The 72,089-nt window shown below is 40.2% G+C and overlaps 2 protein-coding genes across 6 annotated transcripts in view; both read left to right on the forward strand.

Moving 5' to 3' along the window:
- The first annotated feature begins 298 nt into the window (after positions 1–298).
- ZNF383 (zinc finger protein 383) lies at positions 299–23,292 on the forward strand. Of its 3 annotated transcripts, none has more exons than XM_077773764.1 (5): positions 299–365; positions 12,508–12,568; positions 16,395–16,521; positions 16,830–16,925; positions 20,883–23,292. In XM_077773764.1, exons 2-5 carry the CDS (start codon positions 12,560–12,562, stop codon positions 22,076–22,078), a joined length of 1,428 nt encoding a protein of 475 aa, XP_077629890.1. In that variant the 5' UTR covers positions 299–365; positions 12,508–12,559; the 3' UTR covers positions 22,079–23,292. The 3 variants fall into 3 exon arrangements, with proteins under 3 accessions (XP_077629890.1, XP_077629891.1, XP_077629892.1); XM_077773765.1 differs by having other exon boundaries at positions 305–407; XM_077773766.1 differs by lacking the exons at positions 12,508–12,568; positions 16,395–16,521 and having other exon boundaries at positions 305–365; positions 16,580–16,925.
- A 39,754-nt stretch (positions 23,293–63,046) lies between these two features.
- Positions 63,047–72,089, forward strand: part of ZNF875 (zinc finger protein 875) — a 24,771-nt gene continuing 15,728 nt past the window's right edge. The window contains exons 1-2 of one of the 3 annotated variants that reach the window (XM_077773706.1): positions 63,072–63,154; positions 63,567–63,655. In XM_077773706.1, coding sequence (XP_077629832.1) covers positions 63,623–63,655 — 33 coding nt within the window. In that variant the 5' untranslated portion in view covers positions 63,072–63,154; positions 63,567–63,622. Of the gene's footprint in view, positions 63,155–63,566; positions 63,656–72,089 lie in introns of those variants that run through there. The other 2 variants (XM_077773708.1, XM_077773707.1) reach the window with 2 other exon arrangements.

A 72,089-nucleotide genomic window follows, 5' to 3' on the forward strand; every position in this document is an offset into this window, starting at 1 on the left:
ACTACATTTCCCAGAAGTTCTTTCGGCTCTAAACGACTTCCGTGGGAACCCAGCAAACTTTTTCTATTTTTAGGAAATATGTGGCTCTCAGGGGCTGGCAAGGTCCATGAAGGAAGTTGTCTCCTGAGGGAGGCTAACTTGGAGACTGCGCTTGGATCTGGACAGCCCCTTGCAGCGATATGGCGAGGGGAGCAAGGATATTGGTTTAGCCCAGGTTTCCGCGCTTGCAGGATGTCGAATCACCAGGCGCCATCTTGTATGAGCCGACTCCTTCCGGACTACATTTCCCAGAGGCCCCCGCAGGAACAGGGCCGCTGTTCACTCGCTTGCCCGACCCTCGGCCTCCCGAGAAGGGTAACTGCAAGGTGAGCGGCCTAAGTTTTGGGGGCGCCACCACGCCGCCGCCGGTGCGTTCGTAGGTTGAAAGGGGCAGTCTGAAGGGGCGGTCGGGGCGGGTCCGTAGTCTCAGGCATGTGTGAGTTGTTGGGACTGGGGAAAGGGGCAAGAGGAACAGGATTCCATGTGTGCCAATGTGACCTTATGTGACTGTGCGGCGCGCTGTGTAGGGGTGTGATTGTCTCTGTGGTGGGTGTGTCATTGCGACTGACCATGCGCGGATCTCTGTTTGCAGGTGTAACTGGAGATCTGTTGTAAATGTGTGGTTCTGACTGTGCGGCTCTGTGTGTGTAGGTGTGGCTGTCCCCATGGTGGGTCTGTGATTGTGAGAGTTCGTTTTGTGTGACATCGTGTCTAGGAGGTGGAGCGTGTACAGAATTTATGATTATGCGACTATGACTGTTGCCTGAGGGGTCTATGTGTGCGTGTAATTGTGGTTGTATGAGTTTTGGCAACACTAACCCTACTGCATGTCTGTGACTCTGTGAAGACGTGTTAAGTATGACCATGTAACTTTTTGTGGCACCGTGTGTGCAGTTGGAGGGTGCCTGTAATTATTGCCAGGCAGGGTGGCAGTGTCTGTTGTCCCAGTGGTTGTGTGAGGTCAAGACAAGATTTTGGTCTTGGACAGCAGAGGCTTCTCCCCTTCTGATATGCTCTGACAGGAATGCTCCCAACAGCATAGACTCTAATCTCTCTCCATAAGTGGTAGGTGTGAGTCCAGAGCTACTGCTCTGGTTGTTTGCACCACAAGATAGGTCTGGCATCTCATGATTCCCTTCTCCTTCCTCCGCTCTGCACTTCTTAGATAGGTCCTCAGAGGAAGAAGGAGGAATGGCTGTTGACCAAGCCAAATAAAAGGTGCGATGGGGTTTACTTTTTGTTTTTCTTCTGGATGGCCTTGTTTAACATAAACTCATCAAGTGACCTGGTTCCTACAAATTCCCATTAGAGAAAATCATGAGAAGCTGTAGGGTGGGCACATGGATCCCATTATTCGCCATCATTTCCTTCTACATAGTGTTCACATATTAATTTAGAAAATAGCTCAATTTCTCCTATGTATTAAGCTTTTGCTTCTTTTAGGCACACACACCATGATTAAAGAATTTGGAAAATGAGATGTTACAGAGAGCAAAAGTAATCTCCTACTACCAAGATATAACCATTGTCAATATTTCAATCAATTTCCTTCTAACAGATTTCCTATGTACATACGGTATACATTATTTTCAAGATTAGAATCTCATAGCATTCATCATTTCCTATCTTGTGTTTTCAGTAAAAATTTATAGCTGTTATATAGTTTATTTTTCCTTTGTTAAAAATTCCTAAATATTACATACATATACAAAAGTGCTTAAAATATAGACAGTTTAAGAAGTAATTATATGGCACCTCTAATATAACAGAAACTTGTGTTAGCCCTCAAGAAGCCTCTATTAATCCTAAGAATGAACTATTCTTTTCACCTCTTTAAGTAACTCTTACTCTGACTTTGGTGATAATATATTTTTGTTGATGTTTAGAAACTAAAAACAATACTCTACCTCATACCTACACATCCTTAAGCAATGTAGTCTAGTTTTGCCTTTTTAACTTTATAGAAATTAAATTCTTCTGGGTAATGTTTGAGTCTTGTTTTTCTCATAATATTGTATTTCTTAGACTTACCCTTATTGTTATATCACAGCTGTATGTTTAAATATTGGTTGTTTCCTGTTTTTGGCTCATTTGAAAGGGCTGCTCTAAGCATATTGTTATAAGTACTCTGGTGCACACATGCTTGCTTTCCTAGGGTATAAACATACAAATGGAATTTCCATGCCAAAGGATATGTGTGTATTTTCAAATTTACTAGATAATGCTGAGCTGGTTTTCAATACGGTGTACCAGTTAAATTCCTACCAGTAGTTTATAAACATAGTCCTCTGTATTCTAATACCTTGGCATTTTAATTTTTTTATCTGCTGACATAAAGGTATATGATATTGTTTTTAAGGTATAACATACATTACAAAGTAGAGAAATCAAAGTATATATGACTTGGTTAATTTTTTTTTAAGTGAGAATATTCATTTAACCAGATCCCTAATCATATTAGGAAACAGAACGTTACCAGCATTTTAGAAGCCCGATTCTTGTCCCACCCATTCACTACTCACCTCTCCCAAAGATAATCGTTATTCTGTCTTCTACTGCCATAGATTAATTTTCCCAGTTCTGGAATTTTATGTAAGTAGTATCACACAATTTGTATTTGGCTTTCTTGGTTTAACATTATATTTCATGTGTAATATGAATGTAATATGTAATAATATTATGTATTGTGAATATGCAAGATTCATCCATGTTGCTTCATGTAGTTGTAGGACATTCATTATTATTGCTGGTTAAAATTCCATTGTATGAATAGAACACAATTTATCCATTCCATTATTGAGTTATTGCATTATTGGCATTTGAGTTATTTTCAAGATTTCAGATTGGAGCTGTTATGAACAAGGCTATTCTGAATATTCTTATACATGTCTTTTGGTGCATATATGAATGCACTTTGTTGGGTATATCCACAGGAGTGCAATATTTGTGTTGTAGGTTATGCATATGTTCAGCTTTAATGTACACTGATAGTTTTCCTAAATGATTTTATCAATTTACACTCCCACTTCATTGTATGACAACAGACTTTAGAACAGAAACTTTGCTATAAAGAACAATAGTTTACAATAAAAAGGTCAGGCCACCAGTAAGATATTACACTCCTAAATGTACATACCATTGTAAAATGTTTCAGATATATTTGACAGAACTAAAAGATGTAGTGGACAAATCACAATCATAGTAGGGGATTTTTAGTACTTTTCTCACTTTTCACAGCACTTCTCACTGACAGAACAATCAATATAAAACCAGTAAAGCTGTATAATATTGGAAGAGTGTAATTGACAAATGACCTGACATATGGGGAAAAACATACCTTACAACTGCAGTATATATTATTTTCAGATGCATATGAGACATTTATCTAAATAGATCATATGCTGGACCATAAAGAGAATCTCAATAAATTTTAAAGGACTGAAATAATACTGTATGTTTTCTTTTTTAAAGTTTATTTACTTATTTTTTGAGAGAGATAGAGTGAGTGGGGGAAGGGCAGAGATAGAGAGGGAAACAGAAAATCCCAAGCAGGCTCCATTCTGTCACCACACAGCCCAACACAGGGCTCAGTTCCACAAACCATGAGAACTTGACCTGAGCTGAAACCAAGAGTCGGACACTTAACCAACTGAGCTACCCAAGGCACCTCCATACTGTATGTCTTCTGATCACAGTGGAATTTGGCTGGAAGTCAATAACAAAAAGGTGCCTAGAAATATCCTCAATATTGGGGATTTAAGCAATGTATTTATAAATAACTGGTGACCCCAAGAAGGAATTGCAATGGAAATTTAAAAATATTTTTAACTGTATGACAATGAAAATATATCACAGCGTGTGATGTTGCTAAAGCTGAACCTGAGGAAAATATATAGATTTGCTAGTAAAGAACGTTGATAAATTAATGATCTATCTCAAGATGTTAAAAAAAAGGATACTAAATTAAACCCAAAGAAAGCAAAAAAAAAGGAAAATAATAACAATTAGACTCAAATAAAACTTTATGTATATTGAAAACAAAATGAATGTGCAATAGAGAAAATAAAGCCAAAATTTTTGTTTTTGGAATTAATAAAACTGATAAACCTCTAGAAAATGCAAAGAAAAAAAAAAGGAAAGAAGACACAGATTACCAAGTCATATGGGAGAAAGGCTGAGTTCTCACTTAATTCTTGGTTGGTACCTGGGACTTGGTTGCACAATATAAGATGATTAGAACCTGAGCCTGGTGACCATTATGCTGAATCCCTTTTTATACTTCATCAAACATGTAAACTTCTGCTTTTAATATAGATTTTTATTTTTGTAACTCTGTTTCCTTATTGGACGTGATGTGTGCTTAAAGTTTTGCATGGTCTGCAGTGTCATCACAATTCATTGTCCTGTCATGAAAATGTACTGGGCTAGGCTAGGTGTCCTTGAACAAAACAAAACAAACAACTTCCTAATTAATAATCACTATTTAATTATTAGGGATTTAATATTTGTTAGTGTTTATTTTATAGGTGATAATAAAGATTGAGTTTACAGTGAGCTCTCATGTGGGACATTCAGCTTATTTCTATTTGGATTTGTATGTGCCCACTTGTGCCTACTAACTGTGGAGGACCTTCTATTCAGGGTTATTGTGTAAAGCCACAGGTGTGATGGGTCCGTCCTGGTTTTGGTACAGTTTTTCCTATTTCTTTTTTTGGGAGGTGGGAGGAGCAGAGGAGAAAGAGAATCTTAAGCAGGCTCCGTGCCCAGCATGGAGTCCTATACAGGGCTCCATCTCACAACCATGAAATCATGGCCTGAGCCAAAATTAAGAGACAGGCTCTCAACTGACTGAGTCACCCAGGCACCCCGTTTTTCCTATTTCTAAGGCTAACTGGTTTTTTCAAAGTTCCTTGAATCTATAGTTTTCAGATTGTATAGGTGGAAACAAGCACTTATATCAGAAATATAAATAGTAAGATGAGGAAAAAATACACTAGGGTAATCACTCACTAATTATGGCTAGTTAAAAAAACTTTTTATTCGCCCTCTTTTGTGCAGTTTATATTTTTCTCTCACACATTATTATGGACTTAAAGCATTTTTCAATGTTTTAATTAACTGACAGTTGTTATAGACTCCATCATAATACAAGGAGGAGTGGCAGGAGAGGTATTCAAGATATTTTGTATAAATTTTCACTGGGTGGCCAAGAAGGGCCACCTTTAGGAGACTTTTTTTTTTTTTAACTTTTATTTATTAAGTAATCTCTACCTGCAGTGTGGGGTTTGAACTCAAAACCCTGAGATCAAGAGTTGCGTGCTCTACCAACTGATCCAGGTGCCCCTTAGGAGACTCTTAAAGGGAATCATTTCGGGGCATTTTGGTGGCTCAGTCGGTTAAGCGTCCGATTTTGGCTCAGGTGATGATCTCACGGTTCAGGGGTTCAAGCCCCGGATTGGGCTCTGTGCTGACAGCTCGGAGCCTGGAACCTGCCTCAGATTCTGTGTCTCATTCTCTCTCTGCCCTTCCGCACTTGTGCTCTGCTTCTCTCTGTCTCTCAAAAATAAAAAATGTAAAAGAAAAATAATTTCTAAAAAAAAATTAAAAAAAGAAAGGGAATCCTTTCAGCAGAGCACCTGATATCTTGAGAGTATCATCTTCTGGCAACAGCAGCAGCAGAACATTCCAAATTTTTTTTCTGTTCTAAGACATGGAGTCTGCTATTAATCAGGAACTCTCTTTTCTGTTATCTTTTCTTCACTTTTCACCTGTCCTACTTGGGATTGAATAGAAGACCAAATACAGAAGACTATTATATCTGAGAGTTTATGTTGAGCAAAAATGCTGCTATTGTTGGACTACTTTAAGTGGTGCCAGAGCTTAAAAGTTTTCTAAAAAGAAAAAAAGGTTTAGTTAGTGTTCACATTGATTTTTGTTTGTTTGTTTTCTTATGGTGAGTCATTTCAACCTTCAAAACTTTCTCATATTTTTCTAGACTGTTGGGGCAAAGGGGTTAGCAGTTAATTGATGAAGTAATTAAATCTGAGACATTTCCCCAAGAACATCCATTATGGAATAATAAGCAAAATTTCCTTTTTGAAAATGATCAAACAAGACTTAAATTTTACATTTGGGTGGGCACCTTCTTCCTCAGGAAAGGAGCTGTGGGCATGACAGGTATGTGTAGCTATTAAATATTAGCTTCATTATACAGTGACTGAACACTCAGTGGTGACTGTGACTTCATAAGGCTATTAACTTTCCTTATGACTCTGTTTACTTAAAAATCAGCAGTCACGAGAGTAGGAGAGTTAGAATAAAGATAGTATTTTTTCAAGAGTAGCACTCAGTATTTTGAGCATGTTTACTCTGGATTAATTAAGTAATATGGGTGGTGCAGATGAAAAAATGAATGGAATGCCTGGAGTTTACTAAAGAGAATCAGGATGAGCATTAGTCTCCCCAGTTTTACTGGGCCTATGCCCTTTCTGTCTTAATTATCTCCATCATCCCTTCTTCTAGCCAAAACCATGCAAAAATGTGCTGGCTCCCCTCTCCCATTAGTCATTCAAAATATTCATCCCATCATCAGCATTCTTGCCCTTAATAGGAAATAGAGTTATTGCCCCTTCCAACATGAATGGGAATGCCTTGGGGAAAGTAATGGGCTCTAGTGGAAATCACATTAGGAAAGCATTCTAAAGAACTGGGTTTTTAAAAAGCTAACTTTCACTCGGCATCATTAGTCATAAGGAAAATGTAAATTAAAACCACAGCGAGATACCACTTCATATCTACAAGGATGCCTGTGATAAAAAAAGAGATAATAACGAGATGAAGATTTTGGGAGAAATTGCTGGTGGGATGCAACATGGTTCAACTTCTTTAGAAAACAGTTTGACAGTTCTTCAAAAAGTTGCCATAGGACTTAGCAGTCTCATTTCTAGGTATAAACTCAAGAGAACTAAAAACATTTATTCACATAAAAACTTGCCTATGAATGTTCATAGCAGTGTTATTCACTGTAGCCAAAAAGTGGAAATAATCCAAATGTCCATCAATTGATGAATGCGTAAGCAAAATGTGATATATCCATACAATGGAATATTATTCAGCAATAAAAGGACTGAAGTTCTGATAACATGCTATAACATGGAAATACCTTGAAAACATGCTAACTGAAAGAATCTGGTCACAAGGGGCCACATATCATATGATTCCATTTATATGAAATGTCTAGAATAGGCAAGTCCATTGAGGCAGAAAGTAGATTAGTGTTTGCTCAGGGCTGATGAAGGAGGGGAAAATGGAGATTGACTGTTAATGGGATTTCTTTTAGGGGAAATGAAGATGTTCTAGTATTAGAACTAAAATTAGATTGTGGTGATATACTAAAAGACATAGAATTTACATTTTTAAATGATTGACAATGTGGTATATTGAAGTTTATTTCAATAAAACTATTAAAACAAAAATCAGAGCTAACCTAAAAGTAGTAGAGGAGAGTCTAGATTGGCTATGACCTGATAATTATTGAAGCTAATGGGTATATGGAGGGTTTTCATACTATTTAAACTCTACTTTTGTGTATGTTGGAGACTTCTGTATTAAAGAGTTTAAAACACACACACACACACACACACACACAAAACCACAAGCAAGACCTCCAGAAATCATTATTGCACTATATGCTAACATGGATTAAATTTAAAAATTAAAAAAAAAAGCAAAACTAACTTAATGCCTAATGGTGAAATACCAGAAATATTCACAGTAAAATCAGGCAGAAGGCACTTTCAGCAGTATTATTTAACTTTTTTTTTCTAAAATCCTTAGAAAACCAGTACTCTATAGGAAATAACTAGAAAACAGTCGCTTCCCCCCCACCCCCCATAACTTCTAGTATCATGCTTCTCTGGGCCAGTTCATTTCCTGCCTGTGGATAAGTGATTCAGTTATGGTTGGATAATAAATAGTCCTCTGGTTTCTTTCAGTCTAAAAAGGGGTCTAATATTAGTAATTAGAGTGTCCATTTCACTGTACTAATCGATGCTATAAACTTTTTTAAAAGTTTAACCACCTGGGGCTTGGTTAAGTGTATGACTCTTGATTTTGGCTCAGGTCAAGATCTCACACAGTTCATGCGATTGAGCCCTACCTCCTAGGGCTCCTCACGATACTCCACATAGAGCCTACTTAAGATTCTCATTGTCCTGGGGCGCCTGGGTGGCTTAGTCGGTTAAGCGTCCAACTTTCNTTCTCCCTCTCTTCCCCTCCCCCACTAGTGCATGAGCTCTCACTCTATCTCAAAAAATAAAATAAAATAAAATAAAATAAAAATAAAGGTTTAACCTCCTGCTCCTTGAGCTAGAAGCTTCCAATGAAAAAGCTTGATGATTACTTCTCTTTTTCTGCTGTCCCACTACACAACTCCTTGAAGTAGGGAGCAGCAAAAAGAGATGGAAAGAAAAATCTTAATTGTATAGNTTTTTTAATGTTTTATTTATGTTTTGAGAGAGAGAGAGAGGCATGAGCGGCAGAGGGGCAGAGAGCAAGGGACACAGAAGATCCAAAGCAGGCTCTGTGCTGACAGGGTGATAGCAGCAAGTCTGATGCGGGGCTTGAACCCTCAAACCATGAGATCATGACTTGAGCTAAAGTTAGACGCTCAACTGAGCCACCCAAGCACCCCATATCTGCCTACTTCTAAGGAGAGGGCAATGGCTCTACTCCAGGTAGCTGCTTACACTTCCTACATTTAGGCTTTGGGCATCAGTCCTCCACGGAGCTCTTTTCTAGAGCTGGAAATCATTTTGGTAGGTTTAGAATAAACCTAGACCCTTGCCAGCTCCTACTCTGGGGCCCATATGTAGTCCCAAGAGGGTGTTAGGCCCCAGTCTTTGTGCCTTCTAAACTCTGGAACATAAGGAAAGTTTTCCCAAGAACTCCTGTCCCATCCCACTCGGAACCTTGGTGGCACTTATATACTTATTATATACTTATTATAGATAAATATTATGTTCATTAATTTTGTATATTTATAATTATATTATAAATAGCAGCCACAAAACTAGTATAAGATACCTAGGAATATCTGAAAAAGAAGTGAGCATGATACATATGGAGAAAACTTCATTGTTCCTAAAGGACACAAACATTGACTTGAATAAATTGAAAATTATTCTGTGTTCTAGGAAAGCAAAACTCAACATTGTAAAGGTGTCAAAACTCCTTAAAGTTGACATATTCATCTTATGCAGCCCCAAGAAAAATACCAGTACCTTTTTAAAAAAATGATTTATGCTCATATGGGAGAGTAAGTCAGAATATCACAAAACTTTTGAAAGAGATGAGTAATGAGGGGTTATTTTTAAATTTTTATTTGTATTTTTAAATTTTTTAGAGAGAGCACATGCAGGTGGGGGAGAGGGGCAGAGGGAGAATCTTTTATTATTTTTTAAGTTTATTTTTGAGAGAGAGAGAGAACAAGCAGGGGAGGGGTAGAGAGAGAGGGAGACATAGAATTTGAAGCAGGCTGCAGGCTACTGGCTCTATGCTGTCAGCACAGAGCCCCATGCAGAAAGCAAACCCATCAACCATGAGATTATGACCTGACCTGATGCTTAACTAACTGAGCCACCCAAGTGCCCCATAGAATCTTTCTTCTATGGATTTTTTTTTAAAGTTTATTTATTTTGAGAGACAGACAGAGAGAGAGAGACCATGAGCTGGGGGATGGCAGAGGGAGAAAAAATCACAAGCAGACTCCATGCTGTCAGTGCAGAGCTCAACGCGGGGCTCAATTTCACCAATTGTGAGATCATGACCTGAGCTGAAATCAAGAGTTGGAGCCACGCAGGTGCCCCTATTTTTATTATTTTTATTTTTATGTTTTTAATTTATTTTTGAGAGTCAGAGAGAGACAGCATGATCAGGGGAGGGTCAGAGAGAGAGGGAGACACAGAATCCGAAGACAGGCTCCAGGCTCTGAGCTGTCAGCACAGAGCCCGACAGGGGGCTCGAACCCACGAACGGTGAGATCATGACCTGAACCAAAGTTGGATGCTTAATCGACTGAGCCACCCAAGCGCCCTGCCCCTATCTATTTTTAATCTAGACAGTCTGGCTTCAGAGTGTCCCAGTTTTTGTTGTTGTTGTTGTTGTTGTTGTTGTTTTAAGACTTTATTTATTTTTTTTTAGAGTAGTTTTAGGTTTACAATAAAATCAAGAGNAGAGTGTCCCAGTTTTTGTTGTTGTTGTTGTTTTAAGACTTTATTTTTTTTTAGAGTAGTTTTAGGTTTACAATAAAATCAAGAGGAAGGTATAGAGATTTCCCACACACACCCAAAGCCGCCTCATTGATTATCAACATCCCCCACCAGGTACATTTAGTACAATTGATGAACCTACACTGACACCTCATGATTATCCAACGTTCATAGTTCAGATTATGGTGCATTCTTGTATATTCTGTGGGTTAGGACAAATGCATAATGACATGTATCCATCATTATACATCGTACAGAGTAGTTCAGTGCCCCCCAAGTCCTCTGTGCTGTACTTACTCATCCCTCCCCCAATCCCTGGAAGCCACTATTCTTTTTACTGTCTCCATAGTTTTTTTTCCAGATTGTTACATAGTTTGAGTCATACAGTATGTAGCCATTTTTCATATTGCCATCTAAGCTGCCTTTATATCTTTTCATGGCTCCATAGCTCACTTCCTTTTATAACTGAATGATATTCTATTGTCTGGATATACCACAGTTTATTTAACCAGTCACCTACTAAAGGTTCCAAGTTTTGGGAATTCGTAATCAAGCTGCTATAAATATCTGTGCGCAAATCTTTGTGTGGACATAAGTTTTAAGCTCTTTTGGGTAAATACTACGAAGCATGATTGCTGGATCATGTGGTAAGAGGATGTTTAGTTTTGTTAGAAACTACCAAACTGTCTTACAAAGTGGCTGTACCATTTTGCATTCCCACCAGCAACGAATGAGAGTTCCTCTTGCTCCTTGGCAGCAATTGGTGTTGTCAGTGTTCTGTATTTTCGCTATTCTAATAGGTGTGCAATGGAAGCAGCCTCTTATTAAGACATATTTTTAAATTACAAGACATATTTTTAAAATTATAGTGAATAGAGAGTGTGATGCTGGCCAAAGAATAAAGATGGAATCAAAATAGAACCACAAATAAATCCAAACATGTATCATCTGTGATAATGGCATGGCATTTAAATCAATGCTATAGTCACCTGCTGTAAGGCTCATTTTTTCCCCTCCTTGTTTCAACATATCTGAAATCAGGATATATCTTAAACAGTTTTTTTCTTTCTTAGTGGCATAGAAAATAATAGTGCCTTTTAAGTCAGATATATTATTCACATGTGACTTTGGTACACTTAGGTAGCCAGCCTCTTCTGTGAGAGAAATTAAGTAGGATTCCTAACTGATATAGCATAAATTTATAATCTTATACTATAGTGTTTTATTAAATAATATAATACCAAAATAAAATATAGTTGATTAAAGACCTAAGTGTGACAAAGCATTAAAAAAGAGAAATTAAAACAATTTTTTTAATGTTTATATTTGAGAGACAGAGACACAGCACAAGCGGAGGCAGAGAGAGAGGGAGACACAGAATCTGAAGCAGTCTCCAGGCTCTGAGCTATCAGCACAGAGCCTGATGCGGGGCTCAAACTCGTGAACTGTGAGATCATGACCTGAGCCGAAGTTGGACGCTTAAGTGACTGAGCCACCCAGGTGTCCCCCAGAAAGAGAAATTTATATAAATATGCATAGGTCAGAAAAATTTTCTTACCCAAAAGCTATGAAAGTTGACACTTTGACTGTTTTGCATGGTAAAAATATATAGGCAAAATTAATTTTTTTTAACAGCTATAGGGGAAGAATGAGGAGTGCCTCTGTGTATGGTGGGTGTGGGGGGTTGTCTTGGGGAGGTGGGGGTTGACAGACTGCCTTGGGCTTGGAAAATGTGAAGATTTGATTAGGGAAGTCTTAGTCCTTCTGATCGGAGCATCCATGGCATCCTTGGCCACACGGTACCATTTGTGTGAATCTGCTTGGGGACCTTAGTGACGGCTGCAGAGGAGGGATCTGCTCAGGCAGGTCACAGCAGCTCCATCGGGTTCAGAACAACATCACTGATGTGGGACAAAGTCTGGCCTGAATCACGTGGCTAAGGCAAGAACCTGGGTTAATCGGATGAAGGACAGGAAATCTCAGTCTATATTCCTTTGAATCCACTAGCCAGGATCCATGTTACTGTAGCTAAAGCCTGGGACTTCTGGGGTTGAAGAAGGAGTTGGATTTATCCCATTCTCACACTAACCACAGTTCTAAGACCCAGAGTAGTCAGCTGAAAGCTGGGAAGCCAGTGTGGTTTCTAGAGCATTTCTTTGCTTTCCTGGTTCTGGTTTTTCAAAACACTGTCCTTTCTCAGGAAAACAGCCCCAAGGAGGACTGATCCTCTCCCACGATACTGAAAGAAAGCCATGGCTCAGGTAAGTTGATGCTTTTTCTTTCCTGACATTTAGTTTCAAATTAAAAAAAAAAATGTTTTAATGGTCGTGAGAATTTGTTTTCCTACTCCTTACATTTCTGGCTATCAGGTTTGCCCTTCAGAGTCTTTGGTCCCCTTTTCCCCTCAATCTAACCAGACAATCCTTTAACATTCTTCTTCTTTTTTTTTTTTTTTTTTGATAATTTTTTTAACATTTGTTTATTTTTAAGAGACAGACATAGCATGTGAGCAGGGAGACAGAGAATCTGAAGCAGGCTCCAGGCTCTGAGCTGTCAGCAGAGAGCCTAACATGGGCCTCAAACCCGTGAACCATGAGATCATGACCTGGGCTAAAGTTGGATACTTAACTGACTGAGCCACCCATGCACCCCCATAATTGTCTAATTTTTTAATTGTTTATTTGAATTAGAATCCAAATAAGGACTGTGCACTGCAAATGGTTGATGTCTTTTGAGTCTCTTATTTTGTTGGTACCCCTTCCATCTATTTCTTTCTCTATTTTTCTTAGAAAAGAAAAAAATTGGTTCATTTGTCCGCTGTGTGGATTTTGCTGATTGCATCTCTGTGGCATCATTTAAGTGTTTCCTGAAAACTGGTAGTTCAGTCTAGATGCTTGAGCAGATTTAGGTGGATATTTTTTGTCATGATGTGTCACAAGTGGTGATATGTGATTCTATCAGGAGGTACATTACATCTGGGTCTCTCGTTTTGTAATGTTATCCACTGCTGATGATTACTGTTTAGACTAGAGGTTGCAGAATGATAGTTTAAGTCTGTCGTTCCTTCTTCATAGATTAGATGGCATACTCTTTATAACATAAAATTTTTTGTCAACTGTTTGGTTACCCTGAACGATAGTCTGTCTAGGAAAGACTATTTGAATAATAAATGAGATGGTTTCTTAGAATCCTACAAAGGTGACCAGTATTTTTTATTCACTATTTTTATTAGTTCCTTTTATTTGAATATGATACCTAGGGACCATAGTCTAGACACTAAGGGTGCTTATTGATATTAGATTAATTATTGTTTCTAAGTCTTTTTTAAAATTTTTTTAATGTTTTATTTATTTTTGAAGGAGAGATAGAGACGGTGTGAGCAGGGGAGGGTCAGAGAGAGGGAGAGACACAGAATCCGAAACAGGCTCCAGGCTCTGAGCTAGCTGTCAGCACAGAGCCCGACGCAGGGCTCGAACCCACCAACCGTGAGATCATGACCTGAGCCGAAGTTGGATGCTTAACCGACTGAGCCACCCAGGTGCCCCTGTTTCTAAGTCTTTTCATGAGACAGTCAGGTGGGGCGCTTGGGAGTCTGTCAGTTAAGCGTCCGACTTCTGTTCAGGTCATGATCTCGCAGTCTGTGAGTTTGAGCCAGGCATCGGGCTCTGTGCTAAGAGCTCAGAGTCTGGAGCCTGCTTCAGATTCTGTGTCTTCCCCTCTCTTTATGCCCCTCCCCCATTTGTGTTCTGTCTCTCTTGCTCTCAAAAATAAATAAAACATTTTTTAAAATTTTTAAAAAAGAGTCAGGAACTTGTCTTTAATATAAAATAAACTGACTACCCTTTTTTTTATTAGTTAACATGAATGTTATATTCATTTCAGATTCAACAATTCCATATATTACTCAGTGCTCGTCAAGATAAATGTACTCTTAATCCCCTTTACCTATTTCACCCATCTCCACACACTCCTCCCTTGCCCATCTCTGCTCTGGTAACCATCTGTTTTTTGCTCTGTAGTTAAGAGTTGTTTTTTTGGTTTGTCTCTTTATTTCCCCCTCCTTTTGTTGGTTTGTTTTCTTTCTTAAATTCCACATGTGAGTGAAAGTATATGGTATTTGTCTTTCTCTGACTTATTGCTTAGCATTATACTTTTTAGATCCATCTAAAATGATCCAAGATTTCATTCTTTTTTATGGCTGAATGATATTCCATTGTATATATATATACCACATCTTTATCCATTCATCTATTCACAGACACTTAGTTTTCCATAATTTGGCTATTATAAATAATGCTGCAGTAAACACAGAGGTGCGTCTATCCCTTTGAATTAGTGTTTTGCTACTCTTTTGGTAAATAACCAGTTATGCGATTACTAGATCATAAGGTAGTTCTATTTTTAATTTTTGTGAGGAACTGCCATACTGTTTTCCACAGTGGCTGCACCAGTTTGCATTCCTACCAACAGTGCAAGAGAGTTCCTTGTTCCCTCAATCCTTGTCAACACTTGTGATTTTTTTGTGTTTTTTATTTTAGCCATTCTGACAGGTGTGAGGTGATATCTCATGGTAGTTTTACTTTGCATTTCCCTGATGATGAGTGATGTTGAGCATCTTTTCAATGTATCTATTGCCCATTTGTATGTTGTCTTTGGAGAAATGTCTGTTCATATCTTCTGCCCACTTTTTAATTGGATTATTATTATTATTATTTTAATCTTTGAGAGACAGAGAGAGACAGAGCAAGCGGGGGAGGGTCAGAGAGAGAGGGAGATACAGAATCTGAAGCAGGCTCCAAGCTCTGAGCTAGCTGTCAGCACAGAGCCCAACACCGGGCTCGAACCCACGAACCGCAAGATCGTGACCTCAGCCGAAGTTGGACACTCAACCAACTGAGCCACCCAGGCACCCCTGTTTTTTGGGTTTTGAGTTGTAACAGTTCTTTATATATTTTGGATACTAACCCTTTATCGGATATGCCATTTGCAGATATCTTTTCACATTCCATCAGTTGCCTTTTGGTTTTGCTAATTGTTTCCTTCACTGTGCAGATGATTTTTATTTTGATGAAATCCCAATAGTTCATTTTTGCTTTTGTTTCCCTTGCCTCAGGAGGCATATCTAAAAAAAGATGTTGTTTCAGCTGATGTTAGAGAAATTATTGCCTGTACTCTTTTCTAGGAATTTTATGGTTTCAGATCTCACATTTAAGTCCTTAATCCATCTTGAGTTTATTTTTTATGCATGGAGTAAGAAAGTCCAGTTTCATTTTTTTGCATGTTGCTGTACAGTTTTCCTAACACTCTTTGTTGAAAAGATTTTCTTTTTCCCATTAGATGTTCATGCCTCCTTTGTCATAGATTAATTGACTATACAATTGTGGGTTTATTTCTTGGCTTTCTGTTCTGTTCCATTAATCTGTGTGTCTATTTTTGTATCAGTACTATACTGTTTTGATTACTACAGCTCTGTCGTATAACTTGAAGTCTAGAATTGTGATACCTGAATATTTTTTTCCTTTTTGAGATTGTTTTGGCTAGCTATTTAGGGTCTTTTGTGGTTCCATACACATTTTAGGAGTGTTTGTTTTAGTTCTGTGAAAAATGCTGTTAATATTTTGTTAAGGATTGCATTAAATCTGTAGATTGCTTTGGATAGACATTTTAACATTATTTGTTCCTCCAATCCATGGAATGTCTTTCCATTTGTTTATGTTGTCTTCGATTTCTTTCATCAGTGTTTTATAGTTTTAGAGTATGGATCTTTCACCTCTTTTGTTTATTCTTGGATTTTTTTTTTTGAAAGATTTTGTTTTTTTTAAGTAATCTCTACATCTATCTTGGGGCTCAGTCTTACAACCCCGACATCAAGAGTCACATGCTCTACGAACTGAGCCAGCCAGCCGCCCCCTAGATATTTTATTATAAAATAAACTGATTACTCTTGCATCTATGTTTAAGGTCCTAAAAGATACTGATTCTGAGTGATACCAGTATAATTTGCTTATTTGTTTTACCCCAAAATACAAATGTAATAGCCTCTGAATTGTTTCTTTTATTACACAATACATATGTTTATTGTTTCAGGGCTCAGTGGTGTTCAGTGATGTGTCTGTAGACTTCTCACAGGAGGAATGGGAGTGCCTGGACCCTGGTCAGAGGGACTTGTACAGAGATGTGATGTTGGAGAACTATAGCAATCTGCTCTCAATGGGTAAGGGCTTCTATACCAGTAATTTAGAGTTCTCCTCTGGAATGTTTCTTTTCCACAGTGAATTTCCCAGCTGCTTTTCGAGTTACCAGCCGAATTTCTGCTCCCTATCCCATGTAAGTGGTTTGAGCTGCAATGAAAAGGAAAAGTTGGAAATGGGCAACAGCAATGACCGTGGCTGAAGCTTCATCCTCTTTCTCTGGCTGTTCCTGTAGTGGCGTCTCTTCTTTGGTCATCAAGGGACTGGATCTGATTTCTGGATCTGGTTTGCCCACTGCGTAACCATGTTCCATATCTTTTCTTGTGAGCAGGACTTTACATTCCTAAGCCTCAAGTCATCTCCTTATTGGAACAAGGGAAAGAGCCCTGGATGGTTGGCAGAGAGCTGACAAAAGGCCTGTGTTCAGGTGAGTGAGAAATGGTTGGGCAGGAGCAAGCCACTACAGCTGACCCATACAGGAACAGCACCTTTGCGGTATTTCTAGACTTGTGGGAAAAGCTGAGTCCTTTTAGCATGAGTTTACAAATGACCTGTTTCATTCCTTCTCTCACTTACTACTCTTTCTACTACTTGTCTCCAGCACGCCTCATCATTTCAAGTAGAATGTGCCCTTCACGTCCCCTCCAATAAAACTCTTACCCGTATTTATTTTTATTTTTTCTTAAATATTTTATTTTATTATCAAGTTGGTTTCCATGTAGCACCCAGTGCTCATCCCCACAAGTGCCCTCCTCCATGCCCATCACCCCCCTTCCCCTCTCCCCCACCCCCATCAGCTCTCAGTTTATTCTCANTTCCCACCAACAGTGTAGGAGGGTGCCCGTTTCTCCACATCCTCGCCAGCATCTTGAGTCTCCTGATTTGTTCATTTTAGCCACTCTGACTGGCGTGAGGTGGTATCTCAGTGTGGTTTTGATTTGTATTTCCCTGATGAGGAGGGATGCTGGGCATCGTTTCATGTGTCTGTTGGCCATCTAGATGTCCTCTTTGGAGAAGTGTCTGTTCATGTCTTCTGCCCAGTTCTTCACTGGATTATTTGTTTTTCGTCTTACCTGTATTTTTAAATTCAGTTCCTTGCTAGCTTTTCTTCCTCTTCAGCTCCTCTAAATGTTTTCTGTTACCACCCCCAAAATAACATGTGTGTATGTGCACTGCTCCTCCTCCCAGGTACTCGTCTTCATTAATATTACTTGCCAGTGACTTGTTTTATCAGTTTGTTGTTTGTTCTTCCTTTACCCAGTGTTTTTCATTTACTAATTTGTGCAAGGGGGTCTGCCAGGTGCTGCAGTTTGCTAATCATATATGTTATTAAGAACTTGGAGTCAAAAAGTAGGGCTAAAATATATTCATAAAAAATTTACACAGAGTAGAATTCAGTAAAGAGAATCAGAAAGCTTAGTGGAAAATCAGGGGCTAAATAGGCAGAGGTAGAAAATCCATCCTGAGGGACGCCTGGGTGGCTCACTCGGTTAAGCGTCCAACTTCAGCTCAGGTCATGATTCAGCTCAGGTCATGGTTGCTGGGTTTGAGCCCCATGTCAGGCTCTGTGCTGACAGCTTGGAGCCTGAAACCTGCTTCAGATCTCCTTTCTCTCTATCTCTTCCCCACTCTTGCTCTGTCTCCCTCTCTCTCAAAAATAAACATAAGGAAAAAGAAAAAAAGAAAATCCATACTGAAATAGTAGTTGAGAGTCTTGCATATGATTGTAGTCACCATCTATGAAGGACAGTATTGGGAAAAACAGAAGGGTCTGTGCCTTTAATGGAAAGGGAGAGGTGGCAGAGGAGGACAGATTTAGGATAAAGTGTTCCCTTATCCTAAAGGCCCCAGAGAGCATTACTATATAGCAAGCATTGGTCCTGGCGCTCGGATTATAGCATTGAACAAAAAGTTCAGAGTTTTGCTCTTCTGGAGCCTATGTCCTACAGGGTGAGAGAGAAAAAATAGATATATTTATGTCAGATGGTGGTAAGTGTATGAAGGGAGGGTAGAGAAGGCTTTTTTGATGAGGTAATATTTTAAGACCTGAAGGAAGTGAGGGAACAAGTAGTGTAAATATTTGGTAGAAGAGATTTAGGCAAAAGGAAAAGGAAGAACAGTCCTTGAAATAGAGCTTTTTGGCTCTTACCATTGTGGTTGGAGCAGAATAAATAAGCAAAGAGGGACTTGTATGAAAGGAGATGGGCAAAGTAGCAGGATGTGTTTGTGTGCTAGGTGCAGGTGGGAGGTGGGTGTACCTGCAGATGATTTGGGGTCTGGTGGGGCCTTGGTAATTGTGAGGTAAGGATTATCTCCTTTTGTATATTAGGAAATGGGGACTTAGAAAGTTGAAATAATTGCCCAGGAACATACAGGGAGTGACTGTCAGAATTGGAATTCCACTCCAGTCAGCTTGCTTCTAGTTCCTTTCATCTTTCCATGACAGTATTTTGTACTGTGTCTGCCTTTCTTTCTGTCTGCCTCAAACTTTAGCTGCCTCCTCTGTCAGTCACTTCAGTGGTACATGAGCAAGTCTCTCTCTCCTCCCAAGATCAACACCATAAAATTCCAAAGCAAGCAGTATTTTTACTGAATCACCAGAACATAACATATTCTGAGTCTTCCCTATAGGCCACTCAGCACCTTAAACTTAAGTTCTGAAACTTTAAGTTTTTCCCCCTTGTGGCTAGCCTTCTCTCTTTCAAACTGCAGCCAATATATCCTTACTTTGGAACCTGTTCTGTTTCCAGCCCAGCTGGGAGTGCTACAGTTCTGACACACACTACCCAGGGTTAGCAAGACCCCACAGATTTCACAGTAGGGTTGTACACAAGACTGCCCTCACTTTTCTTTTTTTTTTTAAGTTTTTAAAAAATATTTATTTATTTATCTTGAGAGAGAAAAAGAGCTAGAGCAGGGGAGGGGCAAAGAAGGAGAGGGAGAGAGAAAGAATCCCAAGTAGGCTCCACACTGCCAGTACAGAGCCCATTGCGGAGCTCGAACTCATGAACTGTGAGATCATGACCTGAGCCAAAAGCAAGAGTTGGACGCTTAGCCAATTGAGTCACCCAGGTGCCCCACTTCTTTTTTAATTAATTTATTTAAAACTTTTTTTTTTATTATTATGTACAAAGAGTGAGAGACAATGTGAGCAGGGGAGGGAGAGAGAGAGAGAATCTCAAGCTTCACAGAGTGCAGAGCCTGATGCAGGGCTTGATCCCATGACCTCAGGATCATGACCTGAGCCAAAGTCAAGAGTCGGATGCTCAACCAGCTGAGCCACCCAGGCACCCCAAGACTCCTCTCACTTTAGATGCCAGCTGCCAGTCCTGGGGTTCTTAGAGACCTACACTTCTGAGCAATGGGCTATAAATTTGGGGATTTCCACAGTCCCTGCAAATTTAATAATTTAGTATAATGATTCACAGAACTCAGGAAGGCTCTATACTTACAACTGCAGTTTTACTCTGAAGAACACCTATTAGGGCAGGGTCTAGTGGGCTTCCAGATGCAGAGGTTCCACGCCCTCTCCCTGTGGAATCCAAGTGTGTCACCTTCCCAGCATCTCAGGTGTGTTCACCAACCAGAAAGCTCCGCTGAGCTTTGGTGTCCAGAGTTTTTTCTAGAGTTGAATTACTTTGGCATGATTGATTGAGTCACTGGCCACTCAATCTCTGGCTCCTCTCTCATCCCCAGAGGTCCAGTAGCTGAAAGTCCCTACCATCTAGTAGGGATCATGCTTGATCTTTCTGGTGACCAGTCTGCAACCTGCAGCTGTCTCAGATCTGCCATGAATCACCTCATTAGCATAGCAAAAACCACTCCTATCACTCAGGAAATTCCAACAGTTTTTGAAGCTCTCTGTTATAAACCAGGGGCAAAGACCAAATTTATTCTGTATGATACCACAGAGCCCAAGAATCTTTCCCTATATGTATTTATGCCTCTTAGGAAACCTTTAATGGAGGTCAGAAAATGATCCACCTTTTGTAATACAGATAGTGTGATGGTACACTGTGGTTTCTTACATACACATACATCCATGCTTATATAGATATATATATAATTTGTAATCTTTTCCTGTGCCCAAGTATTGTATATTTATCATCCTTTCCTTATAATTCTAATCCATATCAATATTTGGGAATCATTGTGGTTTCCTATTTCTATAGTCTCCTCCCTCCACATTCTGCATTGTATCTCATTAATTTCAGTGCATTCTTTTGGTCCATTTTCAGATTAAGCACATATATTTGAGAACTGTATGTCATTTACTGTCAGATATTATTTTCACTTTAATTTTTCCATTTCTATTATAAAAATTTAACTTTTCAAAAATGAGGGGGAGGGGAAGAAGAATATTTATAATTTCATTTTCTTTCAGATCTGGAATCAATGTGTGAAAACAAGTTATTATCTCTGAAGAAAGAAGTTTATGAAATAGAATCATGCCAGAGGGAGATAATGGGACTTACAAAGCATGGCCTTGAGTACTCCAGTTTTAGAGACGTTTTGGAATATAGAAGCCACTTTGAAAAACAATTGGGATATCAAAGTGGGCATTTAAGCCAAGAAGTATTCACCCATGAATACATGCCCACATTTATTCAACAGACGTTCTTTACTCTACATCACATACTTAATAATGAAGAGAAGCCCTATGAATGTAAGAAATGTGGAAAGGTCTTTAGTCAGAATTCACAATTTATTCAACATCAGAGAATTCATATTGGTGAAAAATCTTATGAATGTAAGGAGTGTGGGAAATTCTTTAGTTGTGGCTCACATGTTACTCGACACCTGAAAATTCATACTGGCGAAAAACCCTTTGAATGTAAGGAATGTGGAAAGGCATTCAGTTGTAGCTCATACCTTTCTCAACATCAGAGAATTCATACTGGTAAGAAACCCTATGAATGCAAGGAATGTGGGAAGGCCTTTAGCTATTGTTCAAATCTTATTGACCATCAGAGAATTCACACTGGTGAAAAACCCTATGAATGTAAAGTATGTGGGAAAGCCTTTACTAAGAGCTCACAACTTTTTCAACACGTGAGAATTCATACAGGTGAGAAACCCTATGAATGTAAAGAATGTGGCAAAGCTTTTACTCAGAGCTCAAAGCTTGTTCAGCATCAGAGAATTCATACTGGTGAAAAACCCTATGAGTGCAAGGAATGTGGCAAAGCCTTTAGTAGTGGCTCAGCACTTACTAATCATCAGAGAATTCACACTGGGGAGAAACCCTATGATTGTAAGGAATGTGGGAAAGCTTTTACTCAGAGCTCACAACTTCGTCAACATCAGAGAATCCATGCTGGTGAGAAACCCTTTGAATGTCTTGAATGTGGGAAGGCCTTTACTCAGAACTCACAACTTTTTCAACATCAGAGAATTCATACAGATGAAAAACCATATGAATGTAATGAATGTGGAAAGGCCTTTAATAAATGCTCCAACCTTACACGACATCTGAGAATTCACAGTGGTGAAAAGCCCTATAACTGTAAGGAATGTGGGAAGGCATTTAGTAGTGGCTCAGATCTCATTCGTCATCAGGGAATTCATACTGATGAATAATAAAAGTTAAAGCTCTTGTCACTTTCCCAACATTTTTAAACAAAAAGAAATTCATGTTTGACAGTTACCCTTTCACTGTTTTTTGTTTTTAAATTTTATTTTATATTTCTTTTTAATCCAAATATATTTCACTCTAAATTATTAACTAAGATTCTAAAGTGACATTTGCATATTCCCTGTCCCCCAATCTTGTACGAAGGGCAGTTTTTCAATAATTCTTTCTTTCCCCATTAGTTTGTTCTATCTTCTTGGTGACACATTATACTCTTATTTATATTTGCTTGCATTTTTTCTTCTCTGATCTATATATTTGTGCTCACACCAATATCACACTATTTAAAACTGTGTGACCTTGTATTGTTTAATTGTGGCATTACAGCCGTGGTTTTGAAGTCAGTATTGTTTATTTCATGTCACAAATTTATATTTTCTTACATAAAACAGAAAATCAGAAAACCAGAAACTAAAAAGCCAAGATTAATTATAATCATACCAACTATAGATGACTACTTTTAAGTTGGTAGAGCAAATCCTACCAGATTTTGTTTTTAAAGAAATCACGGTATACATGTTATCCCTTTACCTGTTTTGATCATGCCAAAAAATATGGTTGCCATTTTAGTAAATATAGTATTTTTTTAAATGTGGCTTTAAAATGACTTTATTACTCATGTTTTATTTGCATCTAAACATTTGCAGTTATTAAATATGCCATGATTCATATGGCCAAAATTTTATCTTTGGATATTTCTTTTAAAATATTTGTTTTTTTTTTTAAATTTTTAATGTTTGTTTATTTTTAAGAGAGTGGGGGAGGGGCAGAGAGAAAAGGAGACAAGGATCTGAAGCAGGCTCCAGGCTCTGAACTGTCAGCACAGCTGACTCAAACTCATGAACTATGAGATTATGACCTGGGTGGAAGTTGGCCATTTAACTGAGTGAGCCACCCAGGTGCCCTAAAACATCTGTTTTAATTATTGAAATTATCCAGAATTTCTCCCCATAAGCTGTTTTGTTCCCTTTCATTAACTCTAACTCCAATTTCATACTAGAAAGGTAATTAACCACTGTTATCAAAGTGTTTATCCTTCCAGTTTTAGTTTCATTTATTTTGTTTTTACTTTTTAATTATATATGTTAGTGGCATTTTATTTCTTATGTATTAGTAAAAATAATCATGTTATACGTATTGGTTTGTTGTGAGGCTTCAATGAATTAATAAATGTAAAGTGCTTAGAACTATTCCTATCAAAAAGTAAATGTTTAGTAAAAGCCCACTATCATCAGTGATATACTCATTTTCATAGTTTTCTTCATTATTATTTGTGGAAAGGATTTTAACCATGTTCTTTACCTTTGTCTTAATCAAAGAACTCATAATGAAAAGAGAAATTAATGAGGTAAGTATTGGAAAGTTTTTCTCATCACTCATTATTCCGCATGGAATTTAAAAGGAAAAGAAAAAGAATGTGTGAATAGTCTTCCTTCAGACTTCATCTTCTATGCTGCACAAAGATTAATGCCAGTCTGAAACCCTGCAGATATAATGATGAGTAGTTAAAAGACAGCTGCCAAAAAACAGGAAGAGATGAGTATATTTTTCTTAATAACTAGTTAATAACTTAGAACAGAAAACATACAAGCCACATTTTTTTTTTTTATCGGAGTTGGAGGAAGAACTCCAGATACAGAAAAAAGGTAGACATACTTTAGTCATTTGTGTGGGGAAGCAGGGATGATAAATGAATAGCAGTGTGAATTAGAAATTGAAATGACTACATATTTAATTTTGAAAGGACTGTATGTTTTTGGTTAATGACAATGTTCTGAGATTAGGTTGCATAACTGTGTGTGTACACTAAAACCACTGAACAATATACTTTTAAAGGGTGAATATAATAGCATATGAGTTTTATCTCAATTTAAAAACTTAAAAGTACTATAGATATTTTTATACCGTATCTGAAAATCTAGATGAAGCATGTGATTTTTATAAAGAAATTGAACTGACATCAGAACTGACTAGAGAAAATATAAAATCTTAATAGATTCTCCTCCAAAAGGAACATTTTATTTTAAAAATATTTTTTTAACATTTATTTATTTTTGAGAGACAGAGACAGAGCATGAGCAGGGGAGGGGCAGAGAGAGAGGGAGACACAATCCCAAACAGGCTTCAGCCTCTACGCTGTCAGCACAAAGCCCAACATGGGGCTCGAACCCATTAGCCATGAGATCATGACCTGAGCTGAAGTCAGAAGGTTAACTAACTGAGCTACCCAGGAGCCCCAAAAGGAACATTTTAAAATTAGACCAAACTACTTCAGATGTCACACAGCTATCACTAAGGAAGACACCAAATTAGATGTATTTAATAGATGAAATCTATGAAATGTTTTAGGAAATTTTTTAGGACACAGACTGAGATAGCAAGTTATCTATTATTATAAATTTATAATCCTAATGTAAAAACTTGCTAGAAGAAAATAAATTAAGATAATATGTCCAGAATTGGTTATTAAAATATGCAGTGTTATAAATTAGCAAATCAAATCTAGTAATCTATTGAAAGAAAACAAATATTTGTCATAATCTGGATTTAGGAACACAATGTTTCTGATAAACCCTCATCCAAACTTTCTACTTGCTTTCTGAAACTTGAAAAACAAATTGATTTAGATAACATCGTATCCCTTCACATCAGAAACTCAGGAGCCAAATGGATTGGGGGAGAAGGAATTCCCTGAATACAATACAAGGTAACTAACTTGGAATTTCTAGAGTTCAGATAACTAAAGCACTTTAAGTGAAACTACACTATCAAGCCCCAATACCTTCTAGGTGCACTCTTCTTGTTTCTTTCTTAGCAGTATTTGACAGAATGGGATTATTTTATAAATAAGGAGTTATCCTACTTGCTGCAAAAACACAGCATTCATCCATTTATACTCTACTTCTCACTTGAAGAGTCTTTAAAACAGCCAATGAACGCAATCATTGGCATGTATGTTAGTACATGGGTGTAGTGGGAGGCAGGAAAGAGATTATTAAACAGAATTTCAACTTTCATTGCTATTAGAATGTAGAGGGGTACAAAAGACCTTCACTTCCACGACAGCAAGAAAAACCTTGACAAGATAGAAAGTAATAGTTTCCTACGGCACTGTCCTAGAGCGGCGGAGGCAAGGAAGCACTGAATTGAATTTCTGATAGATTAAGCCCTTTTTAGGTGGCCAGATTGCTATGTGACTTTCCATACCTCGGTGGAGTGCATGGGCTGGGGATGGGAGTGCATGTGGGTGGATGAAGGGAGTACAGATGAAGAGACTGCAGAGATAAAGAGAAATTAGAGTCTACAATGATACTTAGGACTCTCTGGATGGATTAAAATCCAGAATAAACAATACTATCAACGAACTTTATCTAACTGACATTTACTTAATGATACTATATATACTTTCTACCACAGAATATACCTGCTTTTCAATTGTACAGGAAACACTAAGACCACACGTTGGGCCATAAAACAGATTCAATAACTGTCAACAGACTGACATCATACAGACTATGTTCTTTAGTGCAGAACTAAACAGGGCTCAGTGATTAAAGATTATATAGAAAATCCGTTTTCTTCCAGATGCTTGATAGTCTTAGCTTTTAACTTAGGTGTGTGATTCATTTAGAATTAATATTTGTGTATGGGATAAAGTACATGTTGAGGTTCAGTCTTCTCCCTCACATAGACACTCAGTTGTACCAGTACTTTTTGTTAAAAAAAGACTTTCATTTCCACTGAGGTACTTTGGCACTGTTATCAAAAATCAATTGATCATAAATGTATGCCTTTACATGAGCAATGTACAACTGTAAATGGAACAACAACAAAAAACAACCAGTAGTTTATGGAAGAACATGGATACTTAATTGAATAAGTGTAATAAAAGATATGAGAGACCTTTATATAGAAAACTATAAAACATTGCTGAAAGAAGTAAGACAAGGTCTAAATAAATGGAGATGTTAGGACTATGGCCTGGAAAACTCCATATCTTTAATCAAATTTCCCCAAATTTATCTGTAGATACAATGCCATCCCAGTCAAAATACCGCAAGCTTTTTAAATTTTAATTTGCAAAATTATTCTAAAAAGTGTACAGTTGTTCCCCTTCCTTATCCATGAGGAATATGTACCAAGACCCACAGTGAATGCCTGAAACTGCAGCTAGTGCAGAATCTGATTTTTGTCTTATGAAGTCAAAAACTTGCATCTTTTCCCTTAAAGGAAGTACTTCAGAGCTTCTCTTTGACATTTTCAAATTGCCAGCACACTACTCTTGTGCTTTGGGGCCATTAAGTCAAACAAGGGTTACTTGAGTACAAGCACTGTGATACCACAACAGTTGATCTGATAACCTAGACAGCTAAGTGACTGATAGGCAGGTAGTATAGACAGTGTGGATACACTGGACAAAGGGAGACGTCCTGGGTGGGATGGAGTTATGGAATAGCAAGAGATTTCATCACACGACCCAGAATGGTGCACAGTTTAAACATGAATTGTTAACTCCTTGGATTTTACATTTAATATTTTTGGACTGTGGTTGACCATAATAGGGTAACTGAAGCCTGCGAAAGGGAAACTGTGGATAAGTTGGGAGCTACTGTATAGAAACCGAAAGACCTAAAACAGTTAAAAATAAGTATTGAAAAAGAGCAAATTGGATGACTTGTGGCATCTAGTTTCAAGACTAGCTATAAGGCTATGATGAGGCAAGAAAGACTAGTGGTTAAGCATAGACAAACAGGTCAATGCAGTAGAACAGAGTCCAGAAATAAAAAACAGTAAGCCCCAGAGTTCAACTTGTTTATTCCAGCATGTCACAAATTAATCTGATGAAGGGATGCCTAGGTGGCTCAGTTGGTTAAGTCTCTTCATCTGTACTCCCTTCATCTACCCATATGCACTCCCATCCCCAGCCCATGCATTCTACCCAGGTATGGAAAGTCACATAGCAATCTGGCCACCTAAAAAGGGCTTATTCTATCAGAAATTCAATTCAGTGCTTCCTTGCCTCCACCACTCTAGGACAGTGCCATAGGAAACTATTACTTTCTATCTTGTCAAGGTTTTTCTTGCTGTCATGGAAGTGAAGGTCTCTCGTACCCCTCTACATTCTAATAGCAATGAAAGTTGAAATTCTGTTTAATAATCTCCTAAGAAACAGGGTCCTGGGATCAAGCCCCATGTTGGGCTCTGTGCTGAGCGTGGAGCCTGCTTAAGATTCTCTCTCTCCCCTGCTCACACCCCACATTGAGAATAGCGATTAATGAAATAAAAAGCTAAAAAAATAATAAAACAAAATAAAATAATAAAATAATTTATTCCTCAGGGTTACATCCACAGAGGTTGATTTAAACAAGGATAGGATAATCAGGCCCTATACTACCAGTCTAAATTCTTGTCTAGTTCTCAGTTCTGCAAGTTCCTCAAAATAATGTTTTCTAGGAGGTTCCAGGTACTAAGTAGCTAACTTATTAACAGTTTGTAATGGCAAAATTAAACTTCTTTGGGCTTTTGTGTATCCTGGCTTAAAATGTACATAACATAACCATCCCTTCTGCCTCATAGAGTGGTCATGAAGATGGATGAATCAATGTTAACTAAAAAGACTGAGCAAATGGCAAAGGGATATATTTTGTTATGAATCAGACAAAATTTGCATTGAAGGCATAATAAAATTGCAGAAAATTTATTGGTGAAGTACCCAAAATAGGGACAAAGAAAAGTCTACATTTGTAAGACTATTTTCTATATCAAGAATCCAAGCACTCATTTCCTAAGCACAGAATAAACACAGTCAATTTTTATTTTTTCAGTCAGCTACAAAACACTTCCAATTCTACTGGTTACTAAGCTCATTTTGTTACAGTAGTCCTTCACATTCTCCAGTGTTCAACTGCTCATGCCTCCCTTGGACATCATCACTAGCACATGTTGTATTTATCCCTCACTATGTGTTAATGGTTATTCATTTCCCTTTCCAAAGCTGTCCTCTCTACCAAGGAGGTGGCTCTTTATTACAGCATATTGAGAGTATCTCTTACTCCAATTAAAATGAATCCCCCCACATTGATTATGATAACTGTTAGTACAAGTCAGTATTATCAATGCATCTCTGAATTGAACTGACTACTTTAACCAGCTTTATCTCAAAGACGGTTCTTCCTGGGAGGGTTTCCTATCAAGCCAAGGATTAGTCTATAATGATCAACCATGCTGGTTTTCCCAGGATGAGAGATTTCATGGGACACAAGACTTTCAGATAAACCAGGATAGTTGTTTGCCCTAATCTAAGTATACTTTTCTCCCTCTGAGCTCCATAGAGTCCTCTGCTTTGGGCAAACTACCACTACTCATAGTTCTTGTATTTGTCTCTCTGGTGGACAAGGCAAAGACCTGACTTTTTGTTCCTTCCTTATTTAGGAGACATGGCAGAATGGGGTGAGTTTGAATCACTCTGTACTATTTGGTGGAACGGTCTAAAGGAAGTTTATGTGTGGTTAACATCAAATGTATGGTTACCCCACTGTCCTAGGACAGGAACAACTGTCTGTCAAGTCATCTCAGCTTAACCCAGCCTAGAAAAGCTGTCTCCCAACCAACCTCCACACGTGTGAAATAACTACTTGTTTTAAACCAGAATTTAAGGGCAGGTTATTATGTAGAAATGGTAGACTTACACAGGGAGGTAAAATCTTCTGGAAGTGAAAAGTTGGGAAGTGGGAATCCATACATTCATTCTGGTGGGAGTGCAAATCTATGCAAGCACACTGGGAAAACTAGTCATGACTTAATCAAATTTTAAATGTCTGTACCCCAAAATATTCTATTTGTAGGAGCACAAAATGGAAATATATTTCTGGTAACATAATGAACACATAAACTGAAATATAGTGAGAAAATAGAATATTAAACTGAAGCTAAAACAAATAAACTATGGGTTTCCAATTATTGGTCAATGATCGGACATATATAAGTACTACATGAAACATGCAACAATCTGCTTTAAGTACTTGGGGAGATTATACATGAAAATGATGCCATTAAGTTCCTTATAGTGCAACCAATGATATAAAACAAAAGTATGCAGAGACAACTGTATCTAATGTAATATATGGAAAATGTCACTAGAATAGGGTAGTGGTGGCTTGTGAGAATTCTGAAAAGAAAACCTCATTTTGCTTGCAAGAAAAACTACAACCTTGGGCACCTGGGTGGCTCGGTCGGTTAAGCATGTGAATTCAGATCAGGTCATGATCTCATGGGTTGTGAGTTTGATCCCTGCATAAGGATTCTGCTGTCAGCACAGAGCCTGCTTCAGATCCTCTGTCTCCCTCCCTCTCTGCCCCTCCTCCACTCATTCTCTCTCTTTCTCTCTCTCTCAAAATAAATAAACATTCAAAAAAAACCGACAATATTATAATTCCTGGGAACTCTGCAGAGAGTATTGGAATTTGTGAAAAAAAAACTATTGATATTGATATTGTCATATTTCTGATTATATTAGGTCCAAAGTGATAATTATCAACAAAGATTATTCTTCACAATTAGGTTATTATGGCTAACTGGGCTCAGTCAAAAGAAAAAAGAAGACCGTCATGAAAAAGAGATGAGAGAAAGTGACAACATGAACACCCAGCACACCCATGACACAGTTTGAAGGATGTGGGTGTTAATTTTTAGACAGAATGGGAACACATACCCAAATGCTTAGAAACACAGTTCTTTTTCAAATATTGAGAACTAATGAGCACAGTGAAAAACTATTCAAATTACAAAATGTTTTTAATTTATTTTTTAAAAATGTTTTAATGTTTATTTATTTTTGAGAGAGAGAGAGACAGCAAGCGAGCATGAGTTGGGGAGGGACAGAGTGGGAGACACAGAATTCAAAACAGGCTCCAGGCTCTAAGCTGTCAGCACAGAAACTGAAGCAGGGCTTGAACCCACGACTGTGAGATGAAAGCTGTTTTTAAGAATAGCAAGCTTTTCCTTTTGTCCAAGGAAAAATACTTTTTAAGAATGGGCTACTTCAGGGAGCCTGGGTGGCTCAGTCAGTTAAGTATCTGACTCTTAACTTCAGCTCAGGTCATGATCTTAAGGTTCATGGGATCTAACCCCATGTCAGGCTCCAAGTTGACAGCACAGAGCCTGCTTGGGATTCTCTCTGTCACTCACTCTCTACCCTTCCTCCCCTCTCAAAACAAATAAATAAATATTAAAAAAAAAAAAAAGAATGAGCCACCTCTCCACCCCTTTAGATGAATTTGGGAAGAGCTATTAACAATGAAAACAAAGCAAAATCATCTTTTATATGGATGGTGCCAGAAGTAGTAAGAAGCACGCTTAAGCAATGCATGCTTAGGCAAAAGGGAAAAAAACCCAGATCACCTGGTAATACTTGATTACAGTTTTACATGCTGTTTGTCATTTCTTTTTCTATCTTTTGTATCAATGGATCTATTTTTATGTAATCATCAAGTTGATCAAGCAATACTCAAGGAGAGTAGTCAGAAAACAGCTTCATTTTTATCTCTCATTGTCACTTTAAATTTGTTAGGTGGATTTTCCCTAATCCTGCTGCAAATTTTAGTTAGAGGTCATGATTTTTTTATCACTCCTACCTACCACAAACAGTTTCAGCTCAGTAATATAAATGTCTAGTCTTCAGTGAAAATTAAGACTTATTCCTCTACTTCTGTTTGTAGTTTGTGGCAAATCGCATTTTCCAAAAATGACCGCAAATACATTTTTGGTCTTGGCTGGTCTTCCAGAACCTTTGCCACTCTCTCATCAGGAATTGTTGACATTTTCCCTTTCCACTGAATCTGGATGGGCCTTTCAAACTGTGAGCACAGTGTTAATGATGCTATGTGATTCTGAGGCTAGGCATAAATAGTGATATAGCTTCCATCTGGATCTTTCTTGGGACTCTTGCCTTTAGAACCTTGAGCTGCAATGTAAAATGTCTAAGGCTACCATGCTGTTAAGAAGCCCAAAGAGGCCCACACAGAAAGACCACATAGAAACCCTGAGATTACATGAAATAAGAGATGCCCAGCCAGCTCCCAGTGCCTCCTGGGACAGTTCCAGTGACTTCTGGGACAGTTCTGAACTGAATCCGCACAGTTCCAGATTCAGAGATCATGAAATATTTGAGCCAAACTGCCCACCCAGATTGTTCTAGAATTCCTGATAGAAAACATGAAAGATAATAAATTACTGCTATTGTTTGAAACCATTAAACTTGACAGACTGGATATATACAAACAGACAGATCATGTATAAAATAGAATTCTGACCTACAAACTGCAGCAACCAACTAGTTTCCAATCAGGAAACCAAACTATGACCTCGGCAGCAATGAGCCCACAACATCCAGGATTTGACTGCCAGCTTCCCTATTCCCTGTACCACCTCTGCATTCGGTTTAGGACCAACCACAGAAAGCCAAATTCAGTCTCCAAACCAGTCATATAATATGCACCGCTTCTCATTAGCCCACATCCAGCTTTTCTATGCCAACTACCTCCAATCAATGTATTCCTGAAGCCTTCTCTTTTTCACTATAAAGTCTTCCCACTCCCCTGCCTGCTTTTGAGCTCTGCCAAACACATGTGACGGTGGCTGTAATACCGGTAATTTGACACAATCTAATGATAACAAGATAAGACAATTATATAAGTGGCATGTCGAATTTACAAAATTTTGTGGAAGAACACTTAATGTTCAATATATTTTTGATTTAAAAAGCAGCTTAAGATGACATTCATATAAAGGATATAAGCCTTACGTACAGCTGTGTCTGAATAGAGTAATTACAGGTATTTTTGATACCTGATTGTAGACGGCAGAGGCACGTGTCTGTTTCTGTGTTTGCTGGTCCGGCTCTGCCAAAGGGGACGTCCCCGGCTGAGACTCTGGGTTCACCTGCACGGGTCTGCACGGGTCTCCGGGAGGGCCTCCCGGCGCGCCCCCGGCCTGCGCGGGGGCTTCTGGGAGATGTGGGCCTCCCTCCAGNTCCGCGGTGCGGCTGAGCAGGGCGGGTTCCGCGCGGGGCGCGCCCTGTGAAACTCTAGTGGCGGTCTCCGTGCCCAAGACCTCCAGGCGGATGCCTGGAGAGGCGAGTCCGCCAATCTGACGGGCTGAGGGTGGCAGGAATAGCCGGGAGTACCCAGGTCGTGCGAAGGAGGAACGAAGAAAACCGAAAGATTGGGGCCCCCGAGGTCTGAGGGGTGACATAGGGTCTTCTTGGTTCTATTGAAGATGTGGCGGATGGCTGCGACTCTGTGTTCTCAGGTTGGTGGGATGTCATGCACACTTGGGTTGGGGGGCAGAAGCCAGGGGCTCTTGGATTTACACATCTCGCTGGGTATTTTGGTTTGGGGGCTGCTGAGATAAGGCAACCCCAGGTTAGGGGAGAGGACAGTGAGGTAGGTAGAACAGGGCGTTTGGGGGACTGTCTGGGGTTGTATGTTCTGAGGTGTTTGTGGAAGTGGCTAGATCTGTGCATTCTCTGGTTTGGGAGATAAGGGAGGAGTTAGGAAGTGAATGCCCCTGGGTTCGGGATGTGGTGAGGAATGTGAGTCTTTAGGGTGAGAAGTGTTCTGGCATCCCTGGATTTGGAGATGTGGCTTGGACTTTGAGGAGGGGGGTTCACAGTCCCCACCTTCCTTGCAGATATTCCTTCCTATGAGACCACCTTCACCTCTGACTTAAAGGGGTTTTCCAAAATTGGGCCAGGGGACATGTTATCAGAGGGATGGGAAGGCTGTCCTGGACACCAGGGTACGCTATTCCTTCAGCCAGGCCCCCTGTGGATTGCCAAAAGACTTGACCCTGTTTTGCATCTGAGAAACCCCAGAGGTCAAAGAGGTCAGCAGCTTCCCTAAGCACCCAGGTGCTGTGGAGTTAAAAGACCTAATCCTGGGGACTTGTCTCTGGAGGTGGTGAAGCCTGGAGTATCACACCTTAGCAATCACCTGCACAGATCTCTGCAAAAGAGAATTCCCTATACTCTTGGCCACAAAGGCTGTAGGGATGTTGTTTTAACTTTGTTGTCCCAGTGGAAGTTACAGCCCCAGATGTTAAAGGTGGAGGTGTCCCAGGTGTGAATTTAGTAACATAGATGAGCCCTGCATCACAGCCTGGCTGTATCTCTGCAAAGCCCCTCTGAGTGCAGAGATTCTTTACATTCCTTATGGTCTGGCAGGTGGAAGTTGTTTTTGTTTTTAAGTTTTTATTTTAATTCCAGTTAGTTAACATACAATATTATATTAGTTCCAGATGTACAATGTAGTGATTCAACACTTCCATACATCACCCTCTGCTCATTACAAGTGCACTCCTTAATCCTCATCACCTATTTAACCCATCCCCCGACCCCCTCCCCTCTGGTAACCATCAGTTCTCTATAATTAAGAGTCTGTTTCTTGATGTCTCTCTCTCTCTCTGTGTCTTATTTTCCCTTTGTTTGTTTTGTTTCGTAATTCCACATATGAGTGAAATCATGTGGTATTTGTCTTTCTCTGATTTATTTTGCTTAGCATTATACTATCTAGTTCCACCCATATAATTACAAATGGCAAGATTTCGTTCTTTTTAGCCTAAGTGTCCATCAACTGACGAATGGATCAAGAAGATGTGGTTTATCTATACGATAGAATACTACATGGCAATGAGAAACAATGAAATCTGGCCATGTGTAGCAACATGGATGGAACTTGAGGGTGTTATGCTGAGCGAAGTAAGTCAGGCAGAGAAGGACAGATACCATATGTTTGCATGTAAAGGGGGATTAGGAGGAACTTAATGAAGGACCGTGGGGGAGAAGAAGGGGAAAAATAGTTGGGGAGAGGGAGGGAGGCAAACCATGAGAGACTTTTGAATGCCAAGAACAAACTGAGGGCAGATTGGGTGGGATGAGGGGAAGGGGCCTTTTGTGTGTGATGAGCATGGAGGAGGGCACTTGTGGGGATGAGCAGTGGGTGTTATATGGAAACCAACTTGACAATAAACTAAAAAAAAAAGATTTCATTCTTTTTATGGCTGAATAATATTCCAATATAAATATACATATAAATATGTATCCCACATCTTTTTTATCCATCAATTGATGGACACTGGGCTGCTTCCATATCTTAGCTATTGTAAATAATGCTGCTATAAACATGGGGTACATGTATCTCCTTGAGTTAGTGTTCTTGTATTCTTTGCGTAAATATTCAGTAGTGTGATTGCATAAGGTAGTTCTATTTTTAACTTTTTGAGGAACCTCTATACCCTTTTCCACAATGGCCGCACCAGTTTACATTCCCACCAACAGTGCAAGACGGTCCCTTTTTCTCCACATCCTCTCTAACACCTGTTGTTGAGTTGTTGATTTTAGCCATTATGACAGGTATGAGGTGATACCTCATTGTCGTTTTGTAGTTTTGATTTACATTTCTCTGATGATAAGTGATGATGAGCATCTTTTCATGATGGCCATCTGTATGTCTTCTTTGGAGAAATATCTGTCCATGTCTTCTGCCCATTTTTCAATTGGATTATTTATGTGTGAGGTGTTGAGTTGTGTCAGTTCTTTATATATGTTGGATACTAACCCCTTATTGGTCATTTGCAAATATATTCTCTCATTCTGTAGGTTGCCTTTTAGTTTTGTTGATTGTTTCCTTTGCTTGCAGAAGTTTTTTATTTTGTTGTAGTTCCAATTATTTATTTTTGCTTTTGTTTCCCTTGCCTCAGAGAGCATATCTAGAAAGAAGTTGCTTTGGCCGATGTCAAAGAAGTTACTCCCTGTGTTCTCTTCTAGGATTTTTATGTTTTCAGATCTTGCATTTAATCCATTTTGAATTTTGTGTGTTATGAAAGAAAGTGGTCCAGTTTCATTATTTTGCATGTAGTTGTCCAGTTTTCCCAACACCATGTGTTGAAGAGACTGCCCTTTTCCCATTGGATATTCTTTCCTGCTTTGTCAAAGATTAATTGACCGTATGCTTGTGGGCTTATTTCTGGACTTTATATTAATACTTTTATTTTCCTTTTAAGTAGAGTGCATCTTCAGACACTGGGTATGAGGATTTCTGGCATTTGACTCAATTCTCACTGCTCCCAGCTCCCTATTCTTCCCTTGTTGGAATCTGCTGGCCCTGGGAGATCTGTGAAGAGAGGAGAAAATGGCCCCCAGGTTCCTGGCAGCAAGATCCCCTGTGAGTGGGATTTAACCTCTTGTATGCAGTAATCTCTGCCCCTAGTTAGATGACATGTTTGTTCACTGCTTTGCAGAGCCCACCAAGGTGCTAAGACAAACATGAAACATGGCACAGCTTTTAGAAAGCCACACTCCCTCTTCAGTGTACCCTCCCTACCCCACCACCATATCAGAGTCCTGGCACACCTTAACCTTTGCCTCTACTTTCCATTAAAATAGTTCACAAATGATTCAGTATCTCTTCCACAAGCCCCAGTGTCTGCTGTGTACATTGAGAAGTGCTGTCTTTTCTTGAGGGCTTGTAGGCCTTGTTGAGGTTTTTGTTTTTGTTTTTTACTTCAGAGGATTTTAAAATTTAAATAGCATCAAACATTTTTTAATGTTTTATTTATTTCTGAGAGAGAGAGAGAGAGAGAGAGAACATGAGCAGGGGAGGGTCAGAGAGAGAGGGAGACACAGAATCTGAAACAGGCTCCAGGATCTGAGCTGTCAGCAGCACAGGGCCCAACGCAGGTCTCGAACCCAGGAACCGCGAGATCATGACCTGAGCCGAAGCTTGACGCTTAACTGACTGAGCCATCCAGGCATCCCTAAATGGCATCAAATTTATAGATGAATTGCAATAATAGTACAAGAACACCAATATTCCCTTTACTCACATTCATCAATTGCCAACTTTTTGCCCAGTTACTTTATCTTTGCATCTTTATATGTTTATAATTTTCTGAATCATTTGAGAGTAAGTTGCAGATATCAGCATGTCTTTTATCCCTAATTACTTTGGCATACATCTTCTGATCTCTCCTCTTTCATTCGTGATTTATATCTATTTGGGCCCTCTCTCTCTCTCTCTCTGTCTCTCNTTCTTCTGGCTTTGAGCTTTCTTTGCTGCTGCCTTTTCTAGTTCCTTTAGATGTGAGGTTAGGTTATGTGTTTGGACCCTTCTTGCTTCTTGTGATAGTCCTGAACTGCAATATATTTTCCTCTTAAGACTGCCTTTGCTGCATGCCAAATGATTTGGACTGTTGTGTTTTCATTTTCATTTACTTCCATGTATTTTTAAATTTCTTCTTTAATTTCCTGGTTGACCCTTTCATTCTTTAGTAGGATGTTTTTCAACTTCCATGTATTTGGGGGGCTTTTCAAATTTTTTTCTTGTGGTTGATTTCAAGTTTCATAGTGTTGTGTTCTGAAAATCTACATGATATGATCTCACTTCTTCTATATTTGTTGAGGGCTGTTTTGTGACCCAGTATGAGATCTTTTCTGGAGAATGTTCCATGTGTACTTGAGAAGAATGTGTATTCTACTGCTTTTGGATGAAAAGTTCTGAATATATCTGCTAAGTCCATCTGGTCTAGTATGTCATTCAGAGCCATTGTTTCCTTATTGATTTTCTGTCTAGGTGATCTATCCATTGCTGTAAATGGAGTATTGAAGTCCTCTACAATCATGGTATTATTATCTATACATTTGTTTTATGTTTGTGATTAATTTATATATTTGGGTACTCTCACATTGGGGGCATAAACATTTACAACTGTTAACTCTTCTTGATGGATAGACCCCCTAATTATGATATAATGACCTTCTTCATCTCTTGTTAGTCTTTGTTTTAAAATCTAGTTTCTCTGATATAAGTATGGCTACTCTGGCTTCCTTTTTACATCCTGTAGCATAATAGGTGGTTCTCCATCCCTCACTTTCAATCTGCAGGTGTTGTCAGGCCTAAAATGAGTCTCTTGTAGGCAGCATATAGATGGATTTTGGTGGTTGTTTTTCTTAATGTTTATTTATTTTTGAGAGAGAGACACACAGCACAAGCAGGGGAGAGGCAGAGAGAGACACACACAGAATCTGAAGTAGNTTAATGTTTATTTATTTTTGAGAGAGAGAGACACAGCACAAGCAGGGGAGAGGCAGAGAGAGACACACACAGAATCTGAAGTAGGCTCTAGGCTCTGAGCTGTCATCACAAGCCTGATGCGGGGCTTGAACTCACGAACCACGATACCATGACCTGAGCCGCTTAACTGACCAAGCCAGCCAGGCACCCCAGATCTTGATTTTTTATCCATTCTGGTACCCTATGTCTTTTGATTGGGGCATTTAGTCAATTTACATTCAGAGTGATCATTGAAAGATACAGATTTAGTGTCATTGTATAATCTGTAGGTTTCATGCTTGTGGTGATATCTCTGGTCCTTTTTAGTCTTTGAGCTTTCCACTCAAAGAGTCCCCTTTAGGATCTCCTGCAGGGCTGGTTTAGTGGTCATGAGCTCCTTTAATTTTTGTTTGTTTGGGAACAGCTTTATCTCTCCTTTTATTCTGAATGACAGCCTTGCTGGATAAAGCAGTCTTGGCTGCATATTTTTCCTATTCAGCACATTGAATGTTTCCTGCCACCCCGTTCTGGCCTGCCAAGTGTCAGTGGACAGGTCTGCTGCTACCCTTATGTGTCTACCCTTGCAGGTTAAGGGCCATTTGTCCCTAGCTGCTTTCAGAATTCTCTCTTTATCTTTGTATTTTCCCAGTTTCACTGTGATATGCCATAGTGTTGGCCTGTTTTTGTTGATTATGAAGGGAGTTGTCTGTGCCTCTTGAACTTGGATGCCTGTTTCCTTCCCTAGATTAGGAAAGTTCTCAGCTATAATTTGTTCCAATAAACTTTCTGCCCCTTTCTCTCTTCTTCTTCTAGATATTATTTCACTTCATTAAATCGCTTAGGTCTCTAATTCTCTCCTCGTGGTCTAGTAATTTTCTTTCCCTCTATTTTTCAGCTTCCTTATTTTCCATAATTTTACCTTCTATTTCACCTATTCTCTCCTCTGCTTCTTCCATCCTTGCTGTCACTGCATCTAATTTATACTTCTTCTCATTTACAGCATTTAATTCATCGTCACTGTTTCTTAGGTCTTTGATCTCTGCAGCCATAGATTCTCTGCTGCCTTCTATGCTTTTTTCAAGCCCAGCTAATAGTCTTATAATAACTGTTATTCTAAATTCTTGTCCAGATATATCATTTATATCTGTTTTGAGCAATTCTCTTTTGTCAGTTTTTCCTGGAATTTCTTTTGAGGGGAATTCTTTTTCATCATTTTGACTAGATTTCTGTCTTTTACGTGTTTCAATAGCTTTTTATGTGCCCTGTACCTGTGAGTACTACTATATTAAAAGGAGGTCATATACTGTTCAGGGCCTGGCACTTCAGGAAGTGTTTTTGGAGTGTGTTGCATGCCCTCTGTGTGTTGGCTGCTCTATTGTAGTGCTCATAGTAGTGGATTGTTTGGACCTTCCACCAGCTGTGCTTTGATTTGTTCATTGAAGTAACCCTGGAAAAAAGGGAAAGCAGGAGTGGGGGATCCTTATCCCATAGAAAGAGGAAAATGAAAGAGGTGAAAAAGTAAGGACCAGCCAAAGAAGAAGGAGATACAGAAAAGGTGTAAAAAGAATAGAGTAAAAAATGCCTGATTAAAAAAACAACTAAAACAGAAAAAGAAAGAAAGACAGATAGACAGACATATATATAGATACAAAAAATAAGAACTGAGCAAAAATCAAATCAGAAGCTATTAGCCTGACTCCAAAGGGAAAAAAGGGGAGGGTAGAAAGAAAAAGATGAGAGAAGAGAAGGGAAGGGAAGGGAAAGGAAAGGAAGGGAAGGGACAGACTAACATTAAAAGCTGCAGGACAGTTGTCTGTTGGTACCTGGGCCTGGAGGCTATGCTGGTCTGGAGGAGAGGGCACCTGGATCGGTCATTGTCAGTCCCAGTCCAGTAGATAAGCAGTTACCAGGTACAGAGGGGCAGGGTTTGGGGTAAGCGTCTGCCTCCACAGGGGGCTGCTGTCCTGTTCCCTGAAGCCACACTATGTTGGTGATGGGGAGAAAAATGGTGACACCCCAATCTCTTCTCCTTGGACTGGGTGTCTCAAACCACGTTGTTCAGGCCACCCTCACAGAGCAGCGCAAGTGGCCAGCTTGTCCGACACCTCCTAGGTGTTCAGCTAGGATTCAAAGCCCGATGTCTTAAAGGGTCCCATACTGCTCAGACCCCCCAGTTTTGGGGGAGTGTCACTCCACCCAGCTGACAAACAGCCTCTAGCTATTGCTTTTGACAGGATCTTTTGCCCTTGTGGGAGCAATAACCCCTCTTCCCACAGTACTTGAGGGAGGGGACTGTTCTCTCCCAGTGTGGCCTTCAGATTGCTCCTGCACCCCAGGGCTGGCTCCTTGCTCCACCAGGTGCACACACATGGCAGAGGCTCTGGTCTGGAGGAAGCCACGCACCCTTGAAAACGTTGATCTTCAGTTCCTACTGTTTGCAAAGTAGAAACTGGCACTCTCCATATTTCTCGGTCCCTAGTCCATGGTCTGGAGAGGTTTATCTCTTGTCCTAACACAATACCATGCTTCCACAGCCTCTCTTTCTCTCCTTTTTATCTCTCCACAGAAGAGGTGCTGCTGTTTTATCTCTCTCAGTTCGCGTACATGTACCTCTGTCCCACCAGACTGTCTCTGTCAACCTGTGGAGATTTTTCTGTCACTCTGCAGACTGATTTCGTGGGTGTTCCAAGTGATCTGACCTCAATATTGCTGTGTTTGAGGGGCGAGGGAAATCCTGGTCCCCTTACTTCTCTGCCATCTTAACTCCTCCCTTGGGATGCATCTTCTAAACACAAGGACAGTCCCGTAGATGACGGTAGTATAATTCAGGAAATTTAACATTGGTGTAATACTATCATTTAATCTCCAACCCATAATTAATTGCCAATTGTCTTAATAACTTTCTTTATGGCTTTTATTCCTTTGTTACTTGTCTTTAGTTTTCTTTAATCTGGAACATTTTCCCTAATGTTTTTCTGTCCTTATTATCTTGATTTTTAAAAAATGTTTAAATGCTTATTAATTTTTGAGAGACAGAGAGAGACAGCATATGAGTGGGGGAGGAGCAGAGAGAGAGGGAGACACAGAATCTGAAGCAGGCTCCAGGTTCTGAGTTGTCAGCACAAGCCCCACACAGGGCTCAAATTCATGAACGATGAAATCATGACCTGAGCCGAGGTCAGACACCCAGGTGCCCCTGAGCCCCAGATGCCCCTAAGGAACACTTTCCTTAATGTTTTTCTGTTTTTATGGATCTTGATTTAAAAAAATTTTTTAAACATTTATTCATTTTTGAGAGACAGAGAGAGCGCACAAGTAGGGGAGGGGCAGAGAGAGAGGGAGACACAGAATCCAAAGCAGGCTCCAGGCTCTGGAGCACAGAGAACGATGTGGGACTTGAAACCACCAGCAGGAAGATCATGAGCTGAGCTGAAGTCAGACGCTTAACTGACTGAGCCACCCAGGTGCCCAGATCTTGATTTTTATCAGTACAGGCTCAGCTACTTTGTAAAATGTTCCTCATTTAAGATTTATTTGATAGTTCTTCATGATTAAAGTTTTACACTTTTGACAGGAATAACACAGAAGTGATGTGTTCTCAGTGTGTCATATCAGATGGTACATAATATTGATTTGTTTCATTACTAGTGATACTAACTTTGATCATTTCATGTGTTTATTGTCCACTTATATATCTTCTTGAGAGAAATGTTTATTCAAGTCCTTTGCCCATTTTTTTTAAGTTTACTTACTTTGAGAGAGAGAGCATGTGTGTCTGCAAGTGCGGGAAGGGGGAGGGACAGAGAGAGAGGGAGGAAGAATCCAAAGCAGGCTCCAGGCTCTGAGCTGTCAGCACAGAGCCCAACAAGGGCTTGATCTCATGAACCGTGGGGTCATGACCTGAGCTGAAATCAAGAGTCAGAGTTGGACACCCCCCCCACCCCCAACTGACTGAGCCACCCAGGTGCCTGAGGTGTTCTTTATTTCTTCGTGTGGATTGAGTTATTGTGTAGTGACATTTCATTTAAGCCTAAAGGACTTCTCCCCTTATCATTTTTTGTTGAAAACCAGAACTCCTGAATATTATAATATGGCAACTCTAGAGATTATATTTACCCTGTTCCCCAGGGTTTACTTTGGTTGCTTGTTACATTTGTTGATATTTCTTCATTTACTGGCTTTTCTGAACTAATTTTGTGAAGTCTAAATTCATTGTTTTATGTGGCCATGGAAGTCTCTGTTCTACTGGCTTGTGCTGATTCAATAGAAATTTTCTTTACCTAGAACCAAAAATAATGCCCTAGTCTTTGTGCAGATAGTGTGTGTGTGTGTGTGTGTGTGTTGTGGCACACTTTCAACACTTAGGCATTTGGCAACTATGCTTTTTTTTCACTTCCTGGTTGGATAGAGCCTGAAGGTAAATCAGAGGTGAATATTAGGACCTTCTCTAGTACAAACTCATAAAGATACAAGTGAAAGTAATTTATTGAAGCTTTGGTTTTGGTGACAAAAGTATTTCAATATCTTATTATTATCCTATTACAACATATATAATGGAGGATACTTTAACTCTTACAAGGAATTAGTTTGCTCATTATCTACTGTTCTTTTTGTTTGTTTTATCTACTGTTCTGAAGTGATATCCACAGTAAATTATTATATGAAAAAACTAAAGTGGTTTATAATAAAATAATGAAAACACAAAACTTTATGTATACTTTTGCATGTTTGCATGTTTGCAAATACTTTTATGAATCCTGGAGAACATTGTGGAAAGATGTTTATCATCTTGTTAACACTGGAATTGAGCTAAAGGATAAAGTGGAGGGAAAATACTGACTTTTCCCTAAATAATTAAACAGGGAAAGATGAAGAAAACTGATTAAAAAATGTCCAAAGGGAGAGGGGAAAATATAGCAAAATTTTTAGAAAGAGTTTAAAAGTAGCAGTATAGGGGGACTTGGATGGCTCAGTGATTTAAACACCTGACTCTATTTCAGCTCAGGTCATGATCTCATGGTTCATGAGCTGGAGCCGCTCATCAGACTCTGCGCTGACAGTTCTGAGCCTGCTTGGAATTCTCTCTCCTCTCTCTCTGCTGCTCCTCCTGCTCTGTCTCTGTCTCTCTCTCAAAATAAATAAATAAACTTTAAAAATATAGCAGTATATCATGGACCAAGCTGTGGACTTAGAAGCCCATCTTTCCATTTGTTGTGTTACATTGGCAAAGCCTTCTAATGCCTTTTCTGGTCTTATTTTCTACATTTAAATAATAGGTGTAATTGTCTCTGTCTCTTTCCATATACATATGTTTGTTTGCTTATTATTTATTTAAGTAATCTCTACACCCAACATGAGGCTCAAACTCACGACCCCAAGAGCGGGAGTCACACACCCTTCCAACTGAGCCAGCCAGGTGCCCCTATATTTATATTTTATTTTAGCATGGAATGGCATAGTCCTTTTTGTAATCCATGTAAAATTTGTACATGAACCTGATGTGTAATAATCACTTACATTGCTTTTAAAAAACGATTACTCTTGATTCAATAGAAGAATGTTGAGTTATTGGATGAAAAGAGAAAGATTCTAGCATTGGAAAAGAAATTTCCAGCTACATGGTGTTTATAAGAGACAGCTGAAACAGATTCATACACACTAAAAATACAAAGACATTTTAAAATGGTATCACAGGAAAGTGTTAACAAAATAGTTTCAGGTATAGCAATAATATCAGACAAATAGGAAGCAAGGAATACTATTAAATAAGGCACAGGGAGTAAAATTCTATATCACAATATGGAAAAAAACTAAAATGAGCGGGACAAAAGTCAGGAATAAAAGAATAAGAAAGCAAAATAAATAGGATTTCTCTAATATAAAGGGAGCTGTGAATTTAAATAATAAGCATAAAAATATGTTAAACATAAGTATCCTAATAGGAAAAAACCACTTAGTATTGTATAATGTTAATTTTTTGGTTTTGATCATTGTACCAAGATTTTATAAGATATTAACATTTAGGGGATGATGTTAACACACAGAAGGTCTCTATACTATTTTTGTGTCTTCCATGGTAGATTATAGTTAAAAAGTTAAGCACCTACAGAACCAAGGCAGAGGGTTAATAAAGGAAACAGGGCAGAATATTGGAATGAGTCTAATTACTCTGCTCAGTGAAATGAGAGAAGTTATTACTTTAAAATAACTTGGAAAATAAAAATGAAATCATTGAAATAAAAAATGTAATAAATGGGCTGGATGAAAGAATGAATGCAGTTCATTTATTTAAAATCTTTTAATGTTTATTTTTTAGAGAGAGAGAGAGAGAGAGCGAGAGAGCGAGGGAGGGTCAGAGAGAGAGGGAGACACAAAATCCAAAGCAGTATCCAGTCTCTGAGCTGTTGTCAACACAGAGCCCCACACGGGGCTCATACTCATAGACCAGGGGATCATGACCTGAGCTGAGATCATGACCTGAGTCAAAATCGGATGCTTAATGCACTGAGTCACCCAGTCTCCACAAAATGAAAACAGTTTAAATGCATGTGTTGAATGAACGGGAAGATAGAGCTGAGGAATTTGTCTGACTGCAGTGCAGATGACAACTATGAAGGAACCAATGAAGGGCATGGAGGATTCCGAAGGTCTACTATGATCTCATCTTACAGAAATTCCAGAAGGAAAGAACAGCCAAGACAAGGGGAGTAAACCAGAAGCCCATTCTTCATCCTCCTCTACCCCTCCCCCTGTCCCCAGCTACAGACAAATGGGAGTCCACTAGTCCAAGTGGCCACAATGGCCCTGAGTGGTCATGTGTTGAAACAGACACCCTCACAGGTGGCTTCTGGGAAAGAATATTTGACCAGACAGTCTCACAGTGCCTATTAAAAGTCAAAATGTACACTCTTTGGTGAGCAATTACAACCTAAAGCAAAAGTCACAACAGATAAATGAAAAAAGGTAACACTTTAAAAATACTCATTACAGTGTTGCAATGAAATAAAAACATTGAAAATAATTTAAATATCCACCAGTAGGGGAATATGAATAACCATGGTTCATCTTTACTGTGAAACTAATTAGTTAAAAATTTTTTTTTAATGTTTATTTTCTAGAGAGAGAGGAGCAAGTGGAGGAGGGGCAGAGAGAGAGGGAGACACAATCCAAAACAGGCTCCAGACTCTGAGCTGTCAGCACAGAGCCCGATGCGGGCTCGAATTCACAAACTGCTAGATCATGACCTGAGCCAAAGTTGGATGCTTAACTGACTGAACCACACAGGTGCCCCAAAACTAACCAATTTAAAAGAAAAACTGGAATACGTGTATGTACTGAGATGGAAAAATTCCCAAGAAATAATATTAACTAAGCAAAACAAGTACAAAACATATGTGTAATTTATGTAAGCAAAGAAAAACCACCTATTTCTTTTATTTATTTTTTATTCATTTATTTATTTTAGAGAGAGAGTGTGAGAGCAGGGGAGAGGGGCAGAGAGAGAGAGAGAGTGAGAATCTTAAGCAGGCTGCACACTCAGTGCAGAGCCTGACCTAGAGCTCAATCCATGACCGCGGGATGATGACCTGAGCCGAAATCAAGAGTCGGGTGCTCAACTGACTGAGCCACCCAGGCCATCCCCAAAACTCCCTATTCCTACATGTTTTATACTTAATATAAATAAAATAAACTCTTTAAAAGTATACACTAGTAACAATGACTTTAAAAGGTATTATATAATCACAATATAAGCTATCNTGGGTGTTATATGGAAACCAATTTGACAATAAACTATTTGTAAAAAAAAAATGTTTTTTTAAATAAATAAAAATGTTACTATGGGAAAAAAAATAAACCGTTCCTTCCAAACAGAGTTTCAGATTCCACATAAAGAGGAGTTTGCTAAAATTAAACCCGTTCGTCGCGGTTACCTATAAGAGAAGCGCTGCGCCCAGAGCCGAGGTAANGTTTGGTATTTGCAAAGAAGGGATCCTTCACCGCAAGCGTCTGTTTGATATTATTCATTAATGTCTTCTCTGTCCGTTTCCTTTATTATTTATGATATTTTAGCCCACTGGTAATGAGACCTGCGTGTACCAAGTCGGGTCTCGGAGTTTACGGGTCGAAACAAGGATAGAGGGTCTCCTGCGCCGACCGCAAATCTTCGAGAAGATGAAGCAGAAAGCGCGAAACATGATTGCAAAGTTGAGCTGCTGCGCCCAGGCAAGCGGTCCTGCATAGGCTCCCGCAAGAAACTTTTGTTATTTTTTGTAGGTGGGTGGCCGCAAACTCTTTTTATTTGTCAGGAAGAGGCGATCCCCTCCTCCCTTGCACATCCATTGGCTAAGAACTCTGTCTATATTTGAGATACCTTCATTCTTCCCTTCTTCGGTGTTGCCTTGAAACCGAGTACTGTGTGTTAACCTTTATAATCGGGTTTCCCTAAGACCAACGTTTCCGAAAGCCCGTCCACAAGCGTTAGGCACAGGCGAGCGCGGGGCTGGAAGAAACAGTCCTGGCAGCTGGCGCTGAATGTTGTTCCACATTTTTGCGTTATTTTTTTCGGCAGGTGTTTTGTGCAGGACGCCCTTCGGGAATGGTTGGCCGATGGGTTCAAGTTTATTAAATAAATTCCTGGTTAGAGCGCCCCAACCTTTATAAACTCCCATTCTCCTTAGCTCTATTATTTAGTGGAATGTCTGTGAAAAGGACAGCCAGATACAGTGGCTTTGGGGATTTTATGTTAATAAAACCAACTCTTAGTTTTGATTGTCTTAGGCTTTATAATATTTATTTTGAGAAATTGCTGTGAAAGACACAGCAAGTTACTTTGAATTTTGTTTGTTTTACGGGAAAATAAATTCCTGATTTTGATGTTTTAGTAGTAATTCCCCAATTTCTTTAAAATCTTACTTTTTGAGAGGACATATAGAGACAGTGGTTTTTGTAAAAGGAACAGCCAGTTAAGGAGGTTTAGGCATTTTTGTTTTGTTAAAAACAACAACCCTGGTTTGACTCTCTTAGTAATAGGTAATAGCACTACCTTCCCAAATTGACCTTCCCTTTAAAATATCACTCAGTGGATCTCTTATTTGGGTAGGATTTATTTCATAGCTTTGGATGAGAGACCTCCTGTATAGGCTTAGGTCCCTATGCCAAATGAAATTTTTTCCTTGGGAATATTGCATTTTCTTCTTTGACCATGCCTCAGTTTAGAAATGTGTTTACTGTCCTGACTTTTCATCTTCTCCTTTTTCTTCTGTCTTGTCTAGCTCACAGAGCAAATACTAACCAAAAAGAATAACTTGAGGGATTTGGAGACATATTTTGATATTACTTATCACTATGTGAGGTTGACTTTTAGTCATGGAGCATCAGTCACAGGCCTGGAAGGCCAACAGCCTCATTCAGATCACAGGTCCAGCCTTTATTAGCTGTCTGATCTTGAACCCACCAATGAATCTCTCTGTGGCTTTGATTTGTCATGGAGAAAATGGTAGCATTCAGAGTGGCTCAGGCTGCCAGGTCCACATTGATGATCCAGGGGAAGTGCCTGGCCTCCATCTGCTCCTTGCTGCCCCAACCTTTGTCCTGTTAATTGAAGAAAAGCTCCTATAAACACTTCCTGGAGGTGCGTTTACTCTCCTAATGGCCTATGGAGAAACCCCTTCACATTTTCAGTTGCTGCCTCTGCTTTTTGTCATTCCTAACCCATCTCACCGGATCTGGTGTGATCTTAGTTGTGTGTGTTTGCACTCAGAATTTCGGCTTACTTTTCTCTTCAAAGTCTGATTGCTCGCTTCCTACCTCAGCCAGGTTGTGGAATTTCTCAGGACCCACTCCCAGCCCACCCCTGGAGGCTTGTATCACTCCTCCTCCCACCCCATCACTGCAACTTTATTGATTAAACATTTCATGGTGGGCATCCCTTCCTGACTTTATATTATGTTAAATTATATTGAGTTATTTTTCTCTGTGTTTCTGTGCTGTGTTACACTGGGTAAGATTTTGCCTTCTGCTCCTGAAGGAGGGTCACAAGGAGTTGTTGAGATAGATGGGGAGACACTTGACTGATATTACTTTCTTTCTTTTAACTCAAATTAGTTAACATACAGTGTAGTATTAGTTTTAGGAGTAGAACCCAGTGACTCATTACTTACATATAATACCCAGTGCTCATCCCAAAAGTGCCCTCCTTAATGCCCATCACCCATTTAGCCCATTCCCCCATCAACCTCCCCTCCAACAACCCTCAGTTTGTTCTCTGTACTTAAGAATCTCTTATGGTTTATCGTCCTCTCTGTTTTTAACTTATTTTTCCTTTCCCTCCCCTCTGTTCATCTGTTGTGTTTCTTAAATTCCACATATGAGTGAAATCATCTGATATTTGTCTTTCTCTGCCTGACTTATTTCACTTAGCAGATGGAACTCTCGTTCCATCTACATTGCTGCAAATGGCAAGATTTCATTCCTTTTTATCACTGAGTAGTATTCCACTCTCTGTATATACATCTTCTTTATCCATTCATCAGTCGATGGACGTTTGGGCTCTTTCCATAGTTTCACTATTTTTGATAGTACTGCTATAAACATTGGGGTGAATGTGTCCCTTCGAATCAGCATTCTTGTATCCTTTGGATAAATACCTGGTAGTGCAATTGCTAGGTTGTAGAGTAATTCTATTTTTAATTTTTTAAGGAACCTCCATACTGTTTTCCAGAGTGGCTGCACCAGTTAGCAGTCCTACCAGTAGTGAAAAGGGTTCCTCTTTCTCTGCATCCTTGCCAACATCTGTTGCTTCCTGAGTTGTTAACTTTAGCCTTTCTGACAAGTGTGAGGTGGTATCCCATTATGGTTTTGATTTGTGTTTCTCTGATGATGAGCTATGTGGAGCATCTTTTCATGTGTCTATTAGCCATCTCGTAGTCTTCTTTGGAAAAGTGTTTATTGTGTCTTCTGCTTATTTCTTTACTGGATTCTTTGTTTTTGGGGGGTTGACTTTGGTAAGTTCTTTATAGATTTTGGATACTAACTAACTTTATCCAATATGTCATTTGCTAATATCTTTTCCCATTCTGTTGGTTGCCTTTAGTTTTGTTGTTTTCTTCACTGTGTAGAAGCTTTTTATCTTGATGAGGTCCCAGTAGTTTATCTTTGCTCTTGTTTCCCTTGCCTCTGGAGACATGTCTTGTAGAAAACTGCTCTGACCAAAATCGAAGAGGTTGTTTTCTCCTCTAGGATTCTGATGGTTTCCTGTCTCACATTTAGGTTTTTCATTCATTTTGAATTTATTTTTGTGTGTGGTGTAAGAAGTGGTCCACTTTCATTCTTCTCTGTGTCACTGTCCAGTTTTCCTAGCACCATTTGCTGAAGAGATTGTCTTTTTTTTTCCATTGGATACTCTTTTTCTGCTTTGTCAAAGATTAGTTGGCTATACATCTGTGGGTCTATTTCTGAGTTCTCTATTCTGCTCCATTGATCTGAGTGTCTGTTTTTGTGCCGGTACCATTCTGTTTTGATGATTACAGCTTTGTAGTACAGCTTTACAGTCCAGAATGTGATGCCTCCAGCGTTGGTTTTCTTTTTCAACATTACTTTGGCTATTCGGGGTCTCTTCTGGTTCCATAATAATTTTAGGATTGTTTTTTCCTAGCTCTGTGAAGAATGCTGGTGTTATTTTGATAGGGATTACATTAAATGTGTAGATTGCTTTGGATAACGTAGACATTTTAACAATATTTGTTCTTCCAATCCATGAGCATGGAACGTTTTTCCATTTCTTTGTGTCTTCTTTCATATGCTTTCTATAGTTTTTAGTGTACAGATCTTTTATCTCTTTGGTTAGGGTTATTCCTAGGTATCTTATAGTTTTTGGTACAATTATAAATGGGACTGATTCCTCAATTTGTCTTCCTGTTACTTCATTATTGGTGTATAGAAATGAATCTGATTTCTATACATTGATATTATATCCTGCAACTTTGCTGAATTCATGAATCAGTTCTAGCAGGTTTTTGGTGGAGTCTTTCAGGTTTTCCATGTAGAGTATCATGTGACCTGCAAAGAGTGAAAGTTTGACTTCTGTGTCAATCTGTATACCTTTTATTTCTTTTTGTTGTCTGATTGCTATCATGTTAATGGAGCTCAAAAGACAGCTGGAGTATCTATATTTATATCAGACAAACTAGATTTTAAGACAAAGGCTGTGACAAGAGATGAAGAAGGGCATTTTATTATAATTAAGGGGTCTATCCATCAAGAGCTAACAATTATAAATATTTATGCTTACAACTTGGGAGAACCCAATATATAAATCAATTAATCACGAAGAAACTCATTGATAATCATACCATAATAGTAGAAGACTTTAATACGCCACTTACAGCAACGGACAGATCATCTAAGTAGAAAATCAACAAGGAAACAATGGCTTTGAATGACACACTGGACCAGATGGACTTAACAGATATATTCAGAACACTTCATCCTAAAGGAGTGGAATATACAATCTTCTCCAATGCACATGGAACATTCTTGAGAATAGATCACTTACTGGGACACAAATCAGCCCTGTCCATTCCTGACCTTAGGGTGAAAGCTCTCAGGTTTTCCCAATTGAGAATGATATTAGTTGTGGGCCTTTCATGTATGGCTTTTAGTATGTTTCTTCTATCCCTACTTTCTTGAGGCTTTTTATCAAGAAAGATGCTGTATTTTGTCAAATGCTTTTTCTGCATATATTGAAAGGGTTGTATGGTTCTTATCCTTTCTCTGATTAATGTGGTTTATCACTTTGATTGATTTGTGAATATTGAACTAGCCCTGCACCCCAGGGCATGATAAAGATCCCACTTAATCATGGTGAATAATTCTTTGAATGTGCTGTTGAATTCAATTGGCTAGTATCTTGTTGAGAATTTTGCATCCAGGTTTATCAGGGATATTGACCTGTAATCCCTTTTTTGGTGGGGTCTTTGATTTTGGAATCAAGGTAATTCTGGCTTCATGAATGAGTTTGGAAGCTTTCTATCCATTTTTATTTTTTGTAACAGTTTCTTCTTCTAAAGGAGAGAGAAATATCTGGTAGAATCCCCCTGGGAAGCCATCTGGCCCAGGACTCTGTTTGCTGGGAGATTTTTGATAACTGATTCAATTTCTATGTTCGTTATGGGCCTGTTCAAATTTTCTATTTCTTCCTGTTTGTGTTTGGTAGTGTGTGAATTTCTAGGAATTGTCCATTTCTTCTAGATTGTCCAGTTTGTTGGCATATAATTTTTCATACACTTGTTTGTATTTTTGTGGTATTGGTAGTGATCTCTTCTCTCTCATTGTGATTTTATCAATTTGGGTCCTCTCTTTTCTTTTTGAGAAGTCTGGCTAGGGGTTTATTAATTTTATTTATTCTTTCAAAAAACCACCTTTTAGTTTCATTGATCTGTTCTGCTGCATTTTTGTTTGTTTCTGTATTGTTTATTTTTGCTCTAATCTTTATTATTTCCCTTATTTTGCTGGCCTTGGGCTTTATTTGCTGCTCCTTGTCAAGCTCCTTTAGGTGTAAGGTTAGGTTGTGTATTTGGGATCTTTCTTGCTTCTTGAGATGGGCCCGAGTTTCAATGTACTTTCCTCTTAGGACTGTCTTTCCTGCATCCCAAAGGGTTTGGACTGTCATGTTTTCATCTTCATTTGATTCCATGTATTTTTAAATTTCTTCTTCAATTTCCTGGTTAACCCATTCATTATTACATAGAATGTTCTTTAACCTCAGTGTATTTGAGGGCTTTCCAATTTTTTGTGTGTGATTGATTTCAAGTTTCATAGCATTGTGATCTGAATATGTGCATGATATGATCTCAATCTTTTTGTGCCTGTTGAGAGCTGATTTGTGACCCGATATGTGTTATGCTTTGAAGAGTGTTCCAGGTACACTTGAGAAGAATGTGTATGCTGCTGCTTTAGGATGAAATATTCTGAATATATCTGTTAAGTCCATCTGGTCCAGTGTGTCATTCAAAGCCATTGTTTCCTCATTTATTTTCTGCTTAGATGATCTGTCCGTTGCTGTAAGTGGGGTATTAAAGTCTTCTACTATTATGGTATGATTATCAATGAGTTTCTTTGTGATTAATTGACTTATATATTGGGTTCTTCCAAGCGGGGAGCATAAATATTTACAATTGTTAGCTCTTCTTGATGGATATACCCCTTAATTATAATAAAATGCCCTTCTTCATCTTTTGTCACAGCCTTTGTTTTAAAATCTAGTTTGTATGATATAAATATAGCTACTCCAGCTGTCTTTTGAGCTCCATTAACATGATAGATGGTTCTCCATCTCCTCACTTTCAATCTGCAGGTGACCTTAGGTCTAAAATGAGTCTCTTGTAGGCAGTATGTAAATGGATCTGATTTTTTTTTTATCCATTCTGATACCACATGTCTTTCAATTGGAGCATTGAGTCCATTTACATTCAGAGTGATTATTGATAGATAAGAATTAGTGCCATCGTGTTACCTGTAGAGTTGATGTTTCTGGTGATGTTCCCTGATCCTTTGTAGTTTTTGCTGCCTCGATCTTCTTTTTATTCCTCCACTCAGAGAGTCCTCCTTAAAATTTCTTACAGGGCTAGTTTAGTGGTCACAAACTCCTTTAGTTTTTGTCTGGGAAAGTCTTTATCTCTCTTATTCTGAATGACAGCCTTGCTGGATAAAGTGGTCTTGGCTGCATATTTTTCCTATTCAGCACATTAAATATTTCCTGCCAATCTCTTCCGGTCTGTGAAGTTTCACTGGACAAGTCTGCTGCTACCCTTATGTGTCTACCTTTGTAGTTTAAGGACCTTTTGTGCCTAGCTGCTTTCAGAATTCTCTCTTTATCTTCGTATTATGCAGGTTTCACTATGATAAGTCATGGTATTGATCTGTTTTTGCTGATTTTGAGGTCTCTGTGCCTGTTGTACTTGAATGCCTGTTTCCTTCCCCAGATTAGGGAAGTTCTCAGCTATAATTTGTTCCAATAAACCTCTACCTCTTTTTCCTGCTCTTCTTCTGGAATTCCTATGATATGGAAATTGTTTTGTTTCATGGAATCACTTAGTTCTCTAAGTCTCCCCTTGTGATCTAGTATTCTACTTTCCCTCTTTTTTCAGATTTATTATTTTACCTAATTTTATCTTATTTCACATATTCTTTCATCTGCTTCTTCAGTCTTCATTGTCACTGTATCCAGTTTATTTTGCATCTCAGTTATAGCATTTTTAAATTTGTTCTGACTAGTTTTTAGGCCTTTGATCTCTGCAGCAGGGGTTTCTCGGATGTCTTCTATGCTTTTTCCAAGCCCAGCTAGTAGTGTTATGACTGTTGTTGTAAATTCTTGTTCAGATATATTGCTTATATCTGTTTTGAGCAAGTCCCTGGCTGTGATTTCTTCTTGACTTTTCTTTTGGGGAGAATTCCTCCATCTTGTCATTTTGGCTACATTTCTGTCTTTTGCATATTTTAAAAGCTTGTTATGTGTCTTGCACTTGAGAGTACTATCATATTAAAAAGGGGTCATACACTGTCCAGGGGTCATACACTTCAGGAAGGGTTTCTGGTGTATGTTGCCTGCACTCTGCTGTTGTGTCTTGGCTTCTCTTTCCCACTGGTCAGTCCTCTGCAGAGCTTCTCCTTGCTTACAGTGGTGGAGTGTTTAGACCTCCAACCAGGTGTGCTTTGACTTGTTTGTTGAGGTAACCCTGGAAACAAAGGAAAAAGTGGGGTGGGAAGCCTGATCCCATAAAAAGAGAAAAGTGTAAGGGAAGAAAAGAAGACCAAAGAGAGAATAAAAGAATACATAAAGGAGATTGCAAAAAAAAAAAAAAAAAAAGAAAGAAAGAAAGAAAAAGAAAAAGAAGGAAAAAGAAAAGAACAAAGAAGGCTGATTCTCCCCCAAAAAGAGAAAAGGAAATGAACAAAAGAAAAAAAGACAGATAAGAAACTATGAGCCTGAAACCAAAAGAAAAAAATAGTTGTCTGTTAGTGCATGGGGGTTGTTGCTGGCTGTGCTGGTCTGGAGAAGAGGCCGGCTGCATTGGCCCAGGGTCAGTCTTGCCCCAGTAAATAAACAGTTGTCAGAAATGGAGTGGCAGGGTTTGGTGTTGCTCTCTGAAGTCCCACCATATTGATTTGGGGGGAGGATAGCACCATCACAATCTCTTGTCCCCACCCAGGGATCTCAACCCCTGCTGTTCAGACAGCCCTCACAGGGCATTTAGCTTGCCCTGCACCACAGTTCTGCTGCATTTTTTCCTTTGGTGTGTGACTGGGATTCAAGACCTAAGGTATTTTTTAAAAAATTTGTAATGTTTACTTATTTATTTTGAGAGAGAGAGAGAAAGAGAGAAAGAGAGAATCACAAGCAAGCTTTCTGCTATTGTGCAGAACCCAACACGGGGTTTGATCCCATGAACCATGCAATCATGACCTGAGCCGAGACCAAGAGTTGGATGCTTAACTGATCAAGCCACCCAGGCACTGCCAAAACCCAAAGTCTAAAAGGACCTGGCATGGCACGGATCCGCTCCTCTCCTCTGAAGCAGAGCCTCTCCACCCTGCTGATGAAAGGCCTTTGGCTGTTACCTGCAGGGTCTGTTTTCCTTGGGAAGGCAATGTATCCTTTTCCAAAAGGACTCCAGGAAGGGGACTGTTCTCTCCCAGTGCACCCCAGAGATCTCTACACCATGATATACACTCCAGGACCAGCTCCCTCCTCCTCAGGAGCACCCACCACAGTTCTGCTGTGGAGAAAGTCATGTACTTTCAAAACTTCAGAGTTTGAGCTCCAAAAGCTGTTTGCAAAAAAGATCTGGGACACTCAGTACTTCTCTCTCCCGAGTCTGTGGTCCAGAAAGGCTTTCCTTTTATGCTAACTTGATGCCGCACTGTCTCAACTCTTTTTCTCCCTTTTATCTCTCCACAGAAAGGGTTCCCTCTCCGTCTGCAGCACTGCTGTTTTTCTCTCCAATTCACATCCATGCACCTCACTTCTGCCAAGCGGTCTCCCTCCAACTGTGGAGATCGTTCTGCCACTCTCAGTTAAATTTCCTGGGTGTTCCAAGTGATCTGACCTCAGTAGAGCTGTGTCTGAGGGACAAGGAAAGCCCAGGGTGTCTCTACTTCTCCACCATCTTAACTCCTTGGGCTGATAGTTTTAAAGGGCTCCCCTAAGAAGGAAGAAGGTGAAACTTCTTCTATTTTTTTTTAAATAAGAGAGTGAACCTTCTTAGACAAATCTTGTTTTTATTCTTTCAGATCTGAATTTTGGGCAAATCTTGTAGAGATTGAAGAGGTAAGGGTAAGCTTTTAATAGTTAAACTGAGGAAGGCCCAGGAGATGACTTGAGTTGTAGTTTGGGGTGGCAAAATAGTAGACAGGTAGACAGCAGGAAAATCCAAATATAACCCAGAGGGAGAAGAGAAAATACCTTTCAGAAATCAGGGCAAAATCCCAATAGTATCACTGGGATGTGGGTTCCCCTCCCAGCTCCACCCTTGCAGTGCCAGTGAGGGACGGTGGAGCTGTGGGGTGAGAGTTTGATCCCTCTGTTCAAACACACCCAGATGCACACGTATGATGTCATAGTGATAGTTCACTGTGGGGTGAGAGTTTGATCCCTCTGTTCAAATGCACACCCAGATGCACACGCATGATGTCATAGTGATAGTTGAGACAATGACCTTAACAGTTTAAAATTCTTCAGCTTGCAGGTGGGTGATTGGGAGATAGTTTTTATGTTTAGTCACCTGTGATGGTTTTAGTTTTTTACACAAACTGTTGAGAATGTTTTTATAACTATAGATAATAGAGAAACTACTAATCATGCTAAAATCCTCCCATTTTTTGGTCCAGAGCTGGGACTGGACCTCCCATCAGTGAGGAGCCCTAAAGGCTGGAGTAAAAAAAAGCAAGTATTCCTGTAAACCTCTCATTTGTCTTCTCTCCCAATGTCTTCTTTAATTTTATTCACATCATTTTAGGGGATTATATTTGGCTTGCTTAGACTCCTGGATAGAAAATGTCCCAGCTAAGACCTAATTTTTTTTTTAAGTTTATTTGTTTTGAATGAAGGAGAACAGGAGAGGGCCAGAGAGATAGGGAGAGGGAAAATCCCAAGCATTGATAGTGCAGATCCATTAGGGGGCTCTAACTCATGAACTGAGATTCATGACCTGAGCCAAAATCAAGAGTCAAGCGCTCAAAATGACTGAGCCATCCAGGAGCCTCTGAAGACCTCAGATTCTGACCATATCACAAGAGTTGTTTTGTTTTGTTTTATTGCTATTGCTAGGTTCCAATTGTGGGTATTCCATGAAGGAACAATCCAGATTCCTTGAGTAGTTTCCAGATCTGTAGGCCTCTTCTGTTCTCAGGAGTAGTTCTATCAGAGTAGGAAAACCTGATCTTGGATATTTAGTTTCAGTCTTCTGTGAGAAGTTATAAAAATAATTTTCTACACCTAGCTGTAAAGTCCTCTTGGTGGATGAGAAATTCCACCAAGTCCTTCAGGGGGATTAAAATCTCATTTGGATTACCCTAATTCCAAGAGTTTTGGTTGTTAGAATTTTCTCAAATTTTCATGAAAAAGTATTTCATATTTCCCATGAAGATACATTCTCCTTGGCAGTGAACTTTGAACTTTGTTTTCTTATACATCCAAATTAGATTTTCTCTTAGTTTTTCTGTTACTGACTTCTAACTCAACATTAGCAGTAAGTTAGTCCAAAGGGAACAGCACAGAGATGATAGTGGAAGGCAACTTCAGCTCTGTTGGGGAAGTGAGATTCCTGCTCCAGACAGAAACATTCTCACAATCTCAGCTTATTGGTCTGGAGCTTCAATTCTCTTATAATCTGTACTTTAATGGAATGGGGCGTGTGTGTGTGTGTGTGTGTGTGTGTGTGTGTGTGTGTGTGTGTGTAGAGAAGTGGGACTCTCTTTTAAGCCAGCCAGTTTCGATGCTGTGTATGTGTATATCATTTGTCCTAAGTAGTTCTTGTTTCAATTATAATTTGTTCTGTGAGCTCTCATTGATACAACAGTATTTTTTAAAAAGTGTTGTGAAACTAGGTAGTTTTGTATGTCAGCCTAGCACCCATAGGTGTCACCCATGCTAACTCTGCTGCTGTCCATAAATGAGGCATGTCCACACCTGGATCACCAGTGCCCTCCAGTGCCAGCAAGTGAAGGTGTTTACCAGGGGTGTCTCTGTCACTTCCCTCCACCCACCTCTCCTTTGCCCCATGCCCCTACCCTGCTGGAGACCATTTCTCTCCAGAACAGTGCTTTTAAATAGAAATATAATGTAAGCTGCATATGTATTTTTAAATTTTCTAATAGCTACTTTTGAGAGATTAATAAGAAACAGGTGAAATAATCTTTAACATTTGAATAACCCAATATTTCCAAAATAGTCCGGTCTCAACATTTAATCGATATAAAACTTATTAATGAGTTAACTGACATTCTTTTTTTAAGATTTTATTTTTAAGTAACACACAACATGGGGCTCAAACTTACAACCCCAAGATCAAGAGTTGCATACTCCACGGACTGAGCCAGCCATGTGCCCCTTAATTGGCATTCTTTTGTGTCTTCAACATCTGGAGTGTACTTTGTACCTATACCATTTCTCAATGGCCTCGCCATGTTCAAGTGCTCAGTAGCCACATGTGATGAGTGGCTACATTATTGGACAGCACAGCTCTGGAGAATGTATGTACTTTCTTGCAGTGTCCTTTATTCTCATGGACCTCCACACCCCTGGAGTCTGTGACTGTTGCTCCCTCTTTCCTCTCTTTTCATTTCTCATGTTCCTTTTCTGATCTGGAGACTCATTTCCACTTCCTGAACATTTTGGCCTGATTTCTTCTGTCTTGCTTTCCTTTGAGGGCCACAAAGCTATAGCATATGTAGCTGTATATAATTTAGGATGTGTAAGACCTCACTCCTTTTATAATTTTTTTAAACATTTATGTATTTTTGAGAGACAGAGAGAACACGAGCAGAGGAGGAGCAGAGAGAGAAGGAGACACAGAATCAGAAGCAGGTTCCAGGCTCTGAGCCATCAGCACAGAGCCCGACGTGGGGCTCGAACCCACAAACTGTGAGATCATAACCTGAGCCGAAGTCAGATGCCCAACCTGCTGAGCCACCCAAGTGCCCCAAGACCTCACTGTTAAGTACTGCTTTGCCTTGTTGAATATTTTTGATAATCATTTTTATATCTTTTCTATCCATTTTAGGATTTCCACTAAACTGATATAAAATTTTGTGTTCTTTTATATAAAAAAGAAAAATTTATTTAAAAAAAATTCTACATGAGTGGTAGTTATTTTTACCTAGGAAAGTCCATAAATACCATAGAATGGGCATATCAATGATGTTCATTCCTGTGCTGTGATGGAATGTTATCCGGTACAGGGTGTCAATCCCAATGAGGGAGGGAGGAAAGCAGGAGTTCTCAGAGCGCCAGGGTCACAGGTTTTCGGGAAGGTTTACATGGATACACTGCTTGGGCCTGTCACTCTACCTGACAGAGCACTCCTTCAGTGGTACCTTTTATCTAGACATGATGCTATTAAATGTTCTTTCAGCATCTTGAAGGTTTTTATGTTTGAGGAGTTTACAGAGAAGCCCCCACACACAGGTTTCAAGTCCCTTCTGCTGCTGCTTTGCTCTTTAGTACCTCCCCCTGACCTGGTTTTAGACTAGATCTTTTTTTTTTTTAAATGTTCATTTATTTTTGAAAGAGAGAGACAGAGCATGAGTGGGGACGGGGCACAGAGTGGGGGAGACACAGACTCTGAAGCAGGCTCCAGGCTCTGAGCTGTCAGCACAGAGCTCGATGTGGGGCTCAAACACAAACCCTGAGATCATGACTTGAGCCGAAGTCGGACGCTTAACCGACCAACTGAGGCATCCAGGTGCCCCTAGTGTTAGACTAGATCTGAACGGGGTCCTTGGACCAGCAGCATCAGTGTCACTTGGAAACCTATTAGAAAAGCAGATTTTTAGGCCCCACGCAGACCACTGAATTAGAAACTCCAGGTGAGGCCTAGCAGTCTGTGTTTAACAAGCCCTCCAGGTAGATCTGTTGCGCCAACATTCGAGAAGCACTATAATTAGATCATGTTTGAGTTCATGCTAACTTAGTAACAGTCACATGTGTCTGCTCACTGCCATGCCCTTGCACAGGAATCTCTGGGAATCACTATTCCCCAGTGCCCTCTCCTGGACTTTGTAGTCCCTCTTACTTGAAGTCTGTCTTCCACAGCCTCTGCATTTCCTGCTTTAGTTTCTAGTGAGTTCTGTGGTATGTATGTCCATGTTTAGGACATTCTAGAAACAGCCTGGGCTGGAATTGCCCTCTACTGATGCAGGTGCAGGCAGTAGTGTTGTTCAGAAGGGAGGCGAGAAGCTGTGTCTGTGTGCATCTCACAAAATAGACTGATGCTCTCTAACTGCTTTGTTTTTATCTCATCTCCTGTTGACTTCACAATGTGAGTCAATTTGTGTGAACATCTCTACTATTTTATGCATCTCTACGGATGCATAAATATAAGTATTTACGTGAACATATAAAGTCTGCATATGTGGATAAACTCTCCTTACATATAATTTATTTATCCATCATTACACACCTGTGGTGTCTAGCTGATTCCTATGTCTTATTTTCTGCTGCTGTACCCATCTCTACTTGAATGTATATTAAATATTTTATTATAAAAATATACAAATACTGTGTTTACTTTGTGTTTTTTTCTCTCACTGGGGAGCCTTCTCCCCTCTGGGGTTTCAGTGTGGGACCAGCAGGTCTCTGGGCCCTTTGGGAGGCCCGGGCTTCTCTCTGACCTCTGCTCTAACTGCCTTCTCTGGCCAACTCTGTTGGAACAGAAGGTGTTGCCCGCTAGCCTGTGGCTGCAGGGACATAGCAGAGGGGTGGACGACCATCTCTTACCCTCGAACTCCAGAGTTCCCACGTGAGTATTTTACTGCTGTGTCTTTCTAAGGACAGGATTGTGCTCATTTTCCTCGTCTCCTTTTTTTGAGTTTATTTATTTATTTATTTGAGAGAGAGAGAGACAGTGCAAATGGGGGAGGGGCAGAGAGAGAGAATCCCAAGCAGGCTCCGCACTGTCAGTGCAGAGCCTGACACGGCTTGAACCCACGAAGAAGCCGTGAGATCATGATCTGAGCTGAAACCGAGCATCAGATGTTTAACTGACTGAGCCACCCAGGCTAGGCACTTTTGAAGGGCTGTTACCTGTGCTTATTATTTACCCCATTTGCCCATCATGTGCTGATGCCACACATGCCACCCTCCCATCTGTGCATAGGATGGGAAAGGCTCTACACTTGACTCTCTTGTGGGTTTTTTGTTTTGATTTTAATAATCTGATGCCAACCCTTGAATGTACCTTCCAGGGGTATCTGTCATCTTCCACGTCTACTATGATCTTTTGTGTATCCCCCTCTCTAAGGGCTGTCTCTGTAATGACTTAATGCACAACTGCACTTCTGCCTCCTGCATTCCCATAAGCGCCCCCACCCACCCTCATCTGATTACTTCTTCCCTTTCTCGTATTCACTTTTTCTGTTCATTTTCTGACCTAAGAGGTGATTGCTAGCTCCTTAGTTTTCTGCCTCTGCCTTAATTTCTAAGTCATAGATTACTTTCAGGCTGAAAGCCTCCCTCTATCCATTTCTACTCATCATCATTCACTGGAAATTAATTTTTAAGGATTTGACTTACTGGTGATTTAGACTCACCACCACCCCCACCCCCCGCCACCGTCCAGTTATGGAGTTTTGTCCTTCCCTTTTTGTGATCAGTTGTACTCAAACATTTTGGGTTTATTCACACTAGAAATTCCTTCTATAGTGCTTTTCAGGGAGGCACTATTTTTAAGATCTCTGGATACCAAAGTAGACTTATTCTATAGTATTTCCCTCATTGTTTCTTCTAACGATTTAATAGATTGCAGGCCAATTTCTTCTTTGTCATCAGTAACATAGTATTTTGTCTGGGTTTTAATTTCAAAAAATGTTTCTTCAATTTTTTTCTTCTTAATTGATTTTCCTAGAGGGACATGACTAGTTCTTTTACCCACTGTGTTTATAATTTAAATGGAGTTTCACAGCTCTGGGCCTCAGAGTGCAAATAGGAGTATGATAGAGAGGACTCCTCAAAGCACAGAGATTAAATCTCAAAGCTCTAAGATTTATTAAGCAAACTCAGGTTCAGGGTAAAGGGGTTCTGCACCCTAATTCCAATTGTGGGTTTTCCTCCCCCACACATCCAAGCAATTCTCAGACATCAGCTGGGTGTCCTACATTTCAACTCCATTCTAACAATGCCTTCCTGGAGACAGCATCACAGGTTAAGGGCTCAGTCCTACAAGACTCCCTCCCATCCCCCCATTTAAGATGCCAATTATAAGTCCAGGTTGTCACCTGGGCTTTGACCAACTGGCTATAGATTGGAGGCTCCAACAATCCTCCCCTCAGGTTCATTTAATTTGATAGAAAGGCTCACAGAATTCAAATAAATATTTTACTTACTGGATTACCAGTTCATTATAGAAGGATATAGCTCAAGAACAGCCAGATGGAAGAGATGCATAGGGCAAGGTATGGGGAAGGGTCACAGAGCTTTCATTTTCTGAGTGCACCACTCTTCCCGAATCTCTACCAACCTGGAAGCTCTCTGGACTCCGTCTTTTTAGGGTTTTATGGAGGCTATTTACAGAGGCATGATTGATTAAGTCATTGGCCACTGTCGATTGTTTCAACCTCCAACCCCTTTGGGTACGAGGATATAAGTAAGTTCACAGAGTCACATCATCATCTGACCTGCTGGGGTTTTTTTTTTGTTTGTTTTTTGTTTTTTACTGTTTATTTATTTTGACAGAAAGAGGAGAGAGAGAGAGAGAGAGAAGGAAAGCGCTTGTGCGAGCAGGGGAGGGGCAGAGAGAGGAAGAGATAATCCCAAGCAGGGGATTTTTAACTCATGCACAGTGAGATCATGACCTGAGTGAAATCAAGAGTTGGATGTTTAACCTACTGAGCCACCCAGGTGCCCCTCACCTGACCTGCTGTTATATTATGTTTGAATTATTATAGGTAACCTATCAGCCTGGGTCTCTTTTCACTGACTGTGTACACATATGTCTACACATAGGAATCAGGATCTTACCTCCAACCACCTCCCCCCACCAACACCCCAATCCTTTCTCTCAAGCTTTCATTCCCTCCATTTCATGTGTGCTCTTCCCAGCCCGATGCCTGACTTTGGTTCGTAATGAGTTGTTAACAAGCATTCCACATTCATGGATATGATACTCTTGGTGAGGTATGCCACCAGGACTGGAATAGAGCACTGGGCCAATCCTCCTTCCTGAACACCATCCAGTGGGGAAGGTGAATACTAACATGCAAACTTTGTTATTTCACTCCTCCAGGTAAAGAGATATTGGAAGATATTCTGGAGTAGGGGTGTGAAGATTCAAGAGTAGTTTTGGAATATGTGCACTGTGATAGGTCTTGGAGGTGTCCTGTGGGTGGGGCTTTGGAAGGTTCAGTTATCAGGAAATTGTGGATATTAAGGAAATCAGGAAAGAAAGATAATACAATTCAACAATTCAGGGTAAGCTCCCAGAGGGCTCTTTCTGGCTACTTAATACCCTGAAGCCAGGCCTTCACCTCCTATCAGGGTACAAGGCAGATGCCAATGAGATTCGTATAGTGTCAGATCTATTCATGCCTATCCCTACAGCTAAGACTTTGGGGACAAAATATAAGGGGCACCATAAAAGCTCAGTCATCAAGATAAATATTTTAAAGGTAGTATCTCTGAAAATCAAAATTAATGCAAAAAAATCATGATGAACAAAACTCCCAAATTATGCTTCCTCTTCACCCCTCATACCCCACCTCCCAACCACAACCCCGGTAAATTTATTCTAAGTGGCACCTGTCACCTAGCTTCCAATTTAAAAAAAACAACCCACAAAACAAAACCCCCCCCAGGGATTTCTGGATCAAGCTGCAGTTCCTTACCACACTACTACTTCTACCACCAGGGGGTATTTTGCTCTTGGCCTCAAGTCCCAGCCTCCCTACCCACTAAAATCCAGGGGACACAAGACCAGAGCTGGGAGTTAGCCCAGCCAATCCTGCTCTCCTAAAAAATAGCCTTGGCGTTTCCTGTCCGTACTGGCGCACACTCCTACCTCCGGGGACCAACGCCGGTTGTCGCTCTTATCCCCGAGTCCCAACAAAGTATCACTCCACTGCTTCAAGTGCTCTGCCGTGACCGGCGCCCACCTGCGCCAATCCGGACCCTGGTTTCCGCTACGGGAAGGGCCCACGGGGCAGAGCCTTGGATGGGTGACCCCAGTTCACCCGCGCCGCTGTCAGCGCGCAGTCTGGTCACCCGCCTCCGTAACAACTTGCGGGAAGCCAGGACCACATTTCCCAACATCCTCGGGCACTTCTGCGACTCTCTTGTGGTCTGCAATATCTCACTGCCCTTCGGAGAAGAAACGTGTGCACCTTGCGCTCTGGACATCTTAACAGTGGGCTCCTAAACTTCGTTGCAAGAGACGTGCGAAAGTCAGTCGCCCGGCTGTTAGCCAGCCGACTCACCCACCACCTGTCTGTCTCAAAGACTACACCGTCCAGAAGCCCGTGCGGCCACTTCCGCCGTCCCTTCCGCTCCTCCTGTTGTTGAGTTGACGTAGCAGGAGCATTTCCGGTTTGTGGGATCCGCCGCTTGCTGGTTGGAGGTGGCGTCGGCCACCCCTTTCGAGATTTTCCCACACTTCTGCACTTCGTTCCCGAGCCTCAGCCTCAGGATCGGCAACGTGCGCCCCGCGTTCTGTGAGTGCCCTATAATCACTGCCTCGTCCAGTCAGCACATCCCTCTGCTTGTCCCTCTTTTACTCTTGGGGTCACAAGTTGCCTCGTATTCGGGCGCTCTTCTGTAGGCACCTCCAGGCCATTATATTTTCATTCCAGCCCGTAAGGTTAGAGACGGACCCCCCCCACTCTGCTGCAGGGGGACATGGGCTCCACTCCTTGGCCAGAGCTTGGGGCTGAACTTGAGGGGGTGCTCGGTCACCCTAGACCCTTTTCCCAGGGCTCTGGATGGGAATTGGGTTGTGCTGGTGATTTCTGTGACCCTCTTAACCCGCTGTTGTGGTCAATGTGGTCAACGGAGTCGACTCCCCAACCCCCCATTGACTCCTGGGGAGGAGCTTCTCCATAGGGTCATTTCTCTTCACCTCCCCAGATCTGTCTTCTGTGACTTTGCCCTTCTCCAGGGAGAGCATTCAGGAGATCAGGAAAATGGCCACGGGGCTCCTGAAAGCCAAAAAAGAGGTGAGAATTTTCATCAAATTCCGTCTTGGCTGCCAACAGCATGGCTCTGGCCCTTTCTCTTGCACTGCAGGCCGCCTTATATTGGGCAAAGTTCACTCCTGTTCCTGGAGGCAGGGTGGCTCATCTTACATGGAGTCCCCCTTCAGCATTCCTTTCTGTTCCTTCCATACCTCAGTCATCCTCGAAGTGGTCAGTTTTGAGCAACACACGTAGAACAGTTTAAATAAAAATACAGAAACGTCCACGCATAATTGTCCAGTGATGAGGATGAAGGGCAGGTACTGCAGAGATGCTTGTGACCTGAGGCGGTCAGGGAGGGCTTCCGGAAGAAGGAGGGCTGTCAGAAGCGCCCCTGAGGGTTTGGCAAGTTGGAGAGTTGGCAGAGCAGGGAGGAGAGCGGCAAGCATGATTAGTCTGAGGCTGGGCACACTGCCCCGGCCACAGTGTGGGAAGGTTGTAGTGGCTACTGGAATGATTTAAGGTTGATTTTTATGTGGTCGTGACGATACAAACGCATGGAACACAGAGAGGAGTTTGATGGTCTGACCTGAATTTTACATTGTGAGCATTTTCAGCAATCTGGCAAAGGGGAGATTTCACCCAAAATTCTAGATTGTCTGCTTCTCTTAAAATAAACTGCACTTACTCTTGTGTCAGGGAATTCACACGGAACAGTGGTCTTCATAGTTTGGACAGGTCCTGCTGAGTTTTTTTGTTTGTTTGTTTGTTTTTCCTGGTGAGTTTATTTGCAGCACTTTCTACAGTATCTCCCAAACTGGGGTTGAAACCATTGACCAGCTAACATTTTGCCTGCCTCTCTCATGTATATAACCTACCTAGCCCCTGGAGGATTTTCATTTTGCACCTCTGAGTCTGGGTGGCTAGGTTGAGTGCTAGACGGAGGAGTGTAGACTCTGTCTTTGAGTAACCTAGGTTTTGAAGGATGTTGAGAAGGAATTTGACATAAGGAAATCCATGGCATGGATGTATAGGGACTTAAGGGGAAACTTTCTAACTCCTGTCCATGGTAGCCATGATGACCTTCCCTTAATTGAATGTGATTAGCATTTATCGAGCACCAACACAGTTACCAGGCTGGTTTTCTATGATTTTTGATGTGCATTAACATGGTTATTCAGATCTGCCTTGACTATCCTTATAAAAAAAAATCAGGAAAATTTAAACAGAAAATGAGACTTTGATTTATTCTTAATCCTGGTCTTCTGTGGTAGAGATTTATGATTTCCTGTATGTTACCAGAACAACTTTGAGAGTTCTGTGTTTCTCATTTGTAAAATATTTCATTCATTTGAAAGTGTTAGTACTAAGAATGCATAATAAATCTGAGGACGTTGCCTAATGTAACATTGAATCTTTTGTGTGTATTTTCTTCACCTCTCGTAATGTTAATAGGAAAGCGTTCTAATTTCTGGGAAAAGCTGGACTTTGTGTGAGCTGATTTTTCCTGCCCCTAACACTTAAAAAAAAAAAGTATTAGGAAAAATCGATTAAAGGGTACAAGCATTTGAATGGCTAAGTTGTTTAAGATGAAACCTCTGTGCTTAGAGGAGTACCTGACGCATATGAAATGTTTGGTGCATAGAGGAACCACAACTTTAAATAAATTTATTTGAAAGAACCAAGTAACAAAGGAGTTTCTGTTGTTTGTGTTAGTATGTTATTTGGGGTGCAGAATTAACCACGTGTTTCAGGGGGTTTGGGTAGATCATCAGGTACTCTGATATGCATGACATCTGAATTATGAAAACCAAGTTAAACAAATATACAGTAGGATATTAGCTATGACTGCCAAGGACCTTTGCCTGAGAGAACAAATGAGAATATGTAACAAATGAGATGGGCTGGCAGGCACAGAGTGTTACTAATACTCAGCATTTTTTGATTTCGTTAAACAAATTACCTGAATGTCTGCTGTGTGCAGAATACTGGGTGGACAACATTCAGTAATGTGGAAAGACACAGCCTGCACACTTATGAGTCTTCCATTTTGTTTTGGGATTCTGTTACCATTGGGATTTTGTTTAAATGTTTTTATTTCTGAGAGAGAGAGAGACAGCTTGAGCAGGGGAGGGTCAGAGAGAGAGGGAGATACAGAATCTGAAGCAGGCTCCAGGCTCTGAGCTAGCTGTCAGCACAGAGCCCGACGTGGGGCTCGAACCCACGAACCATGAGATCATGACCTGAGCCAAAGCCGGCGCTTAACCGACTGAGCCACCCAGGTGCCCCTGGGATTTTGTTTAATCTCACGCGCGCGCGCGTGCACACACACACACACACACACACACACACACACACACACACATTTTGATAGACCTTAATGATAAAATCACTATATTAAACTAGTACTAGGGTGCCTGGGTGGCTCAGTCGGTTAAGCATCCGACTTCGGCTCAGGTCATGAACTTGCGGTTCATGGGTTTGAGACCCATCGGGCTCTGTGTTAACAGCTAGCTTGGAGCTTGGATCCTGTTTCAGATTCTGTGTCTCCCTCTCTCTGACCCTCCCCTGCTCACGCTGTCTCTCTCTCTCTCTCTCAGAAATAAATAAAACATTTTAAAAAATTAAGAAAAAAAAGCTAGTACAGTGTATCCAGATGATTTTTTTATAAGGAGAGGGTTAGGGCTACCAACACTTATCCCACTGAAAGTGATTTATATAATAGTGCATATAATAGTGAATAGATGAACCCATCCACTATTAACCAAGTTGGGGGAACATTTTTATTATTTTTTTAAATTGCAGTATAGTTAACATACAGTGTTACATTAGTTTCAGGTGTACAATATAGAGATTCAGCAATTCCGTGCATCACCCAGTGCTCATCACCAGTGCAGTCCTTAATCTCCATTACCTAGTTTACCCATCCCGCCACCCACCTCCCCTCTGGTAACTACCAGTCTGTTCTCAGTAATTAAGATTCTGTTTCTTGGTTTCTCTCTCTTTCCTTTGCTTGTTTTGTTTCTTAAATTCCATATGAGTGAGGGGCGCCTGGGTGGCTTAGTCAGTTAAGCGTCCGACTTTCGCTTAGGTCATGATCTCGCGGTTCGTGGGTTCGAGCCCCGCGTCGGGCTCTGTGCTGACTGCCAGCTCGGAGCCTGGAGCCTGTTTCAGTCTGTGACTCCCTCTCTCTCTGACCCTCCCCTGCTCACGCTCGCTCGCTCTCTCTCCTAGAAATAAATAAAACACATTAAAAAAAAAATTAAAAAAAAAAATTCCATATGAGTGAATCATATGGTTTTTTTTGTCTTTCTCTGACTGACTTATTTTGCTTAGTTTTGTACTCTCTAGTTATATCCATGTTGTTGCAGATGGCAAGATTTCATTCTTTTTTATGGCTGAATGATATTCTATTATATACTTATACCACATCTTCTTTATCCATTCATCTATGATGGATATTTGGGCTGCTTCCATTATTTGGCTCTTGTAAATAATGCTGCTGCAAACATAGGAGTGTATATATTCCTTTGAATTTGTGTTTTCGGGTTTTTTTTTTGGGGGGGGGATAATTACCCCGTAGTGAGATTATTGGGTGGCAGGGTAGTTCTATTTTTAACTTGAGGAACCTCCGTATTGTCTTCAGCATGGCTGCGCCAGTTTGCATTCCCACCAACAATATAGGAGGGTTCCGCCCACTCTAGGGGGAACGTTTACTTTGTTCTATTGTAAATTTTGTTTCTGTGATCAATTTTGTGCATGGAATTCTTTTTATAGATTTATATTTATTCTCACAACAAGAATATGATATGGTAAATAGAAATGATTGTTTTGAAGCTGTGGGGACTCAACACAGGTTGGAGCTTTGGAACTTTGCCTATTCAAAAACTTTTGATACATTGGATTATTTCTTCCATTTTTGAGGCCCCCCCTTCTTCCATCATGATGTCTGCTTTATGTTGTGCAGTTTTCTTGTTTTTGTTTTTATTGTTACAGTGTGTAATTTTCCATCCCCAGAGTAGACCTGCCAGTGCAGATCTGTTTCTATTCTCATGTGAATGTTCACAATGGTGTCCGGACTTGTTTCTGCATGTTGATATAGTCCTTTGCTACCACTGCGTGTTTCTATAATTCTCATTTTCCCCAAACATTATGATAACATCAGTTTTCTGTTCAGAAGCCCTCTTTCAGTGGCTCATGACAGTGTCTTAGATATTCGGGACACCCTTCATTTCAAATGTGTGGTTCTTTTCTGACATTATGTTCTGATTATTAGTTCTGAAAGCATGTTTATTGCCAACACAGTGGAGTCATCATATATACCTTTAACTTAGATTAATTAATCTTTTAGGCGCTTGGCTGAAGCAAGGGAGAAAAATAACTGTTCCGGGCATTCCGATGAATCTGTCCTCTTCTCCAAGTAATGACTTCATGCTCCAGAGTGAGAGAAAAACGGGAGAACTGAATCTCTTCTTTGTCAAATCTAAGGAGTTTCTGACAGCATTAGCATCACAGCAAGTCAAGGATGATCTTAGTTGTAAAGTATTTTTCATCTAACATGATATTCCTTTATCAGTATATCAGTGAGCCTTTGCTGCGTAACAGACCGCCCCAAAGCTTATGGACTTAAAACAAAATAATTTATTCGCACACACTTTGCTAGGTCAGCATTTTGAACTGGGCACAGAAGGGTGCTTTGCAGGCTTCACCCGGGCTTGCTCATGATGCTGTAGTCAGCTGGTGGTTTGACTGGGGCTGGAGACCATCCATGCAGGACCGTTACCCTGCTAGTTGGTTAGGGTGCTCTGGCTCTTGTTTTTTCACCATGTGTCTATATTTCCTCTTCATCGTACTTACAAACTGCTTAGTTGCTTCTTTAGCTCTTCTCTTTGTATAGGGTATCATATGTAGCTAGGAGCATCCAACAGAAGCCTTTTACGGGGTTCCCAGAGATCTCTTTAGCCAGATCTGAAAGCCAGGAAGTATTTTTTTCGGTTTTCCAAACTAGCCCAGGTGACAGTTTTGCCAGCATGTAAAATGCATTCCCTTTCTCAAGCCACCATAGTGGTTTCCTCGCCACTTTTCTAGTCTGCACTAACAGTTTGTGTACTACTTTTCCAACTTTTGCTAATACCTTCTGTGGTTCCTCTTCCCAAAGCTAATGACCCGTGTTTTCGGTATTTGTTATGGCACTTCATTTCTATCTACTGATTGGACTTCAAACAAAATCATTTATTAGCTCACAATTCTGTGGGTCGGCCATTAGGCTTGGCACAGCCGAGTGGTTCTTCTCTTGATTTATCTGGCCTTACTCATGTGGCTGTAGTCAGCCAGCTGCTCAGCTAGAGCTGAATGGCCTTCCATGTCCACTGGTCGATAGGCTGAGGTACCTGAGTTCTTGGTTCTCTCTGTGGCCTAAAGCAGGCAAGGTCAGTTTATTTATCTGGTTTCCTCAAGGTTTACTGCAGAGAGAGAAGCAAGGCCAGCCCTGAGCCCAAATGCCTTTCAAACCTCTACTTGCATCATTTTGCTAATGTCCCACTGACTAAAGCATGTCACATGGGCAAGCCTAGAGCTAATTCAGGAGGAAAGTGCATAAAGGGTACAAAAAGAGAGGCATGACTCCGTGGGGGGCCATCCATACAAAGCAGGATGTTATACCTTTTGGCTCTAAGCAACAGGAAACCCTGCTTAGCTATTCTAAAACATAACTGAGCCCACCTAAAACAAGGCTCAGGGGTAGGGGCACCTGGGTGGCTCAGTTGGTTAAGCGTCCAACTTTAGTTCAGGTCATGATCTCACAGTCTGTGAGTTCGAGCCCCACATCAGGCTCTGTGCTGACAGCTCAGAGCCTAGACCCTGTTTCAGAAACTGTGTCTCCCTCTCTGTCTGCCCCTCTCCCGCTCATGCTCTGTCTCACTCTGTCTCAAAAATAAATAAACTATTAAAAAATTAAAAAAAATAGTCCAGGGGCGCCTCGATGGCTCAATTGTTTGAGCATCCAACACTTGATTTCAGCTCAGGTCATGATCCCAGGGTTGTGGGATCCAGCCTCATTGGGCTCTGCACTGAGCGTGGAGCCTGCTTAAGATTCTTTCTCTCACCCTCTCTCTCTCTGCCCCTCCCCCCTCTGCCCCTCTACCCTTCATGTGCTTGCACGCACTCTCTCTTTCTAAAAATAAAAAATATAAAGAAAGTCCAGAGTCAGGGTGCACTTTGGGGGGTTGGTTCTCACTTCATAAGCTTATCAAGGACTGGGAGTCTTTCATTCCTCCCCTCGACTCTGTTCACAGTATCAGCCTCATCCATGCTGGTTCCTCTCACAGTCATAGGATATTTATTAATAGCAACTTTAAACCTCACAACAACCCTAAAAGTAAGTAACATTATTCCAATACCCATTTTTAGAAAACTTGAGACACAGGCATGTCAAGTTACTGATGCAAAGTCATGCGAGAAGGAGGGCTGTCATTTGAACATGGTTGTCTCTAGAGTGTGCTTGTAGCCACTGTTTCTCAGACTTGTCTGTGAATCAGAATCACTGAGAAGGCTTGTGAAAGCAGATTGCTGGACCCACACCCTAGAATTTCTGATTCAGTGGTTCTGGGATGGGGCCTGAGAATTTTTTTTTTTTTTTTTTTTAACAAATAGTTTATTGTCAAGTTGGTTTCCATATAACACCCAGTGCTCATCCCCACGAGTGCCCTTCTCCATGCCCATCTCCCCCCTCCTCCCCACACCCATCAGTCCTCAATTTGAGAATTGTGTTTTTAACAAGTTCCTCAGGGGTGCTGGTGCTGTGGGTTCAGGTCCCACACTTAAAGCCAGTGCACTTTGCTCTGCTGCCTCTGTTGGGTCCTCTGTGCCCACGTTTATGACCATCAGGAAAAGGATGGGCTCCCTTTCACTCCATCTGATGAATGAAGTCTTCTGCTAGGATCCAGCAGCAGCCTACTTGTGTCTTGTCGGCCTCAGATCCATTCTTCGGCTGACAAAGGGACAGATTGCTTTTATACCAGTCAGGCCTCCCCTTGACTAGGCTTTAATGCTCCACACTGCCAGCTGGGTTGCTAGCCAGTGAGAGAGGTTTGGAATAGGTCATGGAGAATCATCCACTTAGTGTTTCCACACTCCCTACGTGTATGGTTCCCAGACAGAGAAACCATGAATTTTTCCAAGGCTGCAGGAATACCAGTTGTGTTAAGCTTGTTGAAGAAATGTAGGTTGGTCTCCAGTGTAGCTCCTTTGTCAGAGACTTTTTAATTTTTTAAATTTTTTTAATGTTTATTTTTTTTCCATTTTTAATAGTTTATTGTCTAGTTGGTTTCCATATAACATCCAGTGCTCATCCCCACAAGTGCCCTCCTCCATGCCTATCTCCCCCCTTCCCCTCCCCTCCACCCCCATCAGTCCTCAGTTCTCAACATTCAAGAGTCTCTCATGGTTTGCCTCCCTCCCTCTCCTCGCCTATTTCCCCCCTCCTTCTCCCCCACAGTCCTCCGTTAAGTTCCTCCTAATCCTCCTATACATGCAAACATATGGTAACTGTCCTTCTCTGCCTGTCCTTTGTCAGAGATTTTCAAGGTGTGTGTGTGTGTGTGTTATGTTCATTCTAAGAACAGGTTGTAAAATCAAATCACCAGAAGGACTAGGCAGATATCTGAAAGATATCCTTTTCTTTCCTATATTTAATTATGAAAAGTTTCTCTTTTTTTTTTAATGTTTTATTTATTTCTGAGAGAGAGAGAGACAGCATGAGCAGGGGAGGGTCAGAGAGAGAGGGAGACACAGAATCTGAAACAGGCTCCAGGCTCTAAACTAGCTGTCAGCACAGAGCCCAATGTGGGGCTCGAACCCATGAACTGCGAGATCCTGACCTGAGCCAAGTACGATGCTCAACAGACTGAGCCACCCAGGCTCCCTGAAGAAAAGTTTCAAACCTATAGAAACAATATAAAGACTTTAACATTGACTCACATACCTATCACCTAGATTCAATAGTATTTTGCTACATGTGTGTTACCACTTCTCTATCCACATGTATACTCCTCTACCATCAGTTCAAGGGTATAACTCAAATATTACCTTAAATGCACAGTACAGGATAGGATTTTATATTCTTTCGGCCTTTCAACCCGTCTGTAGTCTGTTACAAACTATCTGCCGTCTTTTCCAGCTAGCACTTTTCATTCTTTATTTCCTCCCATCCCATTTGTCTTGTCTGCCGTGCCCACCTCTGTTCTTTCTCTTTGACCCTTCAAAATCTTGCCTGCCCTTTAAGACCAAGATCATACCTTCCTCTCATAAAAACTGCTCTCATCTCTCTATCTTGAGATTCCTCTGACCCAGTGATTTTAAGCCATGACTGTACTTTGGCTCCTGTATGTATGTATGTATGTTTATTTATCCATCTGAGAGAGAGAGCAGGGGAGGAGTAGAGACAGGATCCCAAGCAGTCTCCCTAACAGCAGTACAG

Source organism: Crocuta crocuta, unplaced genomic scaffold, assembly GCF_008692635.1.
Source record: "Crocuta crocuta isolate KB4526 unplaced genomic scaffold, BGI_CrCroc_1.0 scaffold267, whole genome shotgun sequence".
NCBI lineage: Eukaryota > Metazoa > Chordata > Mammalia > Carnivora > Hyaenidae > Crocuta > Crocuta crocuta.

Bases quoted from the DNA above. Each gene is read 5' to 3' on its own strand.
- ZNF383 (XM_077773764.1), top strand. The intron at 16,522-16,829 runs GTAAGGGCTTCT...TCTTGTGAGCAG, and splicing joins TAGCAATCTGCTCTCAATGG to GACTTTACATTCCTAAGCCT. The intron at 16,926-20,882 runs GTGAGTGAGAAA...ATTTTCTTTCAG, and splicing joins GACAAAAGGCCTGTGTTCAG to ATCTGGAATCAATGTGTGAA.